Here is a 72,089-nt window from a genome sequence, read left to right on the forward strand (position 1 = left end):
TTTCTCTAACTTAATCTCCAGGAACAACATCCAATTTCTCCGATAATTCTCCCAAATTCCTCACTCCAATCTCTACCCGATCTCCTAAATCTCCCCATGAATCAAACTTTAAAATCCCCCAAATATCAACTCTCTCTCCAGCCGTTTTTCTCCCCTCACTCTTCTGTAAAAAATCGTCGTATATATACTGTTGAAAGAGATAACAAAGTTGGTCAAGCCGCTGCATGTCAAGTTGATCAAGCTATTGGTCAAGTCGCTGCATGCCAAGTTGATCAAGTTGAAAGAGATAACAAAGTTGGTCAAGCCGCTGCTAGCCAAGTTGATCAAGCCGCTGCTAACCAAGTTGATCAAGCCGCCACTTTCTGAGTTGATCAACAAGCCTCAATCCGTGATCTCTAGTCACTGGACCGTCAAGCTGATCAAGCTGAAGTGCGTTGTGCGCAAGCCAGAACAACCACGAACTCCATGAGAGCTGAAGCTGAGAATGAGACAAAGAAGAGTAAGGAGTGTACGGCACAAAAGGAGCCAATGATCAACCTCGCACGTGTTGAAACCGCGGACAAGCCAGCTAAGATGGAGGACCACATGTGTACTTGGCGCGACGTGGTTTTGCGCGGTTTAAAGAGCAAACATGTCTTGCAGAGTTTGTTAAAGTAGATTAGTACAATGTTTTAGGTCTTTTGAATGTAGTATATATGTATTGCATCTGGTTACATTTGAAGTAATGAAAAATGCCGATTTGAGAGAACTCTCCAAATATATCTCCAGTGTGTGTGTGTTCATGGCTTCCGCAGCTTTCTTTCTTGGTATCAGAGCAGGATCTCACTGATCCTGGCTCTTGATCTTGTTTTTGTTCCTTTTTCTTTACTAATTAAAAATGACAGAAGCCAATGAAACTATTCCGGTGGCAACACTGCCACCAATCTTCTCTCAATTGCCCCCCATCTCAGTTAAACTAGCTGATGGAAATTTTCTTATGTGGCAGCAACAAGTTGATGTTGCGGTGTATGGCTACGGCCTTGAAGGATTTATCACAGGGGACACTGATCCCCCTCCACAATTTATTCCAGACCTAGATGAAGAGTCTATGGTTTCAAATCCAGCTTACATAAGTTGGCAAAGACAAGATAGGAGAGTGGCTGGATGGCTCTTGTCTTCCTTATCCGAAAAGGCTCTAACCTTGGTGGTAGGGCTCAGATCTGCTAGAGACATATGGTGTGCTCTAGAGACAAATTTTGTAAGCCGCTCCACGGCTAAGGTGATGCAATATCGACAACAAATGCAGAATTTGAAGAAAGATGGAATGTCAATGACTGACTATCTAGGCAAGATGAGAACATATTTTGATTTGCTTGGTTCAGTGGGGTGTAGAATCTCAGAAGCTGAACAAGTGCTCCACATTCTTGGAGGACTTGGGCAGGATTATGATCCTGCTGTATGTGAAGTGACTTCCAGATCAGATCCTTAGAGTCTTGGAGACGTTAGTGCATTTCTGCTCAGCTTTGAGTCAAGAATGAAGTCAACTAGAGCCAATTCCGTTAGCTCAGATGGATCACAGCCATCATTGAATCTTGTCCAGCAGCAGTCTGGGCAGAAGAGAGAGTCTCCAAATTTCAACAACAACAGATTTGAAGCATCGAATGGAAGAGGTTTTGGAGGAAGATTTCAGAGAGGAGGAAGAGGTGGCAGAGGTTTTGGCCGAGGAAACAACAAGATTATCTGTCAGTTATGTGAGAAACCTGGCCATTCAGCAGCAAAATGTTGGCATAGGTTCGAGCAAAACTTCACACCACCTCAAATCCAGTTAAGAGGAAGTTCTCCACAGCAACACAATCAAGGATTCTTCAATCCTTCGGCTCATCTTGTGCAGTCAGTGCCTAGGTGTCCTTCAACATCATTCTCTGTTGGGACTCCATCAGAGTTCAGCTATGGATCAAATGCGTCATCCAGCTGGTATCCAGACTCAGGAGCAACGCACCATGTGTCCAATGACTTTGAGCAATCTCAACATAAGCACTGAATACACATGAGGTAAGAATCTCTTGCTTGGTAATGGATCTGCTGTTAATATTGCAAATATTGGAGAAAGTGCTTTTAAATCTCACTCAACTAAATTCTCTAGAAAGCTTCATCTCAAAAATCTTTTGCATGTACCTAATATCACCAAGAATCTACTGAGTGTTTCCAAATTTGTTCAAGACAATTCTGTCTTTTTTGAATTTCATCCAAGTTTCTGTTTTGTCAAGGACCTGAGCACCAGGGAGGTAGTGCTCAAAGGAACTCTTGAAAGGGGCCTATATCATTTCCTAGTAGATTATACTCCAATCAAGCGTGGCCCTGTCCCCTTTTCTTCATCCACTCCAAAAAGTCCAGCCGTGCATTCCCTGAGCTTGAGCAAACAATCCAGCAGTAGTTCCAGTCAAGTTTCTAGTTCAGTCTTGTCTTTATAACATAGTAGACTAGGACATCCTACTCTAGATGTTGTTAAACATGCTCTCAACAGCTGTAATATTCCTTATAATTCAATGGAAACTACTTCACTTTGCTATCCTTGTTGTGTGTCTAAAGCTCATAGATTACCATATCCACACTCTGCCTCACAACACAATGCACCTCTGGAACTTGTCCATAGTGATCTTTGGGGGCCTTCTCCAGTAAAATCTAGAAATGGATATTCTTACTATGTCTCATTTGTTGACCATTTTTCTAGATTCACCTGGATTTACTTACTCAAAAATAAAAGTGATCTCACTGCTGTTTTCAAACAGTTCAAGCTTATGAGTGAAAACCTCCTAAGATCAAGAATTGAGATTCTTCAATCAGACTGGGGAGGTGAGTATCAGGGATTAGTTCCTTTTCTGAAAGAGAGTGGGGTAGTTCATAGAGTATCCTGTCCATACACACCACAGCAAAACGGTTTGGCTGAGAGAAAGCACGTACATATTGTGGAAACTGGTCTAGCCTTGTTAGCTCAATCTTATCTTCCACAAAGATTCTGGGATGATTCATTTGTCACAACTGTTTATCTCATTAATCTTATGCCATCCAAAATCATCAATAACATTTCCCCATATGAGGCTCTTTTTCACTCCAAACCTGACTACTCAGCACTCAAAGTCTTTGGCTGTTTGTGTTTTCCTTATACTAGACCCTATAACAACCACAAACTTCAATTTAGGTCTGTTAAAGGGATTTTCCTAGGATATAGCTCCTCTCACAAAGGATATAAAGTTCTTCTGCCTGAAGGGAAGGTCATGGTGACTAGAGATGTCATCTTTGATGTAACTGTTTTTCCATTTCAAAATTCTCCATCTCCTACTGCCTCTGTTGCTCCACCACCATCATCATGTGATCATTCTTCTTCCTTGTCTCCAATCCTTGCACCTATTGTTTCCCCTCATAGAGAAAACACTGCACCAAATTACTCATCTGGTGCAGATTCTGTCAGCAGTCCCTCATCACTTTTATCACCTGATGTTCAGTCACCTGATTCCTCACCTCATGATGTCCCTCCAATCATTCCAGCAGTCACTCAGGCAACTCACTCAATGACAACCAGATCAAAATCTGAAATCTTTAAACCCAGAGTCTTCACTCTTTCTGTGTCATCTCATCTTCCTAAATCAGCTCTAGAAGCCTTACTTATTCCCTGCTGGAAATCTGCTATGTTGAGTAAATTCACTGCACTTCTTAACAATAAAACTTGGATATTAACACTTCCTTCAGGCAAGAATCTTATAGGCTGCACTTGGGTTTTCAAGATTAAGCTTCACTTGACTGGTGTATTGCTAGATATAAAGCAAGATTAGTGGCTCAAGGCTTCTCTCAACAGCCTGGTTTTGATTTTAATGAGACTTTCAGCCCTGTTGTGAAGCCTACTACAATCAGAATTATCCTTAGTCTTGCTGTGTCTCTCGGCTGGACAGTGACTCACCTTGATGTGAATAATGCCTTTCTTAATGGTGAGCTTAAGGAGGACATCTACATGAAGCAACTAGTTGGTTTTGAACAAGGGGGTCCTCACTTGGTATGCAAACTCAACAAAGCAGTATATGGACTAAAACAAGCTTCCAGAGCATGTTTCTTCACAGTTCATTCTATCCTGATCAAGCTTGACTTCTCCCAGAGTAAATCTGATGTTTCCATGTTCATTAGACATAGATGTGGGGGAGGTTATCTACTTGCTTATATATGTAGATGATATGCTCATCACATGGACTTCTCAAGACTCTATTCAGAAGGTGATATTTCAGCTTAACTCTTGTTTTTCATTAAAAGATCTTGGGGAGGTGAGCCTGTTCTTGGGGGTTGAAGTTGTCAAGACTACTGATGGAGGTCTACATCTTTGCCAATCCAACTACATCAAAAATCTTTTAAAGAAAGCTAACATGACATGAGCTAAAGGCTGTCCAACTCCAATGATTTCCACCTCAGAATTGAGCAAAAACTCTGGAGAACCAGTTTCTGATGCAAAACTCTACAGAAGCATTGTAGGAGCTCTGCAATATGCTTCTATTACCAGACCAGACATCAATTTTTCTGTCAACAAGGTGAGTCAGTACATGACTGAACCATTAGACACACATTGGAGGGTTGTGAAGAGGATCTTAAGATATCTTTCAAGGACTTTTGATTATGGAATTCAAATTAGAAAGTCTACTGGTGAGGTTTGTGCGTTCTCTGACTCAGATTGGGCAACAGACCTAGATGATAGGAGATCCTGAAGAGGTTGGCAGCGGAAGCGTGCATAAATTACCGATCACATAAATTTGATCTATTTAGCAGATTATTTAGACAAATTCTATTAGCGTAATTATCACATGTATCATGCTCATAACTTGAATTAAAATCATGCTTTAGTATATAAAATCCCTAAAACATGCATACTACGGAGTTAGCCAAATTACCTCGTTGATTTGATCAAGAATCGAAGATAGCTTGCGTCTTCTCCACGTGAAGATCTTTAGTACTCGACCTCGGATCTTCAGACTGGTGTCCCGGACTATACGCTGATATTTGTGTGGGCAAATCTCACCAACGTACTAGGACTTGAATAACGAAGACAGAAACTGGTCAAGGAGGAGACACAAATTTCGAACTCTCTCTCTCTAGAGGGGGACGAAAATTTTGATAGAAAAAAGTGTCTTTTCTGTCTCCTTTATTCTCCTATTTATATAAGTCACATATTAGGCTCAGTCAAGGATCTAAGGAAGAATTTGGATCAGGCCTCACCCAATTAGCTTTTTACTAATTAAATTGAAATAGGAAGACGTGCATAACTCATCATCGATCGAACCATATTTAACAAGGTCCTGTTCCTTCTTTCAGCCACGTTGTTCTGTTGGGGCGTGCCCGGGGCAGTCAGTTGGGATTCAATTACCGACTCCGATAAGTAGTCCAAAAATTCGGCACTGAGGTATTCACCTCCACGATTAGATCGTAGGCATTTGATATTCTTTCCATGATACTTCTCCACAAGAGTCTTAAAGTCTTTAAACTTGTCAAAAGACTGTGACTTGTGACGCATCAAATAGACATATCCAATATTCGAGAAGTCATCAATAAATGTGATGAAATATCGAAAACCACCTCTTGCCTCCGAAGACATTGGTCCACATACATCGGAATGAATGAGCTCAAGTACTTCCTTGGCCCTATTGCCCTTAGCCTTAAAAGGCCTCTTGGCCATCTTGCCTTCTAAGCATGACTCACACTCATGAAAAGGTTCCTCCTCTAGACCTTTGATAAGATCTTGTTGAACAAGAGAATGAATTCTCCTTTCATTTGCATGACCAAGTCTAAGGTGCCATAAGTACGTTTCGTTCATTGAATTGAAGATTAAGAAGAAAGGGAGTCCAGTGATTTGGGTGGACAACTTGAGTGCAATTGCACCGGCTTCTAACCCTGTCTTACATGAAAGAACTAAGCACATTGAGATAGATAGCCACTTTGTTCGAGATAAGGTTCTGAGCAGGGAGACGGAGCTGAGGCATGTTCCAACGGGCGATCAAATAGCAGATATATTCACTAAACCCTTGAGTCATCAACCCTTCGTGAAGCTGAGAGAAAGGTTGGGAATAATATCTCTAGCCTCACTCGGATTGAGGGGGTGTGTTGAAAGAGATAACAAAGTTGGTCAAGCCGTTGCATGCCAAGTTGATCAAGTTGAAAGAGATAACAAAGTTGGTCAAGCCGCTGCTAGCCAAGTTGATCAAGCCGCTGCTAACCAAGTTGATCAAGCCGCCACCTGTCGAGTTGATCAACAAGCCACGATCCATGATATCAAGTCACTGGACCGTCAAGCTGATCAAGCTGAAGTGCGTTGTGCGCAAGCCAGAACAACCACGAACTCCATGAGAGCTGAAGCTGAGAATGAGACAAAGAAGAGTAAGGAGTGTGCGGCACAAAAGGAGCCAATGATCAACCTCGCATGTGTTGAAACCGCGGACAAGCCAGCTAAGATGGAGGACCACATGTATACTTGGCGCGACGTGGTGTTGCGCGGGTTAAAGAGGAAACATGTCTTGGAGAGTTTGTTAAAGTAGATTAGTACAATATTTTATAATTTAATGCTTTTAATGACGTGAAGTCCGTGAATTAAATAACGAGTGAGATGGTTATTTGATATTCTTATGACCTAATTCGATTTGGAGTTTTGACTGTGCATTGACTGAGTTAACTTTGTTGATTACGTTACGTGGTTTTTTGAATAATCGGTGCTTGGTGAATTTAATTGTTATTTGAATGGTTGGGATTATTGCAAGGCACAAGGTAACTTAGCTTTACTAGTTTGAAATTGTAATGATGAAATCACAACTTGAATATTAATAATTCTTTTCTTTGAGGAATATTTATTGGACTCAATTCCATATTGGATCCGATAAATTAAATAAATGATACAAATCCAATCTTGTAAAATACTTATAAAGTATGAGCTACACAATTTAAATAAAATACAAGGGATCTGAGCCCAAATTAATTTAATTAAATTCTAAGATCTTCAATTGCAAAAAATTAAATCTGCAAAGATTTCTCCTCTCCCATCTTGAAGCGATTTCTCGCCTTCTCCCATAATCTGCAAAATAAAGTTCACAATTAAAACCAGTCAATCCGCCTTTAATATCTCAATCAATTTGGAAATTATTTGCCCTCTTTAATTCATTCACAATCACGGTATTTATTTCCCCAACCCTATGCTCTCTCCTACCGCCACTTTTCCATAATACTCCTTTCACAAATTAAGTTTCTCTAGAATTTGCAAGAACTCACGAGAGCAAGGCCAATCCTCTTGACTCTCACTCACTCGGTCAAGGTAATCGGCCTCGTAACTTTTCACGATTTATTCCTTCCTATAACCACACGTTTTTGCTAATTCACAAATTGTTGTTTTCTACACAATCTGCAAATCTTGCTTGAACAGGCTTCTTCATAACCAAATCCAATCGATCTTAAGGTAATCTCCCTACAACTATTCTTCGAATGGCGGAAACAACACGCTGTAAACCCTCTGTCAGAAAATCAAGGGAGGAAGTAGCGCCTATGTTTTTTTTTCTTGCACTCACAGTCTGTTATTGAAGGTATACACTTCTTCCACCCAATTCGAATTTCATACTACTACATCCATACATTCTATTAATCGAATAAATCGAAGTAACCCGAATTAAGATTCGAACATAAATAAATCAAGATCTTACCTTTAATGGGGAAACGGGGCAAATCGGGGTGGATCGAGGCAGTGACCGGTCGATTGGGGCAGTGCGACGGCGATCTGCAGCGGTGAATTGGAAATATCGTTTTCGATGTGGTCGGCGAGAGCATGAGGGAGACGGAGCTCTAATTTCTATTCAATTCGTGTCGACGGAAATTTCCTTTCTGGAGGTGTGCTTGAGTCCCATTTTTGGGAAGAAAGGAGAGAGTATTTTGTCATTCTTTTGCTTTATTTCTTTAAAATATTTGATGATTGTTAAAGTTGGAGGGTGTACGTGTGTATGACGGAGTGGGAGTATATGTTTCATTTCTATTGTTTTACCACTAATACTTTATTCCTTTTTTCCTTGTTTACTTCTTTTATTTTGGGCCAAATAATTGATTGGGTTTGTTTTAGACTTGGGCTTCTACACTATTTTTGGTTTGGGCAAATTAATAATAGTGGGCGGTATGATTATGTTTGGGCCTACGGAAATTTTGTTTGGACTAGAATGGATTAAATGTGCGTGCTGCTGCTTTTATTATTGTTGGGGCGAGAGTTAAATTATAATGTTTTATGAACTCACACTGAAGGAGAAGAAGAATTTTGAGAACGAGGACACGAGCTTGTTGAAAACGTGAGCGGCCGGCCGAAATTAAACGAAATACCTAAGTTTAAACGAAATACCTAAGTTTCTAATTGGAAAAATTTGAAATCTTATCGATAAAAATAATCGAAGTTTTAGGATGTATGCATCTTATTTATTTACTTGATTCTTTGTGTTAATAAATTTGTTATTTAAATTCTAAAGGTGAATTCTCGCAAATGAGTCAAGATCGTAAGGGAAAGAATTTAATCGAGGATTAAGCACTTGAGGTGGAAATAAGGACAATTTCCTAACTATTTTTATCGATGGGAATGAAATGCGAATATGTTTATTATGCCGTATTTTGGTTTTAATGTGCCTATCTGCAGTGGCTTTGCCATATATTATTTAAATTGAATTCGGATCCTTGTAGGGCAGCAAACCCTACTTGGATTAGTATACACCTATGGTAGATCGTGTGTCATCTTATGGGTTGACCAGTCTAGTGACTTGGATTGAGGTCACAGTGCTGGGGCATGCTTCGAGCGTACATGGTCTTGTACTATCAGCTCATGCACGTATACGAGATAACGCCACATCCACTTGTTCACCTAATTATGAGAATAGATAATATAATATAATGGTTTATTTATTAAATGTAAATAAACAAGTTTAAGACTTCTTACTAAGAAGGTTAAAGTAGGGAATCTGATGGGTTCTCAGTAGGGGGCTTGACCAGATCTAGTAAGAAGAAAAACAAGTTCACAATCTAGACAGACATTGGCTACCTATTGGTATGGTTGCAGTGTTTGTGATAATTCTCTCTTTGCTACCTAGTTGAAGACCGTTTGTGCTTGATTTTTATGGATATAAGATGTATGAATTGTTTTGTGGTTTTCCGCAATTTCATGATATTTTACATGTTCATATTATTGGTGTTTGTTCTCAGCTTGAACGAAATGTGTTTACAACTTGGGATATTTATAGTGCAATTCTTAAGTCAAAGCAACATAATTCTGATGTATATGTGGAATGGAAAAAGAGACTCGATACTGATCAGTTGGCTGGTGATCTGAAATTGATCCTCACTGAGGATCGTCTTTCTGCCTTTCATTCATCAGACAAGGATAGAGAATCTTGTGATCGGTGGCATGCTGCGAGTAGTCATGTCAAGCAGTTTTTGTTGGCCTCGGTCAGCAATGCTCTTGGCTGGATTGACAAGCTCGACCGACCATTGATACAAGTGTAACACCCCTTACTCGTTTTGCAAAAACGAATAATTGGTGTCAAATTTTTGATACGCTCAACCTCTTATTAAGAACCTGACTTTCTATCTGCATGTTTTTTTATTGAGACATAACCAGACACACACTAATACATACTTACCAACACGCTACAACAAAAATAATCTATCCAACTATCCATATTTATAAAACCTCAACTAAGCATGCCACATATAGTACTTCAACTTTATCGACAAAAGAGATAGTGACTTGATACGCGCAGCTGCCCAACTAGCGAGATCTCTCGCTACTATACTCTGCAAAGGGAGAAGAAAGGGGAGTGAGCTTAATCTAGTAGTGTAATCGCATTCCAAAATATAATCCCTAAGATTTCAACTTATAATGCTATTACAAAACAATCACTTTATTACCTGGAATGTTGTATACATCTATTCATATTTACCTCCCAATCTGATATCAATCAATATTACCAATTTTTATAATAAAAATTCTGTCAAATCATGTAACAAACATAATCATAACAATCGAACTATACTTTCGATATTAACATGTTACCTGTCAGATTCATCACCATATAACATATCATCCTCCTGTCAACTTTATCACATTCTTTCATTAATCAATAGAGCATTTACCTTGAGTCATTCATAACATACCCCCAAAGAATACCCTCAAATCGAACAACTAATAGATACTTATTTTCAAAACACAAATTACTTTCAACAACAATGTGTCACCTATTATCCAAATTAATACATGTCGCAATTATAGTACAATATTACATAATACTCTCACAACTTATCACTTTATCGATCAATCAACACAATATACAGCTTTTGAAAATAATCGCTATACTTTGGATCGTTTTAGGCACATAGCTTCTTTGAGTCACACACACACACACACACACACACACACACACACACACACACACATATATATATATATATAATATAACACATATATCATAGTATAACACATCATTCATCAGTCAAAGCAATATACATACTTTGAGATAATCATAATCATTTAATAAATGTCAAAGCACAACTATTATTTCTCAAATAGATAACACATTCAACCCCAAGTAAGTTTTGCTTAGTGGTGGACACGGGTACATGGACACTATAAGTAGCCCGATGAGGGCATCTGTCATATACATCTTGATCAGATACTATCAGATGTTGTACATCTCTCATATAGCCTATCGTAAGGCATCTGTCATATATTACCCGTATATGGCACATATCATCTATCAACATATCATATAGACAATCGCTTCGGTTTTCCAGAAGACGAATGATCAAACATGTGTACAGTACTGCTGTCCTATGCATGCCAACTATACCCTGTGACTCACTGAAGAAATGAGGCATAACGCATATATTCACATCTTTTATCACATTGCTCAACACATAAAAGCATTTAAATTACTTTGCATATCATAGGCATATTCACAATTTCAATATATGAAACCAACAATCTCCACCATCTTACCTTTCAATATACTGTTCCTATTCCTGTCAAATCCACATTAAATTATACAGCCCACAAAAACTTTGATCACTATTCAACTATTCCACAATATCACATAGACTTAGAGAAGTCTCATATTTCCCACAATTATATTTAAGCTCCATTGCATAAGCAAACAAATCATAAAAGCACATAACAATATTATTTATCAAAGTTAAAAACATTAAATTCTAGAATACGAGTACACTACCTGTCCATGTCAATAAAACCCCTTTGTTACTTGCAATTGAATCTGGTTCGCCTATTTTTAAATAAACACACATTTAACACTCAAATACGTTTAGTCTTCATATTGTGCTATTTCCTGTCAATTTGTCGAATAATTTCCATATCGAATTATTTGAAAAGAAATCATGATTCTTTGATTTTCTAATAAAAAAAACAATTTTCATCTTGGTTCATTTTTGAGATGTTACAACAAGAGCCCAAATGGTTTGATGGGGTGTCCACCAAGTGTCTTATGAGATCGGTGGTGAACACATTGAGGAAATCTATCTTGAAGGAAGACCAAAACATGAGCGACTATGTCGTGGAAATGATGGATTGTTTTGATAGACTTAAATGTTGGGCGGGAAGATAAGCACGGAAACCCAACAACTCATGATCCTCGATGGTCTTCCAAAGAGCTATGAAAATGTAAAGAATGAGATTTTATACACTTTTTGGCCAACATCTCTTCTAGTACTCTTCAGCAAGATTATTGATGTCCAAATCAAGATGAGAAAGATGCAAAGAAATGCGATAGAGAACTCTTTTGACCTAGGACGTGAGTCTGACATGACAGAAAATTCAAGTCTAGTTCATATGAAAGGGAAAAAGATCTAATTTCGATATTGCCATAGCACTTTTGTGTTTTTGAATAGTTGCTTATATTTACGGTTGTTGAATAGTTTTTTATATTTTGGGTATTATTTTTGATGGCACATTGGATTATTGGTTTGGAATTTTTATTCCTAGATTATCAGCTATTGTTTTGAAATACCAATATCATTTTATAATGTTTGCATTATTAAAAAAATGAATTTTGATTATCCAATTAATAATGACAACGAATAAAACCAAATTTAATATCAAAATATTTACTGGTCAACAAGAATATACACAAGTAAATATTTTGATATTAAATTTGGTTTCATTCGATGTCATTAGTAATTGGATAATCAAAATTCATTTTCCAATAATGAAAAATTTATGAAACGTTATTAATTTTTCAAAACAGTAATTGATAATCTAGGAATAAAAATTCCAAACCAATAATCAAATGTGACATAAAAAGCAATATCCAAAATATCAAAAACTAAAATTCAACAATAGTAAATATGAGCAAAATAAACTCCCATTTCAAAAACACAAAAGTGTTATGGCTATATTAAAATTAAACCTTTATCCTCTTCGTATGAACTTGACTTAAACTTTCTGCCATGTCGGACATGCGTCCTAGGTTAGAAGAGTTCTTTGTCATATTTCTTTGCATTTTCTTCAGCTTGATTTGGGCATCAATAATCTTGCTAAAGAGTACTAGAAGAGATGTTGGTCGAAAAGTGTACAAAATCTTTACATTTTCATAGCTCTTTGGAAGACCATCGAGGATCATGAGTTGTTGGGTTTCCGTGCTTATCTTCCCACCCAACGTTTCAAGTCTATCAAAACCATCCATCATTTCCACGACATAGTCGCTCATGTTATGGTCTTCCTGCAAGACAGTTTTCCTCAATGTGTTCACCACCGATCTCATAAGACACTTGGTGGACACCCATCAAACCATTTGGGCTCTTGTATCAACGGCCGGTCGGGCTTGTCAATCCAGCAAGAACATTGCTGATCGAGGCCAACAAAAACTGTTTGACATGACTACTGGCAGCATGCCACCGATCACAAGCTTCTCTATCCTTGTCTGATGAATGAAAGGCAGAAGGACGATCTTTAGTGAGGATCAATTTTAGATCACCAGCCAACCGACCAGTATCGAGTCTCTTTTTCCATTCCACATATTCCTTTGATTTAAGAATTACACTATAAATGTCCCAAGTTGTAAGCACATGTCGTTCAAGCTGAGAACAAACACCAATAATATGAACATGTAAAATATAATGAAATTACAGAAAACCACAAAACAATTCATACATCTTATCCATAAAAATCAAGCACAAACGGTCTTCAACTAGGAAGCAATGTCATATTCATGTAAGAAATTCATTAGGTTTACTGGCCACAATATCGTCAGATAGTCCAGAGACCACAAAAATGGCATGACTGACTAATACTGCTAAAACGTTTTAACCATAAAATTAAGCACTAAGGATTCCTTACTTATGCGTGAACTCCTCTAAAGAAAGGTCGAATCGGACAAGCAACTCCTCCTATAGCTCTCTCCAAGCATTATTAAAATACAAGTGTTTATAATTTCAAAGCAATATTGCTCCGTCAGATAGTCCAGAGACCACAAAAATGGCATGACTGACTAATATTGCTAAAGCGTTTTAACCATAAAATTAAACACTAAGGATTACTTACTTATGTGTAAACTCCTCTGAAGAAAGGTCGAACCGGACAAAAAACTCCTCCTATAGCTCTCTCCAAGCATCATTAAAATACGTACAAGTCTTTATAATTTAGCAGCAATATTGCTCTGGTAAAGACCAGTCGCGATATTACTGAAAAACTAATTTTACCGATTTTAATAACCTTTATGGAGAGAAATCTAAACATACAAAGTGGTAATGTTCCTCCCGTAAACACAGGTCGGTCACTACTTCGTACTTAGATCAATTTTATGGATGCCATATACAAACATGTTGTAATTATCGCTTTATATTTTGGAGTTTGAGGTTTTACTGTTCAATTATCACTTAAGCAGCAGACATCAACATTCAAAGGATAACTAAACATGTACCCCCTTGAAGGGAGGATTTTTTGCACGTGTGTCGTATGCACGTGTTCCTCCTTTCAACAAGATTTATAATTTCCCACAAATGCAACAAATATTACGAAGTATAAGCGGCAAGAGCGGGGTCGAACCACAGAGACTAGGGACCTACTCGAGATTGTTTCTACGACACAAACGGAGAAGTGATCAGCTGCTGCCACGCAACGAGAGGGTTGAGTTTTAACTACTAGACTTGGGAAATTAAACCTAATCTATTCTATCTACTGGGTCCAAAGAATGGAAATTGCTTGAAATATAAATGCATGCATGATTCGAAACTGAATTTAACTTTGGAACATTCACCGAATTTCCTGGGTCAAGCAAATAAGTTTCCTAAAGCAGCCAGACAGCAGAGCGTAAGAAAAACAACAGAACAGATTTTCCTAAATAGCTACTGACAAGAAAGCTGCAACTAACAAACTAAAGCAGCTCTGATTCTAACTACCAGCAAACTTCATCTTCTTCATGAATCCAACGGGAAATACAGAACAAAATAGAGCATTAAACACCATGAAAACAGAGCAATCTCGGATCTAAATTTAAACATGAAATTAAAACCTAAACTAACAGATCTACGCTACTAGGTCTAGCAGATGCGAGATCGAATAGTAAACAGCCATAATCATGCAGAATAGAAACAGAGAACTTCAGATCCACCAACACAAATTCAGATCCACCACAATCCAACATCGAAAACGAAACGTAAACATGAAATTCAAGCTAGAACTGCCAGATCTACTCTCCTGGACCAAGCAGAAAGCGGAATAAACACAGATTAGCCTTGCATGCACCACCTAAACTAACAGATCTCAGAAATCAAGCACGTGAATAACTAGATCTAAACCTCTAAACATACTGGAAATCATGTAAACATCATGGATCTAAACATTTAAGCCACCAATTGCGAAAAGCATCCAAGAAACATGAGTAAATAGCATCATCAACATGAAAATAAACACCAAAGCTTCATAAAACCAGAAATAGGTCGAGATCCAAAGGCGGAGTCGTCAATTCCACCGTCGAAACCATTGAACTAAGCTAAGAAATCAGCAACTAAACTAAACTAAGCTAAGAAAGTGGTGGCGTTAAGCGCCTATGAGAGTTTTCTACCTAAACTACGAGAATGGTAGCGTTAAGCGCTACCGAGAACTTCCTACCTAACTACCATAGCGTTGAGCGCTCCCTTCTTCATTCATGTTGGTCCCTTTATATATGGAGGCTTCAAGCTCGAATCCCTAGGGTATGCTCTTCATGATTTGACGTTTGTACCCTTAAAATATGATCTTTTAAATCTGCTCATTTCTTCACCTTTTCTGTTCCATTTTCCCCACCCCGGGTAATTTGTGTGCGTTCCTAGGTCCGGCAGCATCTGCTCCTTGACCTAGTGGATTTTTGACACTTTTTACTCCTTTTCTGTTCATTTAGCATCTGCTCGGTCAATTTGCAGCATCTACTTCACCCAGCCAATATCTGCACACTTAATCTCAAATTTGCGCATTATCTCCCCAAAAAGGCATGTAATATCACCAAAAACCAATGCATGAAACGAGCCTTATCACCCCTCCGTCCGGTATTAGGAGTCCCAGTTGAGTTGGGTGCGGATTTTAAGAAATGTTAATAATTGAAGTGTGTGATAATGGAATGTGGGACCCATTTGCGTTATTGTTTGCTTTATTCTTTGAATGTGTTTTTACTTGTGATTTTTAGTATTTTATTTTATAATATTTTTATTTCACTTTTTATGCAAATGTCTAACCGAGACTCCTAATGTCGGAAGGATGAAAATGGTAAACTGGGACTCCTAATGCCGGACGGAGGGAGTACTAGCTATGCATGCAAGTTTCTAAGGCATTGAAAGCACATTAACCATAACACACAACAAGTACATAGGCGATGCGTAAGTTACACTAGATTTTAACAAATAAAATCACAACTCAAACGATTAAATATCCATCAATCATCATAGAACATGTAAAGTTTCATAGTAATCGACACCTTCCTTTTGGGTATACCCCTTAACCACTAGTCTTGCCTTAAAGACTTTAACTCGTCCATCGGGTCCACGTTTACGCTTATATATCCACTTGCTCCCAATGGCAGTACAGCCTTCGGGTAGGACAGACAAATCGTAGACGTCTTTGTCTATCATATATTGTAGTTCTGAATCCATTGCTTTTACCCACTCGCAATGATCCACATTTGCCAGCGCCTCCGCAAAGTTCCAGAGATCTAATACATTGCTGTCCGAGGAGTGATCCATGGATTCCCCCAAACCAATGTATATATCCGGCTCATGCGAGACCCTCCCACTGCGGCGCGACACTACAATACTTGGAGTAGAAGTTGAAGTTTCGTGAATTGTTTGTACACTTGGTACTTGTTCTTTGTTAATGGAACTTGTGACAGAAGTTAGCTCCTCAAGAGCCACTTCACTGCTGGGTTTATGATTCATTACATAGTCTTCCTCTAAGAATGTGGCGTGAGTGATCACAATAACTTTCTTATCTCGGAGACCAAAGAATTCATAACCTTTCTTCCCTCTGGGGTACACTATAAACAAACATACCTCCGTCCTTGATCCTAGCTTAGTTGGATCATTTTCCAATACACAACCCCAAATCTTCAGATGTGCTAGATTGGGCTTGCGCCCAATCCACAACTCATAAGGAGTAGTAGGTACGGATTTTGACGGTAGATTGTCTAATATATGGCTTGCAGAAAGCAAGACATGTCCCCAAAACGAAATAGGTAGCCGTGCATAACTCATCATCGATCGGACCATGTTTAACAAGGTCCTGTTCCTTCTTTCAGCCACGCCGTTCTGCTGGGGCGTGCCCGGCGCAGTCAGTTGGGATTCAATTCCCGACTCCGATAAGTAGTTCAAAAACTCGGCACTGAGGTATTCACCTCCACGATCAGATCGCAGGCATTTGATACTCTTACCATGGTACTTTTCCACTTGAGCCTTAAAGTTCTTGAACTTGTCAAAAGACTCTGACTTATGGATCATCAAATAGACATATCCAATTTTCGAGAAGTCATCAATGAATGTGATGAAGTATCGAAAACCACCTCTTGCTTCAGTAGACATTGGTCCACATATATCGGAATGAACGAGTTCAAGTACTTCCTTGGCCCTATTGCCCTTAGCCTGAAAAGGCCTCTTGGTCATCTTGCCTTTTAAGCATGACTCACACTTATGAAAAGGTTCCTCCTCTAGACCTTTAATTAGATCTTGTTGAACAAGAGAATGAATCCTCATTTCATTAGCATGACCAAGTCTAAGGTGTCATAAGTACGTTTCGTTCATTGAACTTGAAGGTTCCTTTCGTTTCTTTGAAATTTTCGATGTTGTATTGAGTTTTGATTTGCGATTATTAAACTGTGTAGATGTGATTGTGTACAGATCATTTTCCATGATACCACGACAGATATAAGAGCCATCTTTCTTAATAACGCAGTTGTCATTAAAAGAAATTGAATATCCATTAAAAACTAATTTAGAAACTGAAATTAAATTTCTTCTAAAAGAAGGTATCAGCAAAACATTCTTCAAAATAAAAAATCTATCACTACTAAAACGCAAATAAACGTCTCCCACTGCAACGACCGCCACTTTTGTAGCGTCGCCCAGCTGGACTTCGATCTCACGATCATGTAGCCGTCTTGTCACCTGCATTAAGTCAGGATCAAAACAAATATGATTAGTGGCTCCCGTGTTAATTACCCAAGTGGCTTCCAATGCCCCTTTTCTCCACACTTGAAACACTTTCCCGTGGGCTTCTTGTTTGCCCTCTTTTTCTTCTTTCCCTTAGCCACTTTGCCTGATTCTAAGTTCGGTGTCTGCCTTTTTCCTTTGTTAAGCTTGAAGACAGAGGAACGAGGCGTTGAAGTCATCATGACCGCCTTAGCTTGGACCATAAGGTCATCTGCCGACTAAAGTTCAGTCAACAGCTCTGCCAAGGTGTAGTTCCTTTTGTTCATCTCGAAATTGAGCTTGAACTGTTGGAAGGTAGGGGGAAGACCTCATGACCCATCATATCGAGGACATGGTCCCTCACAGACGAGCCTTCCTTCATCGTCTTCGACATGATACTCCGAAAGGCTTGAGACTTTGCCATTCGATTCTTATGTGTGCCATGATGGCTTGACCATAACCGCCGGGGGTTATTGACTGGTGCACTAGCCAGTGGGAGCTGAAGAGACACGACGCACCTGGACATGCTACACGACGGGATACACCATGGACCGTCGGGGTCCATCGGGGACCTTTTGTCTCCCGTTATGCGTCGGGTGTCCAGCGGGGATCTTTTGACTCCCGTTGTGAGTCGGGGTCCAGCGGGGACCTTTTGTCTCCCGTCATGCGTCGGGGTCCAGCGAGACCATGACGTGGACCGTACCCGTCGGGGATAGCGTGGAGTTTGGGGTGGTCTAAAAAGAACAGGCCAAAGACCACCCAAAGACCAATTGCCAAGATCCAAGGCACAAGGCACCAGGCACCCGGTACCTGGTGTATGGTGCACGGGGCACGGGACACGGGTCACGGGTCACGGCTCGCGGGCGGGCGGCGGCGGCGCGCGCCTGTGCCTGCGTGTGGGCTTTGTCACCCGTCTTATTCCACGATAATTATTACACATAATAATTCTTCTGATTAAATACTTCATCAAAGAAGTCTATCATCCCCGATGTGGGATAATTAACACTTAGTTAATTAATCCCTTAGTCTTTTCACATAGCTCATTTCTAGCTTTATTGTGACCAACTTTAATATATTATTTCTCATTCACCGGGAATCGGATTTGAGAAAATGAATATACTACGGTCATCTACTCGGAACGTAGATCGACGTTATTGCATTTAATTTCACAAAATTAAATGTCTTGTAATATTTATTATTAGTCAAAAATCATTTGACCAAGCAAAATTCCAACAATCCCCCACATGAGTGGAAATTGCCAAATGTATATGTATGCAGACACAAGCTCAACCCTCAAGAGGTCTGTAAGCATAAGGATAGGTAGTTTTTTGCTTTCAACCATCCATAGTCAACACCATCGGATACACATGCAGACTAGTAGCGCGATGCTTTGAACTATTCCTTCACGGCGTGCACCGAGACAATGATGTTAACACTTAAACACCTCAACCTCATCCGTTCTCACGTTTTGTGTCCATTTCAGGCCTTGGACACCACTTTGGATTCATAAGTGTATAGTTTGAAGCGGCCCCACTTCACACTTACATAGGTGATTCCTCGTTAAGTATCTTGTCATACTTAGTCTCCTTGAGAACTTCATCTCAACGAGATCCTTTAGGAATCATTAAAAGTCATAGACTTAACCTCACCACTAGGCAAGTTTTTCAAACACTCTATTGCTCTCTAGGGAATAGATATAGATGAGTGTTTCACACGAACTCTCATACCTTAGTTTTCCCATTGAACCAAGTTCTTGGGATCTCCAGTCATCATGGTTGGGTTACCACTATGACAATTCTCGAGTTTGTGGATTTCAAACTCATTCCCTCTAGCAATTTATTCATTTGATCACGATTTAACCCTTTGGTTAGCGGATCCGCTAGATTATCCAATGACTTCACGTAGTCAATTGTAATCACCTCTGTTGTGATCAAATGTCTCACGGTATTGTGTCGAGACTTACCATTGTACAAGCCACTGTTTGCCCTCCCAATAGCGGCTTGGCTATCACAGTGAATTAACACTGGAGGCACGGACTTTGACCAACATGGAATATCTTCAAGGAAGTTTTTAAGCCATTCGGCTTCTTCCGCGGATTTATCTAAAGCTATGAATTCAGATTCCATGGTGGATCGGGCTATACATGTCTGTTTCGTGGATTTCCACGAGACAGCACCACCCCCAATAGTAAAGACATATTCACTTGTTGAAAGTGAGTCTTTGTTATCGGATATCCAATTTGCATCGCAGTACCCTTCAAGTACCGGGGGGTATCTCGAAAAGTGTAGCCCATGATTTTGAGTATACTTGAGATATTTCAAAACTCTTACAAGAGCTTTCCAATGCTCTTTGCTTGGATTGTTCGTATAACGACTCAACTTGTTCACGGCGCAAGCAATATCAGGTCGAGTGCAATTAGTAAGATACATAATGCATCCAATGACCCGTGCATAATCTTCTTGTGCAACGGGCTCACCTCTGTTCTTGCTCAAGTGAACATTGAGCTCTATAGGCGTCTTAGCCGGGATGCCATCATAGGCATTGAATCTCTTTAATACTTTCTCAACATAATGAGATTGTGTTAAGGTGATTCCTTCAGATGTTCTTAGAATTTTCATTCGAAGAATTACATCGGCTAGACCCATATCCTTCATGTCGAAGTTTTTCTTCAACATGGCTTTCGTGTCGTTAATCACTTGGGTGTTACTACCCATGATTAACATATCATCAACGTAGAGACACACTATAACGTATCCATTATCAGTGTTCTTAATGTAGACACATTTGTCACATTCGTTGATTTTAAATCCATTTGATAACATCACGTTATCAAATTTCAAGTGCCACTGCAATGGCGCTTGTTTCAATCCATAGAGGGATTTAACCAGCTTGCATATCTTTTTCTCTTGTCCAGGTACTACAAAACCTTCAGGTTGTTCCATATAGATTTCATCTTCAAGGTCACCATTTAGAAACGCAGTCTTAACATCCATTTGATGAATCTCAAGATTGTGCACAGCAGCAATCGCGAGAAGCACTCGAATTGATGTAATCCTCGTTACAGGTGAGTATGTATCGAAGAAATCGTATCCTTCCTTTTGTTTAAAGCCTTTGACTACCAGTCGAGCTTTATACTTGTCCACTGTTCCATCGGCCTTAAACTTTCTTTTAAGGAACCATTTGCATACTAAAGGTTTAACACCTTCAGGTAGATCAACCAACACCCACGTGTGGTTTAGAAAAATTGACTCAATTTCGCTTTGAACAGCTTCTTTCCAATGCAACCCGTCTGGGCCAGCAAAGGCTACTTTTATCGATGTTGGTTCTTCATCCAACATGAATGCAATGTAGTCAGGACCAAATGTCTTTGGTGTTCTGACCCTGCTACCACGTCTTGGTACCGCATCGTTTGGATCAGGCCGTGTTCGCTTGCGCGATTCTGGCTCTTCATCCGCTGATTTAGAACTAGTGGCTTCATCCTCAATTCGTCTTAGAATTGGGTACAATATTTTCCTTGTCTTTGCGAGGAAATATGTTTTCAAGAAATACAACATTTCTTGACTCGATTGTTGTTCCCACGGTCACGGTCGGTATTTCAGACTTGTGGACAACAAATCAATATGCACTACTATTAAGTGCATACCCAATGAAGATGCAGTCAACCGTTTTAGGACCGATTGTAACTTCTTTGGGCGGAGGAACCATCACCTTAGCCAAACACCCCCACACTTTGAGGTATTTGTAGGATGACTTCCTTCCCTTCCACAACTCATAAGTAGTAACGTCCTTACCTTTGAGTGGGATTTTGTTTAGGATGTAGTTGGCTGTCAAAACAGCTTCTCCCCACATGGCATCCCCGAACTGATCAGTAATGCATTCTTCATCTCTTTGAGAGTTCGATTCTTGCGTTCTGCAGTCGTTTGGTGAATTATACCACTTGCGTTGCATAATTCCTCAAACGGGGCTACGTATTCACCTCCTCTATCACTTCGAATCATTTTGATTTTACATCCAAGTTGATTCTCGACTTCGTTCTTATAATTTTTGAACGCTTCTATTGCTTCATCTTTACTTCTTAAAAGATAGACATAACAATATCTTGTGCAATCATCTATGAATATGATAAAGTATTTTTTACCACCTCTCGTTTGCACCAATTTTAAGTCACATACGCCCGTGTGAATTAATTCAAGGGGTTTCGTGTTCCGTTCAACCGAATGAAACGGTAACTTAGTCATTTTTGCCTCAAGATAAGTTTCACATTTGTTTTGAGTTTCTACTTCATTTGCATTTAGTAAATCTAAACTTACTAATCTTTTAATGGCATTTTGATTTACATGTCCTAATCTATTGTGCCACAAGTTAGAACACTCAGCCAAGTAAGAAGAAGTAGATGCATTCATATTATTAGCCAACGGCTTAGGGACATGGCGTACAACTACACTAAGCTTGAAAAGTACGTCGGTTACAAAGCCTTTTCCGAGTGACTTCCCAAACTTGTACAAAGAAAACCTATCAGATTCAAATACAAGTTTAAACCCCTTATTCACTAGTATTGATCCTAAAACTAGGTTCTTCCGGATGTCCGGGACGTGCAACACATCCTTCAAAGTGATGGTGACGCCGGACGTCATCATGAGAATCACGTCTCCAATGCCGAGGACTTGAGACGAGGCTTGATTCCCCATATTGATCTTCCTCCCTTCAACAGCGGTGTACGAGGCAAACTTGCTCTTATCGGCACAAACGTGGGCAGTAGCTCCAGTGTCGATATACCAGCCACCTTTGTTATCAACAAGGTTGACTTCTTCCGTGACCACATCAACAAGGTCACTTTCATCCCAGTCCTTGAATTCTTTTTCAACAACGTGGGCAGCCGACTTCTTCTTCGGCTTGCAGCAGTCCTTGGAAAAGTGGCCAGGTTTGCCACAGCTGTAGCAGTTGCCTTCAACTTTCCTCGCAGGCTGCTTCTTCTTGCCCTTGTCCTTTGCAATTGGACGGGAGCGTTTGTTGGAGGGACCGCTCCCCTCCAACAGATTGGCCTTTGCAACAGGTGGGCCATGGCCCTTAGCCAAACCATCGCGTTTGCGCACGTCTGACTCGATGCGCAACTTCACGATCAAGTCTTCAAGATTCATATCCTTTCGCTTGTGCTTAAGGTAGCTCTTGAAGTCCTTCCAGCCGGGTGGAAGTTTTTCAATGACCGTGCCGCCGTGAAAGCTTCAGGCAGGGCCATTCCCTCTGCGGCGAGGTCGTGGATGATGAACTGGAACTCTTGCACTTGGTCCATGATTGGTCGGGAGTCGACCATTTTGTAGTCCAAGTACTTAGCTATTACAAATTTCTTAGTACCCGCATCATCACTACGGTACTTCTTATCTAGCATTTCCCACACTTGTTTTGATGTGGGAATAGTACAATACACGTTATAGAGACTATCATCTAAAGCACTTAAAATAAAGTTTTTACGAAGATAGTCTCCTATGCGCCAAGCGTCATACTCGACGTACATCTCGACACGTGCCTCATCCTCGCTTGGCGGGGTTGGCTCGTTCTCCTTGAGGAAGTTAATGACGCCCAACGTTGTTAGGTAGAACAACATTTTCTATTGCCATCTCTTGAAGTCCGTTCCAGTGAACTTTGACGGCTTCTCAGCGGGTGGCATCATCCTTGGTGCCATTGGTGCCGAGCTTGTTTCATGGAATGGACCAAATCCATTGCCCCCGTAGGAGCTAACAATTGGTTGGCGCACAGTACCCCCCACAGTTGCGTGGAGCATGGAGGCCCCCGCATTTGTGCCGACCCCAAAGGATCCAGCTCCCGTACCGACCCCGATGGATCCAGCACCCGTGCCGACCCCACTGGATCCAGCACCCGTGCCGACCCCGAAGGATCCAGCACCCGTGCCGACCCCGAAGGGTCCAACACCCGTGCCGACCCCGAAGGGTCCAACACCCGTGCTGCCCCCGAAGGAGCTATCACCCATGCCGACCCCAAAGGGTCCAGCACCCGTGCCGACCCGGGAGGGTCCAGCACCCGTGCTGTGCCCGAAGGCCCCGACACTTGACCCAATGAAGGATCCAATGGAACCACTGAAAGTGGAACCGACCGACCCACTCGAGGTGAATCCAGAAACCGTCCCAAATGGGTCGTCAAACACCCAAGGGGCTGTTGATGAAGAGGTTGAGAAGCCAGGAGTCAGAATCATCGTTATGTCCGACGACGTGTTGACGGGAGCGACGGGGGACACGGTGGATGGAACGGTGGCAGCGGCGGTAGACGGGTCAGTCGACATCTCCAAGCAAAGGTGTTGATTTCAGTTTAGTTGGTGTGTGTAAAGTCCTTTAGTGGCAAGAATATCTCGTCTTGCGATTGTTGTCGAAATGAGATACAAGTCTTGCCGGACGAAAATTACAATGAAAATAAACAAAGGAAAATTACACGGAAAAACTGAAACAATTACACGGGGAAAATATCTGTGGAAAGCGGTAAGCCGAGTCGAGGAGTCCTCTTTCCGCAAGACGAGATACGCCCCGGTAGTGCTCTCGGTTTAGCGTGTTGTCCCCAAAGATAAAACGGTTCGTCTCTGAAGTAGGAGCACCGCTAGCAACAGAGCTCTGGCGAACGGGAGTAAGGCGGGGGCAGAGCTTCGACGGGAAGATATGCAGAGAGGGAGAGAGCGTGTATGCAGGAATGCTTGTGTATTCTATGTCTAGAATGCAATGGATGCATGCCTATTTATAGGCCAAGTTCACCTGCAGGGCATTGATGGAGTCAACAGCCATTATGTGTGCTATGATGGCTTGACCGTAACCGCCGGAGGTTATTGACTGGTGCACTAGCTAGTGGGAGCTGAAGAGACACGACACACCTGGACATGCTACACGACGGGATACACCATGGACCGTCGGGGTCCATCGGAGACCTTTTGACTCCCGTTGTGAGTCGGGGTCCAGCGGGACCATGACATGGACCAGACCCGTCGGGGATAGCGTGGAGTTTGGGGTGGTCTAAAAAGAACAAGCGGGGCTCGAACCACGCACAACGACCAGCTCCAAAGAACAGCCCAAAGACCAATTGCCAAGGCACAAGGCACCAGGCACCCGGTGCACGGGACACGGGACGCGGCTCGCGGGCGGGCGGCGGCGCGCTCGTGTGGGCTCTATCACCCGTCTTATTCCACGATAATTATTACACATAATAATTCATCTGATTAAATATTTCATCAAAGAAGTCTATCATCCCCGATGTGGGATAATTAACACTTAGTTAATTAATCCCTTAGTCTTTTCACACAGCTCATTTCTAGCTTTATTGTGACCAACTTTAATATATTATTTCTCACTCACCGGGAATCGGATTTGAGAAAATGAATATACTACGGTCATCTACTCGGAACGTAGATCGACGTTATTGCATTTAATTTCACAAAATTAGATGTCTTGTAATATTTATTATTAGTCAAAAATCATTTGACCAAGTACGATTCCAACATATACAACTTAAGGAAGGAAATATAAGGATGTAATCAAATGCAAACTCTAAATATTGTACAAAATCTAAACTATGACATGGATCGTTAGAAAATATCAATAGATGACAACTAACAGCAACAAAAAATGTCAAAACAGTGTCAACGGTTGATGTTGTATTGACAATGTGTTGACTTTTTTGTTGTCGTAATTTTGTCATCTGTTGATATTTTCTAATGGTCCAGATCATAATTTGAGAATTTGTACAACATATAGAGTTTGTATTTTATCACTATCCATGAAGGATATGTGTCATTATTGCTGGCTCCTTGCATGTTCGTTTGTTGTGGTAAAAATTGTTGGGGATGTATCAAAGATCCCGTTCCCGATGCTCTCATAGGATGGTTTACGATAGTTTATCAAGAATAATTTCACAAAATACTAGTATTTAATTCTAGGACGCATGTTGATAGACAACAAATCAAATATAGATCCTAAGTATGTTGCTACAGACTATGGAGTATCTTTTATTGTCAATCTTCTTTTTGAAGACGATATGCTATGAAGAAGCTCAAATGTGGTATTTTTAATAGTACTCATTATTACTACTTTATTAAAAAGTCAAAGGTTTTTTTAGATATATTTGCATAGATCAAAATATCAAATTACAATTAAAAATTAAAAAAACATGCTTTTCTACATCAATTACAAAAATAAATATACAAAACTATGTTTTTTTAACATTTGGATGTATATGACTTTTACCCATAAATTAAAATTAAATTATTGTTGAAAACTATTTTCACAATTAAGTCAAAATAATCCATTCGTTCCATTCTAGGTGATATATTTTTTTAATGTCTCATTCTCATTGATATATTTTCTAAACTAGAACTGTATAAAATCTTGTGTCAAACATAAAAATGCTCCACTTAAAATAAGACATGATAAAATAAAAAATCATCACTTTAAATCTCATATACTAAAATGTTTATCTCATCAATCACATCGAAGTCCTCTGTTTGACTATTTTTAATCAATATTTTGCATCAAAGAAACTTTAAAATTTTGGTCACCATAAATTTTACCACAACTTCATTTGTAAAAACTTGAAAAGTTGAATACTTACTTGCTAGTTAAAAAGTATGACCTAAATAAATAATACTTCATCCATCTCATCGTAATTGAAAATATTTTTCCATGAAATTTAGGGCATCCACAATGCAGACCCGTTCTGGGCGGCTGCCCGATGGCTGCATTGCACCCCCTCGATCGCCGTCTGGGACCGGCCGCTCGCCTACACGCCGGCTGGATCGCCGATCGCCTGGCTACCCATGCGGTTACATTGCAGCAGCCCTAGCCGCCCCACTTCTTATTTATTTATTTATTTATTTATTATTTTCTTTATTTATTAATACTCACCTTTCACTTATAAATACCATCATCTACTTCGCACTTTTCACACCTCACTCTCTCTTCACACACTTCCTAGTCTAAATATTTTTCGGAAATGAATCCACATGGTTATTCTATGGAAGAGTCGAAGAAGGTTGGTGGGTGCTTTGTCGTGGTCTCAGCGGAGCCGATTATCGGATATGGGTAGAAGGTTTGCAAGTTTTGGAAGAAGATTGTTGTTGCATATAGTCGGACGAATCCCGCTTGGGCACAGGTGCACGATTGGGACCATCTTCGGAAGGATTGGGGCCAATTGGCCAATGAGAAACGCATCGAGGTGGAACACGCCCACTAAATTTTTTATTTTTTTATTTTTTATTTTTTATTTTGTTTTAGTTTTAGTTTTTATGTTTAAATTAACGTAACATTTATGTAGAAGTAATATGAACTTGTTTTTAAATGATTTTGTAAAATTGAGTTGGGACTGAATTTGAGGTTGACTGCATTGTAGCTTTTGGGGCTGAAATTTGAAAAGCTGGGGTTTGTGGCTGGATTTTGAGACCAGCATTGTGGATGCCCTTAAGAAAGTGATATTTTATTGTTTTAAAATGATTTTATGAAATTGAGTTGAGGCTGAATGTGAGGCTGAAATTGGGGCTGGTTGCATTGCAGCTTTTGGGACAAGAGATTTGCGATTGGATTTTAAGACTAGCATCATGGATGCCCTTAAGAAGTGATATTGGATTTTAAGACTAGCATCATGGATGCCCTTAAGAAGTGATATTTTGTGAGTTTAGTGGAAAGATAATAAGATGGTAGAAAAAATAAAATGAAGTAATAATTAAGTGGGGAAGAAAATAAAACAGATAATGAAAGTACGAGAGCATAAATAATGATTAAATGTATTGATTTTTGACCTAAAGAGAAATGACTCATTTACACTATATCTCACATCCCACATTTATCTTAGAGTAATCAATGCGTTAATCTTTTAATGTTTTTAGCAAGTAGTGCTTTGAACTATTATATCTTCATATTTAAATAGTTTTTGATATTTATATTTACACAAGATGCCAAATTATAGAAGGTAATTTGTGCATGCAAGTGTAGTCTAAGTGGATATTAAGTGACCGTTTACAAATGATAAAGCCTTTTCTTTACAAATGAGAAATGCTCTTAGTGCATTTAAATCTATGTTGTAACGACCGGTGCTCCAATTCTGGGAATGCTCCTACAAAGTACAAAATGTAAGTCAGTAAATACTATTAGTCTATTACCATGGGTTAAAAATGCATTATGAACAATAAATGAAATAGTGTTAAGGACTTAATTCCTTAATGATGATCGATGGCGATTTGCTCGTTCGATCAAGAAAGACTTCCGGCGTCCTGAGCAGGATCGGCGGGGATTCTAGCTTCTCGCTGTGCGCGGAACTCCTCCGTCGGGCAGCGATGAACTAGGGTTTAGAAAGATCCACGAGTTTGTGGGCAAAATAATGAGAATTTTTATTGATATCTAAAGTGTGGAATAATTACCCTATTTATAGACTAAGGACCCTAGGGTTGGTTCGACTCCTAATCCTAGTTCATCTCGGGAAAGAACCAACAAAGAAAACCCGAAACGGAGCTTATAATTACGCCCGACTCTAATAGTAAAATAAACCAAAAATAACGTTTAAAAAATAGCAAAATAATAAATAAAAGTAACTAATTTCCTATGACTATTTGGAGACGTAGTCTCCATACTTCTCGGGCGATCGCGCACTCCGCTTAGGCTTCGACGTTGCGATGGACGGCTGTTCATGTCGCTGAATCTCGGGCACTCTCTCTGTCTCACGCTCCGCTCCTTCGAACGCCCCCGCAGGTAGAAGAGGCTGGACGGGGGCTGGCGGCGTCGTCTGCATGGGAACCGTATCAACCCCCCCTCCGATAACAAAATCCTTGTCCTCAAGGAGCACGTTCGGAAACTCACGCTGTATCAACTCCAACGGCTCCCACGACGGCGACTCTGTACCATCCGACCAACGAACCAACACATGATCCTTCGGCTCACCCGCATGCACTCGCACAGCATACACTAACGGTCTATCCCCAAAGAACTCGGACGACAATGCTATGGGGTCGCCGCCGGCGTCCCCCTCGACGAAGGCTTTCAAAAGGCTCACAAGAAACACATTGTGTATCCTACTACCTTCCGGCAACCGCAGGCAATAAGCCACCGGGCCTATACGTTCCAAGACCTCGAAAGGCCCATAAAAACGGCGCGCCAACTTGGCGGATTGGGGTCGCGCCACTGAATGCTGTCTGTACGGCTATAATTACGCCCGACTCTAATAGTAAAATAAACCAAAAATAACGTTTAAAAAATAGCAAAATAATAAATAAAAGTAACTAATTTCCTATGACTATTTGGAGACGTAGTCTCCATACTTCTCGGGCGATCGCGCACTCCGCTTAGGCTTCGACGTTGCGATGGACGGCTGTTCATGTCGCTGAATCTCGGGCACTCTCTCTGTCTCACGCTCCGCTCCTTCGAACGCCCCCGCAGGTAGAAGAGGCTGGACGGGGGCTGGCGGCGTCGTCTGCATGGGAACCGTATCAACCCCCCCTCCGATAACAAAATCCTTGTCCTCAAGGAGCACGTTCGGAAACTCACGCTGTATCAACTCCAACGGCTCCCACGACGGCGACTCTGTACCATCCGACCAACGAACCAACACATGATCCTTCGGCTCACCCGCATGCACTCGCACAGCATACACTAACGGTCTATCCCCAAAGAACTCGGACGACAATGCTATGGGGTCGCCGCCGGCGTCCCCCTCGACGAAGGCTTTCAAAAGGCTCACAAGAAACACATTGTGTATCCTACTACCTTCCGGCAACCGCAGGCAATAAGCCACCGGGCCTATACGTTCCAAGACCTCGAAAGGCCCATAAAAACGGCGCGCCAACTTGGCGGATTGGGGTCGCGCCACTGAATGCTGTCTGTACGGCTGCAACCTAAGTAGCACCTTATCGCCTATCTCAAATTCAACATGGCGACGGTGCTTGTTTGCCTTGTCGCACATTCGTTGTTGTGCGCGTTCCAGATTCCTGCGCAATTCCACCAAAAGCAGCCCCCTTTGCGTGATTAATTCGGCCACCGATGGAGGCATCGCGGCCGACGGTTTGGCGAAGATCAAACTTGGGGGTTCGCGCCCATAAAGCGCCTTGAAAGGAGACATCCCTAATCCCGCGTGATGGAAGCAATTTAGTGCCAACTCTGCCCAAGGTAAGAAATTAGCCCACTTAGACGGGCGATCCGCAGTGAAAGCCCTCAAATACTGTTCCAACCCGCGATTTCGCACCTCCGTCTGACCGTCCGATTGCGGATGGTAAGCCGTAGAAAAATTCAACTTCGTACCACTGAGGCGCATTAACTCCTTCCAAATTTGATTCAAGAAGACCGAGTCGCGGTCCGAGACCAATGTCTTTGGGAATCCGTGGTGACGGACGACTGTGTTGACGAATAACTGGGCCACCTTTAGGGCGTCAAAACTGGTCGGGAGAGGGGCAAAATGCGCATACTTAGACAAGCGATCCACCACCACCATGATCGTCGTGTTACCTCGCGATTGAGGTAGGCCCGTGATGAAATCCATCGAAACGTCCTCCCAAACCTGCGACGGGATAGGTAGCGGCTGTAGCAACCCTGCTGGCTTTTGCGTGGAGTATTTGGTCGTTTGGCAATCCACGCAAGCCTCGACAAATTTCTTCACGTCCTTCTTCATATTACGCCAGTAAAATCCCGTGGCTACTCGTTTTAAAGTCCGCTCAAAACTTGGGTGGCCCGCCGAAGGCAAACTATGGTACTCCCTCAAAATAGGGATGCGGCCCGATGAGCGTGAACCCACATAAATCCGGAGGTTATAGTACACCAGACCATCTACCAAGGTCAGGTGGGGTGGCGCTCGACCCTCCGCGATATCCCTCACAAGCTCTCGCATTTCGGGAGACGAGCGTGTCTCATTCTTCAATATATCGATAAGCCGCGGGACCGGATGGGCCGCCGCCGCCAGGAGAGCACAGCTCCGGCTCGTCTCCACGGCTTCCTCCTCACCGGCGGCATCGTCACCTGCCGTTGGCGACCCTTCGCGGCGAGACAGAGCGTCGGCAGCCTTGTTTGCGCTGCCCTTTTTGTATTCGATTACAAACTTGTACCCCATCAGCTTGCGAACATACAACTGTTGGTCCGGGGTTTGCACCACCTGTTGCAGCAACTCTTTCAAACTCTTTTGATCGCTTCGTATGATAAACTCCCGCCCTAGTAAATACTGGCGCCATTTCTGGACAGCCTCTGCGATAGCGTATAATTCCTTATGGTAGGTCGAGGCCACCTTACGACGAGGTCCTAATTTCTTGCTAAAATAGGCTATGGGATGATTATCCTGTAATAAAACCGCACCGATTCCCAGATCCGAGGCATCGATTTCAACGCAGAAGGGCTGATCAAAATCAGGTAGGCGAAGAACGGATGCGCTGGTCATTGCCCTTTTCAAATTTTCGAAACTAGTTGTTGCCGAAGAGGACCACTCAAACGCATCCTTTTTAAGCAGATCAGTCAACGGGGCTGCAATGAGGGCATATTGAGCGACAAAGCGATGGTAGTATCCGGTTAAACCTAAAAAACCCCGAAGTTGCTTCACATTTCTCGGTTGGGGCCACGCTGTCATAGCGTTTATTTTAGACGGGTCCGCCTTAAGTAATCCATCACTGACCAGATGACCCAAATACTCCACCGTCGAGCTGCAGAAAGAGCATTTCGATAACTTGACGAAAAAACTGTGCTCCTTTAAAATTCCAAGAACCGCGGCCAAATGCTGCGTGTGGGTTTCGTGTGAAGGGCTGTAAACCTAGATATCGTCGAAAAACACGATCACGAACCTTCGTAGTAAGGGTTGAAAGATAGCATTCATTGCGGCCTGAAACGTGGACGGGGCGTTTGTGAGACCAAACGGCATCACCAGAAATTCAAAGTGGCCATCATGAGTTCGAAAGGCCGTCTTAAAAACATCCTCCTCGTGCATTCGGATTTGATGGTATCCCGAACGCAAATCCAATTTGGTGAAAACACGCGCCTTCCCAAGCTCGTCGAACAGCTCATCTGCGGTGGGAATTGGAAAGTGATCCGGCGCCTTAGCGTTAATCAAGGCGCGATAATCAATGCAGAAACGGAAGGAGCCATCCTTCTTTCGAATCAGAAGAACTGGAGAGGAGAATGGGCTACTACTTCGGTGAATAATTCCCTGATCCAACATCTCCTTCACCTGTCGCTCAATCTCATTCTTTTGGAAGTAGGGGTAACGGTAAGGCCTGACATTCACAGGCTTGGTACCCGGCAAGAGGTGCACCCGATGATCGTAAGCGCGAGCAGGTGGTATTTCGTTGGGCAAGCCGAAAACCTGCTGAAATTGCTCCAACACTGCCAATAGATCCGGCGGCAGATCTGGCGGGAATCCTTTGCCGGCCGGCTGAGGTGACGGGGACTCTGGGTCTAGCAACATGATCTCAAAACACTCCAGAATCTCCGTCGTCAGTAGCAAAGTCGTTAAAGCCTGCAAGTTGATACGTTGTGGCGGAGGAACAATCCCTTGCCAAGTGACTCGGGTATTGCCCTGGACAAATTCCAGGATCTTGCCCACAAAGTCCGCAGTAACCTTGCCCAACGATTTGAGCCAGTCCATACCTAAGATAATATCCGGGCCGTGCACCGGAAGGACGTGTAAATCCACCGTGATAACCGTGCCCTGTACTTCCAGCTTCGTCTGGCGTGAAACATGGGAGCACAATAACGCCTCACCATTGCCGACGTAGACCCGGAAAGGGCGAATCGACGATAGGGGAAGGTGTAATTTCTCCGCTATCCGGGGGTGCATAAAATCCTTGTCACTCCCTGTGTCGATGAGTATGCTCACTTCCTGGCCCTGTACCATCCCCAAGACGCGAAAGGGGCGCGATCGTCGACCCCCGTCCATGGCATGAATGTGTGAAACGTCAGCTGCCAGGGGTTTCTCCGGACACGGCTCCTCTAGCTCCTCCACATCATCCGCATAACAGAGGATGCGTTGCTTACACACATGGCCCGTCGCCCACTTTTCGGGGCAGTGCCAACAAAGGCCCAGTCTGGACCGCTCGGATTTCTCTGCCTGAGAAACCCGGATAATTGCTGGGCGCGGCTGCTCCGCTCCCCGACCCTGCTGTCCTGCTGCGGAGGCAGTCACCCCTGGGAGCTGAGCATGGGTTAGCGAAGAAGGGGCCCCAGGTTGCCCGCGAGACTCCCGGTTCTGCCAAGGACGACGCAAACCCGTAGGCGGCACCGGTTGCCCACGATCCGCCTGAATGTCTGCCAATTCCAACGTCAAGGCCATTGCGGCTGCCAGTGACGTGGGTCGATGTAACCTGAGACGCTCTTGCATGTCCTGCTTAAGGCCCGCGACGAAGAGTGTATACAAGTCCGATTCCGGGACCCCTTGCACTCTGTTAAGGTACTTTTCGAAAGTATCGTGATATTCCAGCACGGTTCCCGTCTGCGTAAGTTTGGCGAGAAGCCCATAATAGTTTTTAAAACTCTGTCTGTCAAAACGATGACGTACGTCCTCCAAGAAGTCTTGCCACGTGACGAACTCGTTGTTTGCGGAATAATTGAAAACCCATTCCGCGGCCGGCGGATCGAACAACATGACGGCGTAGTGCAGGCGTTCTGCGTCGGGCATCATCACGTGGTCGAAGTAGTACTGGACCCTTGACACCCAATTCGTAGCGTCCGCTCCATTGAATCGAGGTGGGTGCATCTTAACTTTCTGAGGTTTCTCATAGCCCGTAACGTGGGACTTGTAACGATGTGGTGGGTCCCAACAAGTCGCGGGGCGGCTGAAATTGCTATGTCTCTCCCCGTGAGGTTCCCAGCCATGGCCGATACGGCCCCTCTCCTCGCGACACGGCCCCTCTTGGAAACCAAGATTAGGGTTTCTTGGCGGAAACCCTCCATCCACCGGTCTTCTTCTCCTGCTGTCGTCCCATTGGGGGTCATCCCCCTCGTCGAACCCTAGCGGCATGTCCGGTTCGCGTGTTACCGCCGGCGCCCAGGTCTTGAACTTCCGATCAGCCTCTTCCCTCCATACATCGAATTGATCAAGTTTTTCCAGAACCCGATCCAATTTGTTGCTTACGTGATCATCGTGATGGGTCTCTTTTATCGTGCAACCCTCTACGTCACCGTCGTCCCCTGACGATCGGTAATTCCCGCTTCCCTCACGGCGGCCCCCGAACGGTGGGCGTCCGCCGAACCTATTAACCGGGTATGAATCGGTTCGATTCTGTCCCCACACTGACTTCCCATTATTGGTGTAACGCTTCATGAGTACGGAATGAAAGCACCAGATGTTAAGGACTTAATTCCTTAATGATGATCGACGGCGATTTGCTCGTTCGATCAAGAAAGACTTCCGGCGTCCTGAGCAGGATCGGCGGGGATTCTAGCTTCTCGCTGTGCGCGGAACTCCTCCGTCGGGCAGCGATGAACTAGGGTTTAGAAAGATCCACGAGTTTGTGGGCAAAATAATGAGAATTTTTATTGATATCTAAAGTGTGGAATAATTGCCCTATTTATAGACTAAGGACCCTAGGGTTGGTTCGACTCCTAATCCTAGTTCATCTCGGGAAAGAACCAACAAAGAAAACCCGAAACGGAGCTTATAATTACGCCCGACTCTAATCGTAAAATAAACCAAAAATAACGTTTAAAAAATAGCAAAATAATAAATAAAAGTAACTAATTTCCTATGACTATTTGGAGACGTAGTCTCCATACTTCTCGGGCGGTCGCGCACTCCGCTTAGGCTTCGACGTTGCGATGGACGGCTGTTCATGTCGCTGAATCTCGGGCACTCTCTCTGTCTCACGCTCCGCTCCTTCGAACGCCCCCGCAGGTAGAAGAGGCTGGACGGGGGCTGGCGGCGTCGTCTGCATGGGAACCGTATCAAATAGTGAGCGGAATAGAATAGAGGTGAGCAAATGAAGGAGTGACTTGTATTGATTTCATGAGCATGCATAATAGTAAAAAGATTTTACAATTTAGATGTATCATTGCACGGACACATTTACAGAGTGCAAAGATGTCTCAGTTGCAGATAATCTTTAGTGTTTCAAAATTCACTGCAACACGATAAAAAGAAGTTTTCAAAATCTTCATAATCTTGCCTCGTGATTTCATGTCCGAAAGTTTTAGTATAAAAAGGGTGTTTGGCATTCATCACTAACACACCAAAATGCACTCTCTCATACGCACTTCAACTTCAAACTCATTATGCCCCCATCAATCTTTCTTTTAATGTATTATTATATATGTAAACAAATATTATCGTGTGGAACCTGTAGTGCAGATGGTTGGAGGCATAGTTTCTATTACAATACGTCGTGAGTTTGATTCCCATTCCAGTCGTTTTTACCCATTTTTTTCTCTTCTTCCTATTAATTCAACTTTTTTTTTCTTCTTTGTATTTATGCAGCAAAATGTGTATATTTTTGTTTCTCTTTACTTTCTATTTTTTTTAAATTAATTTCTATTTGTTCTTTTTTACACCACTAATTATGCTAATTTGAATTCTTTTTCATTTCGTAATTGTTTTCTTCATTAATCATAATAAAAAAATTTTAAAAATAATTATTGTATTTTACTACTTCCATCACAATAAGAGTCACATTTTATCATTTTAGTCCGTCCCACAATAAGAGTCAAATTTCACTTTTACCATAAATGGTAAGTAGGTCCCACATTCCACGAACTTACTTCACTCACATCTACCATCTATCATAATCTACTCCCTCCATTTTTTTAAAATAACAACTCTTTCCATTTTAGTACGTTCTTTAAAAATAGCAACTCTCTAATTTTCTATTTTAGGAAATCTTTACACCCCTATGCATCAATTTATTTACCAGTTATACCACTACAATTAACAACTTAAAGTGGGCCCCATAATTCACTAATATTAATTTTATTACTTTTTTTCTCTCTCTCTCTTACTTTACCAAATTGTGCATTAAAACCTGTGCCTTTTCAAATGTCCCTATTTTTAAAAAACGGAGGGAGGAGAACATTGGGAGGAGTAATTACATATTTCATACAAAATGTATTACCTTTGTTTCAATTTAGTATAAAAAGTATTAAGTTTACATATTTCATACAAAAAGGTATATTAGTGTTTTAAATTAATACATTCCGTTAAATATTTTAAACACCGTTAATTAGTTTATAATTTGTTCAACTTATCATCATATTAAAAGAATAATTAAAGATTGAATACAATTAATCACTCTAAAAAAATAGAAGTCAATATCAATTCTTCCACCAATTGATCGTGGTTTAAAAAAAAGAGTGAACTACAAAAATGGTCTCTGAACTATGAGTTTATCCCGTCCATATTCCCTGGACTTTAAAAATATTGTCAGACATCCCTGGACTAAGGGTTTATCTCGAAAATGGTTATTTTTCACTGTTTTCGATTGAAAATACCCTTTTGGGGGGATTGGGCAATTTGATCTTTTTACACTTTTAACACTTCATACAACAAATTTCATCCATGGAGGCGATTCTGGCCGGAATCCGGCGGCCACTCAGGCGACGAACAAAGGTAGAAACTTTCGATTTACCGGTTTCTGAAAATTTGAACTCCAAAACATTGGGTTTATTTTTACAAATTTGAAAAAACAAAAACAAAATTAAGAGAAAGATATCTTACCGGGAACAAGGGCGACGCCGACATGAAGGAACAGAGGGTGACGGCGGCAAGTCCAGACGCCGAATGCAGTGGGACGTGATACTGAGAGAGATCTGAGATAATGGCGAGAAGAAGAAAAGGAGATGAAGGAGAAAAAGAGAAGCAGTGGGCGGCAGGCGGGGGCAGACCGAGAGAACTGCCGGTGTTGGCGGCGGCGGCTGCCCGAGGTTGGTGGGATAGCTGAAGCAGGAGGCGTGAAGTAGGTAAATTTTGAGTATTTATTTCGGTGTATTTATGTAGTTGATTTTCAATTAATTCGAGAACTTAATTATATTAAAGTCTATAACACTAATTATATTCAGTTATAAAATATTTATATCTAAAATTGTAAGATAAAACTTAATTGATTATAAGTAGTAAAGAAAGAGTAATAGAATATGAAAATTGAAAAAAATAAAATAAAATACCAAGCTTATCAGTTTTTAGTTATAGGAAGAGATGAATATTCAATAAACATACCCCCTCGTCCACGAAAAACAGAACACATTGTGAATGGCATGGGTTTTAATGTGGAATTGTTGAAGTAAGAGAGAAGGGAAAAATATAAGAGAGAAGTAGTGTTAATGGAATGTGAAATCCATATTATTAGTAGTGTTTAATTGTGTTAGATAGCTGTCACGACCGCCCATACTAGGGGTACTATAAACGAGGAGATCGTGACCACGGGATAGCAATAAAGACAACATTTAAGGACTACAGTTCATAAGAAAGGCTCAAATAGTTTAAAAGAATAATATTTTAGTTCATTAAAAGTTAAACACGAGTTTTTAGCTTAAAGAAACTTAATGTCATAAATTCATTATCAATTAGTGCAAAGACTTATAGCAAACGATTTTTCAAAGGAAGCAGCGGGGAAAAATAAATATCAAATTCCAATTAACCTCCAAAAGAACAATTGTTTTACTTTACGAAAATCCATTTTAGAGTAACGAAGTAAACAGCGGACTAACGTCTAAAAGGAGTTGACATGCCAAAAATAGTACGAAGTAAAGAACTCTTGGGGCATAGATAAAAAAGTATAGCAGCGGAAATAAGGTTTCAAAGAGAGTCAAGGATGACGCCTATGTATGAAGAGACAACGCATCCAAAAATTTCCAAGGCCGACTCAACATCCCGCTCAACCTGCACATAGGGAAAACACATGCAGGGTTGAGTACTTGTTGTACTCAATGGGCTCATGCCGAAAACATTTTATATATAGTTATGTCATCCATACCAGTGATCTCGAGTTTTACATGTAGTTAAGAAATATCACGAGAACACAAAAATATTTCATAGACTGGCCAGTCAAATAATCTCCCCACTTTCTCAACAATCCATCAATCACAATCATCATTCCATGTGCGACGAAAGTGTGGCCACACTATTCACCCACGAGACCTGCCGACTAGGAAGGACGGCTCACGATCCCACCAGTGTACACAGCCTGATAGGGTTTGCAGCCCTACTCAGACCCGAATTCGTTTCACAACACAACCATATAGCCTAACGGAGCAAGCTCAGACGAACTAGGCATCAGACAACAATCTCATAAACAAACCATCATGGCATGACATAACAAGTTAAACCACCCTTATAACACCACATCATATTTTCAGAAAATAAAAGATTTGTAAAAGAATGCCCACCTCGTTTGCTTAAACAACACAATACCCAACTCAAAGCAACCTTCGTTCCTTGTGCTCACGTACACACAATCCCCTTGCCAACACCACAATACAATCAGCCTTCCATCAATACAAATTATCATGCATGTCCTATCGTTCCTTTCATTGTTCTCTTAAATTAACCACCCCAACATTCATCAACATAAGGAAAAACATGCCATAATATTTCTAACTTATCACACATAATCACGTCATAAGATACATTCCTTGATCATACATGTATTATATAATTCACCCAAACTTGGCAATAAGTAATATTCTGACATAACAGAAATCTGGCAGAACTGCGCAGTCGTTTTGTAAAAATCACCAAAATTCCATCCGAGCTCATATGAAGCTAAATTTTGGTCACTACACAGTAGACACATTCAATAACGTCCAGTTAAAATTTCACACCGAAATCATATCATTTGGTTAGTCAAAACAACAATGCAACCCTCTGGTTGGAACATAAAAATTCTGGCAGTACTGCGCGGTTCGATTGAATAATTTACCAAAAATTCATCCGATGTTCAATGAGGCTGAAATTTTCACAAAACACAGAAGACTCTTCAAATTCCTCCATTCAAAAATTCACATCAAGATAAGGCCATTTGGTCGGTCAAATAAAAAACGAAACTCTCTGGACGAGAATACAAGTTTCTGGCAGAATTGCGCAGTCAACTTCAAAAATTTATTAAAACTTCATTTTTCATCAAAAGGGGCTGAAATTCACACACAACACAGAAAACACCTCAAAATGTACTCAGTTAAAAATTTGTTTCAAAATATGAACGTTTGGCTGGTCAAACACACATCGGAATCCACTGTCCAAACGCCACAGTTTTCAGGCTTCACAATTTCAAAATTAGGGTTTATTCCTCATTGATCCAAACACAATTATTCATGCTTCCAACACACAATCATGCTTCAAAAAGTTCTCACAATCATGTTCTCATATATTCACCCATCATTCAACAATGAATCATCCAAACTTCACACATATTCATTCAAAATCGCACATCCACAAATTTTCTCACACAAACATAAATTCTCACCGATTAATTTTGCGATCTATGATTCCTACACTCACTATATGCATGAGGGATTCAAGAACACCGATTCAATGGAAAGGATGAGGAAAATATTTTAAATTATACCTTCTTAAATTAAAACCAAACGGTAGAAACAAGGATTGATGTGATTCCTCGAAAACTCTTGAAATTCCAACTCCAATGGATGCAAGAACAGGGATTGAAGGAGAGTTTTTGGAGAGAATGTAGAGAGAAAGGAGGGAGGCGTGTGAGGGAGAGAGAGTGAAGGAGAGGACGTGTGGGAGGGGGAAAGAATGGGGGCTAGGGTTAGGTTTAGTTGATTTTATAGTCCTAGGTTTAATCCCACAAATCAATTAATTAATTAATTATGGAGGAATAAAATAGAGGCCAATGAATAAAATCCCACAATTAAAAGAAGGAATATGCGTGTGGAATGGTGGTGTGTTTTCGAAAATTTTGCTATTTAATTAGCCAAGAATTTATTTGGTATTTATTTGAATAGAAGGAATTCCACAAAATAGGAAATAGATATATTTCCTCTACATATAGGGAAGGTTGAAAATTGGCTTTAATTGCCACAAGGAAATAATTCAAATCCTAATTTAATTAGGGTGAGGAAACAAAGTGTGGCATGACTTAATTGGATTCAAAATTAAAAGAAGGGAATCAACAAGGCACCAATTAAATCAAAGAAAATAATTCTTTCTCCTAATTAAAATAGGAGATTTTCGAAACTCACAAGATTAGGCTAGGATTCGAATTTTATGTAGCACAAATTAGGGATAATTCGATTTGGATTTAATTTAGATAAATATCCCAAAATAATCAATTAAATCCAAGAAGAAAATATTTCCAATAATTTAAGGGGCCGAAAATTCTCAATGAATTTGGCTAAAACAAAATGCATGATTTCATTTAATTGATTCCCCACATTGTAAAATATAATGTATATAACATTTCATTCCACATCGCTCATGATAATTTATTTCACATGGCCAACTCAATCACATAGCAACAATTAAATTTCATAAATAAATTCCCAATCGACATATTAAAATAAGAGTCGCAAAAATTTTGGGATGTTACATCCTTCCCCTCTTAATAGAAATTTCATCCCGAAATTTGACCGTTTTACATAAACAACTCGGGGTACTTTTCTTTCATTCTATCCTCTAATTCCCATGTGGCTTCTTCGGAGCCATGGTGTTTCCACAACACCTTCACGGATGCTATCGACTTGTTTCGCAACTCTTGCACCTTCCGATCTAGGATTGCCTCGAGCCTCTCCTCGTAGCTCATGTCGGGGGTCAGAATCACTTCCTCTTGATGAATCACATGCTTGGGGTCGAACACGTACTTGTGCAACTGCGACACATGGAACACGTTGTGCACATTCCCAAAACTGGGAGGTAACGCCAAACGGTACGCTACAGGACCTACTTCATCGATGATCTCGCACGGCCCTACCAAACGCGCTTTCAGCTTGCCCTTCACTCCAAACCTCACAACTCCTTTAGTCGGGGATACTTTCAAGAATACTTTGTCACCAACATCGAATTTGATCTCTGTTCGGCGCATGTCAGCATACGACTTCTGCCTATCTTGAGCTTCCTTGATCCTTGCACGAATTTGATGCACAATTTCGGTCATTTCCTTTATGGCATCGAGTCCAAACATCTTCCTCTCACCAACTTCATCCCAATAGAGCGGGGATTGACACTTCCTGCCATACAAGGCTTCATACGGTGCCATATCGATCGTCGCTTGATAGCTATTGTTGTAGGCGAATTCAACCAACGGTAGAACAGTTTCCCAACTTTCCCCTCGATCTAGGACAATGGCTCGATGCATATCCTCAAGCGTTTGAATCGTCCTCTCTGACTGCCCGTTCGTCCGATTACGGGTGATAAGCAGTGCTGAAGTTCAATTGCGTGCCCAGTTCCCGTTGCAAACACATCCAGAACTTTGATGTGAACTTCGTATCGCGGTCGGACACAATGGTCTTTGTCACCCCATGCAAACGTACAATCTCACTCACGTAGAGCTTAGCTAACTTGTCCGCTCCATAAGTGATTCGAATTGGTAAAAAGTGCGCGCTTTTAGTTAGTCGATCGATGATCACCCAAATCGCAGTGTTGCCTTTTTGTGACGTTGGCAAACCCTTCACGAAGTCTATGGCTAGATGCTCCCACTTCCATTTGGGAATTTCAAGTGGTTGCAATTTCCCATATGGCCGTTGGTGTATGGCCTTCACTTGTTGACATGCTAGACATCGTTCCACATACGATGCTACGTCCCCTTTCATTCCATTCCACCAAAAACACTGTTTCAAATCTTGTTACATCTTCGTGCTTCCGGGGTGAGCAGTGTAAGGCGTGTCATGTGCTTCACTCAAAATCTCATCTTTTAGCGCCTCATCGCTCGGCACACACAATCGTCCATCGTATGTCAAAGCATTGTCTGCCTCCTCACGATAATGATCAAGTTTCTCGGCTCTTACCTTCGCACGTAGTTCTTCCAACTTCTCATCACAACGTTGGGCTTCTATGAGCTTGGTTCTCAAATCAAGCTTAATCACTAGCGTCACTATTTTTCCTCCTACTGTCTCGGGCGCTTTTATTATTTCCAATTTCATTCGGTCAAATTCGTGAATCAACGCTTCCTCTTGCATTAGGAAATAAGCCAATTGCGGTTTGTTCTTCCTACTCAAAGCATCGGCTACTACGTTCGCCTTGCTCGGATGATAGTGAATACCACAGTCATAATCTTTCACGATCTCTAACCAACGTCGCTGTCGCATGTTTAGCTCCTTCTGCTCGAAGAAATACTTGTGACTCTTGTGATTCGTATATATCTCGCATCTCACTCCACAGAGATGGTGTCTCCAAATTTTCAGTTCGTGCACTACTGCTGCTAGTTCCAAATCATGGGTCGGAATATTCAGCTCATTGGGTCTCAACTGTCGGGAAGCATATGCTATCACTTTCCCATCTTGCATTAACACGCATACAAGTGCTATTTTTGATGCATCAGTATAGACGGCGAAGTCCTTGTCGGCTGCTGGCACCGCTAGAACAGGTGTTGTGGTCAACTTTTCTTTCAACAGTTGGAAACTCGCCTCGCATTCCGGCGTCCAGACCACTTTGATTCCTTTCTTCAACAATTGTGTCATCGGTCTGGTGATGTTGGAGAATCCCTCGATGAAGCGTCTGTAGTATCCTGCCAATCCCAAGAAACTGCGAATTTCACACGGTGTTTTTGGCGACTTCCGATTTTGTACAGCCTCGACCTTCACTGGGTCCTCTTGAATTCCATTAGCTGTCACGATCGGACCAAGAAAGTTCACTCGAGTCAACCAAAACTCGCTCTTACTGAACATGGCATAAAGCTTCTCTTTTCGTAACGTTTCCAACACAGTTTGCAGGTGCCATCCATGCTCCTCCTCGTTCTTCGAGTATACCAACACATCATCAATGAAGACTAACACAAACTTATCGAGATACTCGTGAAAAACTCGGTTCATCAAGTCCATGAACACTACCGGGGCGTTAGTAAGTCCAAATGGCATCACAACGAATTCATAATGGCCATAACGAGTGTGAAAAGCAGTCTTAGTCACATCCTCTCGTCGGAACTTTAATTGATGATACCCCAACCCCAAGTCCATTTTCGAAAATACGCCCGCTCCTCGAAGTTGGTCAAACAAGTCATCGATTCTTGGCAGTGGGTACTTATTCTTCAAGGTCAAGTTGTTGAGCTCACGATAGTCGATGCACATCCTCATCGTTCCATTCAACCAACTCTAGGTTGGATAGATCCCAAATCTAGCAGTTCTTGCAACTAAATCTTCAATTCAACCAACTCTTTAGGGGCCATTCGGTATGGTGCTTTCGATACTAGCGCAGATCCGGGTTCTAAGTCGATGGTAAACTCTACTTGTCTGTCGGGCGGCGGTCCAGGTAAGGTTTCAGGGAACACATCAGGAAAGTCTCGTACTACTGTTACGTCTTCCACTTTCAAGTCCTTCTTCTCTTCTCCATTCAAGTACACAAGATACGCCGGACGCCCTTTTCTGATCATGGTGGTTGCTTGCAAAGCAGAGATTATGGAGGTTCGTTGATATAAAGAAATTCCATACAAGATAGTCGGCTTGTCGCCAGGGGCTCAAAAAGAAATTTACCTCTCCTTGCAAATGTTGCATCAAGAACTCGAAATATGTATCAAGAACTCAAAGTTTAATCAAACAATCTTAACTTGGATATGAACCGATTTCGAATTGTAACAATTGGTTATGATCATCCCCACGGAGCTTGAAAGAACATAAGATAGGTCATGAATATGGGATGGAATCGAATTAAAGTCAATTCTCATAGTAGGCTACCAAACAAGATAATTCAGTTGTTCGACCAAATTTGAAAGGTCCACATATCAATGGATAATGACTTATAGGGTGGAGAAAAAAAAATGATCAGTTGTATGGGGATTGAGAAATGTAGGCATTGTCACAAAGCGGTACAGATCATGGTTCAACGAAATTCATAATGTGGAATAATATAATCACATCAATGGGTTCATATGTTTGTGAAAGACAACCAAAGTCAAAGGGGCTTTTGAAAAAAAATCAAGTGGATTAAGTTTGTTAAGGCAAGGTACAAAATGTAGGCCTTAACTTTGTTTTGTAAAAAGAATGGTTCTATTATGGAAAGAATACACATAGTGGAACTGAACCAAAAAGAATTTCACTCTATGAGAAAGAACTTGACACAGACATGGTTACAAAATGAAAAGCTGAACAAAAGTTCAAAGAAGAATATCGCATAGAAAATATGTCTGTGAAACGTGTCTATATTGAAGGACATGACTGCAAGCAGCCTTAGGAATGAAGTTCAATAGCAAAGGCTCACAAAGTCAAAATATTGTTCGTATAAATAATAAGTCAAAGAAGACTACAATCAATCCAATTGTCCAAAGTTATGAAGGAAACACCACTTTCCAAGAATTGAAAGTGAGTTATGACTCAATGGAGGAAAAGAAATAATATGCATCACTTGCAAGGGGTGAATGAAACAAGCTGTCAAATAGACAAGGGCTCGCGGTTATTTGAAAGGTCCTGAAAAATAACTTCTTAGAATCCAAGTAAGAACTGTTGATTAAATTAGTTTGTTATAGCTATTAAAGTCGCACCACCTCGTTCATCTTTCGCAAGCCGAGACTGGTAATATCGCTCTAAGAACTGTGGATTTCACGCTGAGATTCTTCGTGTCAATGCCACTAATAATGATAGTCGGAGTCCATATCTTCATAAAGTTCTCTGCATGTCGTAATGATTATCCTCGTAGGATATTGTTGTCATCCTCGTGCTCCTTAGCAGGGTATGAAGATCATCTCCATCGTTTTGCCGCTTACGCACGATTACACTATACTAATTTAAATCGCGAGTATGACCACTCGTCGTTGCATGAAAATGTCACTTAGCTTCAGCTCTTCTTGTATCGCACCTTGACTTAAGGGTTTGCCTCGACTTTCATGTTCTCGTACGATTCATTGCTCAGAAAAGCAATAGTTAAGTTTTTAACTTAGAACTACGATTCGCGCGGTCAACTAGGCTTATATTTTAGGTACTCTAAGTTCACAACTCAATTCGTCATCTCATAGATCATCATCTACCACAATTTACGTCATTCAGACCTCAAGATAAACACACAATATCTTCACATCCCATAGCAAAACACTTTCGAACTTCACAACTATATTCACAACTTTTGAAACAAAATTTCTTTACACTTTCACACTTTCCGAAAAAAAGTTTTTTTTTCCACATCTCACTTTTAAAGTAAAAGTTTTGACTCAAATTAAAACGTACTTTCGCATCAACTTTCATCATTCGTATAAAACACTCCATAGAATAACGCATCATACTTCGCACCTCATAACATACATAACATCACACTTCCATAGCTTAATTTTCCAAACGAAAAGGTAATTAATTTTTTTTGAACAATTCATAAACACAACATTTTCCATTGATCAAATAAATTTTCCCAAAAGAAAGAACTAACATGTTTTCATTTAAAGTTCAAAGATATTTTTTTCTTTTAAAAAAAAATTTCAACAACTTTCCACAACATAAACATTTTTTTCTCAATCAAACTCCACTAGAACAACTAGTCATTAATATTACAAAACATCAACCACAAAATCCTTTTTCTTTTTTTTTTCTACATATCAAACCATGGAAATCTTTCAAAACTCATAACACATTTGTATTCCAAACAAAACACTCATGCACTTCACATATATCTTTGAATCAACATTCTTAGATTACACATTTTTTTTCAAAAACTTTTAACATTCTCAAAACAACTCATCCACTTTCGTCCTTCATGTAAAACACTCCATCATCCTATGTTCACATGCTTACGTCGTAGTACTTTCACACATATAACACATACTTAGGTCATCATACCAATCTTGCTCATGTCCCACATAATCATACCCTAACAATATCATATTCGCACATACAACACGTGCTTAGATCATCTTGCCAATCATGCTCCTATTCCCCATAATCACACTATCACAATATCATTTTCACACATATAACACTTGTTTAGATCATCATGCCAATCATGCTAATGTTCCACATGATCATATCATCACAGTATCATTTTCACACATAACGTTTATTCACATGCGTACACTTGCCATAACATCCTCATCATATCCTCATCAATTTTATACATCGATCTCACATTCTTTCAACAACTTAAAATATACCTCACTTTCTTTGATTGAGCGTGATGCTTTAGATGTTGAGCCTTCGTGACACGTCTAGTCTAAGGTTCACTAATCTAGACTTAAGGTAAAAGAAGACTCTCGGACCAGAGCGAAAGAACGAAGCTCTGATACCACTCTGTCACGACCGCCCATACTAGGGGTACTATAAACGAGGAGATCGTGACCACGGGATAGCAATAAAGACAACATTTAAGGACGACAGTTCATAAGAAAGGCTCAAATAGCTTAAAAGAATAATATTTTAGTTCATTAAAAGTTAAACACGAGTTTTTAGCTTAAAGAACTCTTGGGGCATAGATACGAAGTAACGAAGTAAAGAACTCTTGGGGCATAGATAAAAAAGTATAGCAACGGAAATAAGGTTTCAAAGAGAGTCAAGGATGACGCCTATGTATGAAGAGACAACGCATCTAAAAATTTCCAAGGCCGACTCAACATCCACCGCAACATCCCGCTCAACCTGCACATAGGGAAAACACATGCAGGGTTGAGTACTTATTGTACTCAATGGGCTCATGCCGAAAACATTTTATATATAGTTATGTCATCCATACCAGTGATCTCGAGTTTTACATGTAGTTAAGAAATATCACGAGAACACAAAAATATTTCATAGACTGGCCAGTCAAAAAATCTCCCCACTTTCTCAACAATCCATCAATCACAATCATCATTCCATGTGCGACGAAAGTGTGGCCACACTATTCGCCCACGAGACCGGCCGACTAGCAAGGACGGCTCATGATCCCACCAGTGTACACAGCCTGATAGGGTTTGCGGCCCTACTCAGACCCGAATTCATTTCACAACACAACCATATAGCCTAACGGAGCAAGCTCGGACGAACTAGGCATCAGGCAACAATCTCATAAACAAACCATCATGGCATGACATAACAAGTTAAACCACCCTTATAACACCACATCATATTTTCAGAAAATAAAAGATTTGTAACAGAAAGCCCACCTCGTTTGCTTAAACAACACAATACCCAACTCAAAGCAACCGTAGTTCATTGTGCTCACGTACACACAATCCCCTTGCCAATACCACAACACAATCAGCCTTCCATCAATAAAAATTATCATCAATACAAATTATCATCAATACAAATTATTCTATTCCATCAATACAAATTATCATGCATGTCATATCGTTCCTTTCATTGTTCTCTTAAATTACCCACCCCAACATTCATCAACATAAGGAAAAACATGACATAATATTTCTCAACTTATCACACAATCACATCATAAGATACATTCCTTGATCATATATGCATCATATAATTCACCCAAACTTGGCAACAAGTATTATTTTGACATAACAGAAATCTGGCAGAACTGCGCAGTCGTTTTGTAAAATTCACCAAAACTCCATCCGACCACATATGAAGCTAAATTTTGGTCACTACACATTAGACACATTCAAACACGTCCAGTTAAAATTTTACACCGAAATCATATCATTTGGTCAGTCAAAACAACAATGCAACCCTCTGGTCGTAACATAAAAATTCTGGCAGTACTGCGCGGTTCGATTGAATAATTTACCAAAATTTCATCCGATGTTCAATGAGGCTAAAATTTTCACAAAACAAATAAGACTCTTCAAATTTCCTCCAGTCAAAAATTCACATCAAGATAAGACCATTTGGTTGGTCAAATAAAAAATGAAACTCTCTGGACGAGAATACAAGTTTCTAGCAGAATTGTGCAGTCAACTTCAACAATTTATTAAAATTCATATTTTGTCAAAAGGGGATGAACTTCACACAAAACATAGAAAACACCTCAAAATGTACTCATTTAAAAATTCGTGTCAAAATATAAGCATTTGGCTGGTCAAACACACGTTGGAATCCACTGTACAAACGCCACAGTTTTCAGGTTTCACAATTTCGAAATTAGGATTTATTCCTCATTCATCCAAACACAATTATTCATGCTTCCAACACACAATCATGCTTCAAAAAGTTCTCACAATCATGTTCTCATATATTCACCCATCATTCACAAATGAATCAACCAAACTTCACACATATTCATTCAAAATCGCACATCGACAAATTTTCTCACACAAACATAAATTCTCACTGATTAATTTTGCGATCTATGATTCCTACACTCACTATATGCATGAGGGATTCAAGAACAACGATTCAATGGAAAGGATGAGGAAAAGATTTTAAATTATACCTTCTTGAATAAAAATCAAACGGTAGAAACAAAGATTGATGCGATTCCTCGGAAACTCTTGAAATTCCAACTCCAATGGATGCAAGAACAAGGATTGAAGGAGAGTTTTGGAGAGAATGTAGAGAGGGAGGAGGGAGGCGTGTGAGAGAGAGAGAGTGAGGGAGAGGACGTGTGGGAGGGGAAAAGAATGGGGGCTAGGGTTAGGTTTAGTTGATTTTATAGTCTTAGGTTTAATTGTGGAGGAATAAAATAGTGGCCAATGAATAAAATCCCACAATTAAAATAAGGAATAGGCGTGTGGAATGGGGGTGGGTTTTCGAAAATTTTGCTATTTAATTAGCTAAGAATTTATTTGGTATTTATTTGAATAGGAGGAATTCCACAAAAAAGGAAACAAATATATTTCCTCTACAGGCAGGGAAGGCCGAAAATTGGGTTTAATTGCCACAAGGAAATAATTCAAATCCTAATTTAATTAGGGTGAGGAAACAAAGTGTGGCATGATTTAATTGGATTCAAAATTAAAAGAAGGGAATAAACAAGGTACCAATTAAATAAAAGAAAATAATTCATCCTCCTAATTAAAATAAGGGATTTTCGAAACTCACAAGATTAGGCTAGGATTCGAATTTCATGTAGCACAAATTAGGGATAATTCGATTTAGATTTAATTTGGATAAATATCCCAAAACAATCAATTAAATCCAAGAAGATAATATTTCCAATAATTGAAGGGGCTGAAAATTCCCAATGAATTTTGCTAGAACAAAATGCATGATCTCATTTAATTAATTCCCCACATTGTAAAATATAAATTATATAACATTTCATTCCACATCGCTCATGAAAATTTATTCCACATGACCAACTCAATCACGTAGCAACAATTAAATTTCATAAATAAAATTTCTTGGACAACCATGATGTCAGGTTGGCGGTTCTGTTGGTGAATCAGGTAAACAAAAAAAGTGCAACTTTAGTTGGTTGGAGGCCACCTTCACAAGGAGTTCTAAAGTTGAATACAGATGCTTCCTTAGAGCGGATATTTGGTCGTGCCTATGGCGAAGGATTGATTAGAGATGATTCAGATAGTTGGAGACATGGATCTGTGGTTAATACCCGTGTTTGTTCTATTTTGCTTGCTGAGATTTTGTATATTTTTCATGTATTGGAGTTGGCTAGAATTTTGGAGGTGCAAATTTGGAAGTAGAGAGCGATAGTTATGTAGTTGTTGCCATGAATTTGGGACACTTTGAAATCTTTACTAATTGTCGAGCCATAGTGTTCAGAATCCGCAAAATGCTTCAAGATTTTAACTCGGTCATGCCGCGACATGTGCACAGGAAAGGAAACTTAACTGCTGATTATTTATCACATTATGCTTTTATGGTGCACAAGGTCATCCATGTGCTGGAGAATTCATACACAAAGCTTAATATTTAGCTTCTACATGATAAGTTAGATGTTTCTTATATTTGTTAGTTTTTTTGGGAGGGGCTTTACCCGCTTTTTCTACCAAAAAATGTACTATTAAATTACCGTTAAAAAGATCACCTACTACTTCCCATGTCCCACAATAGGAGTCACTCTTATTGTGGGCATGGGTTTTAAGAATGTAAAGAATATTCGGTTAAAAAAATTAGTAGAATATGTAATCCACTTTTTTATATTGGTTTTATAATAAAATGTGAGTGACGTGAGTTAGTGGAGTGTGGACCTACTTACCATTTATGGTAAAAATGAAGTGTGACTCTTATTGTGGGACGGACCAAAATGGTAAAGTGTGACTCTTATTGTGGGACAGAGAGAGTATATTTTTTTAATGTGTACATAATGATTTTATTTTATATTTTGTTCCAATTTACAATTTGTTTTGATTACTTTAAAAAACGTAAGGCCCGTGCATAGCACGTGTGTTAATACTAGTTCTATTATAAAACCAATATAAAAGTGGACCACATATCCCACTAACTTTTTCAATCCATTATTCTTTATATTTCTTAAAATTCGTGCCCACAAAAACGGTGACCCCTAATGTGGGACGGAGGTAGCATTTGTTAAAATTTATATTTTCATTGATGTTTTCTTTGGTGACATATAAACATAAAAAATCGTTTCCATCCATTATATAGTATTTATGTAAAATTTGAAAATATCGATTATTTCAATCTTCTAACATCACAAACATCGAAAAAAATCCTATAAGTATTAACAGTAATTAGGTCACCCAATCGTAAAACTTATGGCTTCGCCATTGCCATTGAGGTAGAAAGGAGGTTTTTGCAACATTTTCAAATTACATGTCACGTTTCCACAATTTCTCCCTTTGAAGCAAGTTTCTCTTCCAAAGCAAAGCTATTACTTCAAAACATGCATTATCGCGGCGCGGTGGCTGGCCGTGAGAAGCTCCGACGCGGTGTGAAAGAAGAAGATAATTAGAGTTAGAGAGGAAAGTGACACATTGAGAGAGAAAGAGGGAGGCGTGAAAGTGATGGGTGTTTTTTAGTAGGGATAGGTGTGCACACAGTTCAAAAACCGCCGGTTCCAGTTCGGAACCGGCGGTTCACGGTTCACCATTTGCATGAACCGGAACCGGCCCACCAAGGGTCCTGGCGGTTCCGGTTCCGGTTCCGGTTCAAAAAACTGCCGGTTCACGAGGCAGTTCAAAACCGCCGGTTTCGGGCCGGTTCGGCGGTTTAAAATTTTTTTCTTCTTCTCGTTTTAGTGTTTATTTCAACGAGACTACAAGTCACAAGTCACAACTTATAAGTTACAATTTACACTTAATGTTGGACTTAAGCCTTTGGGTTGAAAGAGAGTGTATTGGATGATTCTCTTTTATAGCTACATGTTCTTGGATGTGTTGCTCTTTCTTTCAATGTGGGATAAAACTCCTTATTTATAACTACATGATACATCTCCATCATCTTTGTTTATTGAAAGTGGAGGAAACTGTGTGTGCTTTAGTGCTAGGTCAAGCTTCGCAAACCCAGAGAATCCGCTAGATCACGAGGTCTAGGAACTCCGAGGTTCTCAGAAGTCTCGGTCGTCGGACACACAAATTCCGCCTTCAAAACCCTCAACCCGCTATACTATGAATTAGTACAGGAAAGTAGAGATCGATCCCACGAAGATGGATGCGTATGAAGGCATTTAGGTGATTCTGGAAAGGTGATTGGCTGCTACCATGCAATTTTGGGTTGAGGAAAGCTAACTCTAGACTTAGGAATAAAATCTGACACTAGACCTAGGAAACTGAAAACATCATGCAGGCATGGAACATATTTGTAACTTCAATTCTTCAAACAAATTTCCTTGACCTAGTGAACTATTACCTAATTTAGCTAAACAGAAAGAACGCAAGGAGTGGGGACCATCTCCCTAAAACAGCAAAGTACGGATCAAAGGCTGCAGATAACAAACTCTGAATTTAACTAACAATGAACTGCATCTCGTTACCCGATTTAAACACGAACAGGGAGAAAACAGAGTAAATAACTAGATTCAAACAGAACATACAGATTTGGACGTCGGAAACTGACGATTAATCGGAAACCAACAGATCTACTTCTACTAGACGTAGTAAACAGAACACAAAAATGAAACATCAAACTCAAGTACAATCAGACAACTCTGCTTCAGATCTACATGTCGGACGCTTAATCCACTCCGGATCCAAGCAATCCAAACCCAACCACTACCAAAATCAACTTCATAAACTCCGATTCAACAAATCTGCTCAGATCAACGACAATCCAACCCCGATTCTACTCCAATTCAACAGATCAAGTACGAAAAGCATCCATTCAAGTAAATAAGTATAAACTCAGAAACAAACATCATCCATACTCGAAATCGACATCATCATAATGGAAAATAGAAATTGCATAGATCAACGATAATTCGACAGTAACCAGAGCCGAGCTTCGAACAATGAATCTCGGTGAAATTAACAGCAATAACGAAATAAAAGCAAATAAATTGTATCTTCGCCCTTCGTGAGGACGGTGTTACGTAACAACCAACCGAAAGTAAACCCCGAACCCCCCTGCCTATTCCCAAAAACCAAATGTGTAGAAGTGTGAGTGAGGTGAGAGCCGACAAGCCGAGAGTGCCAAAAAGTCCCCCCTCGTTGAATTGCATGCTCTCTTCCTTATATAGATGTGGAGGTGATCTTCTAGAAGCCTTCACAGGAAATCTCTATTCTGCCCTTCAGCTTCACGACCGTCTGGTTATTTTTCTTTAAATTGCTCACTTTTATCGCCACATTTCCTTCGCCAGGCACTTGTCTTCCTTTTTTCCTCGGCCTGGCGATATCTACTACACACCTGGCTTAAAAAGATATGTTAGACCCTGTAAATGCATGGAATTAATCCCCTAAACAATGCATGAAATTAGTCTTATCATTTATATTAGTTTATATCTTAACTATCTTCTATTATCACAACTTAACTGAAGGGGTTGGCAGCGGAAGCGTGCATGAGATCCGATCACATAAATTTGATCTATTTAGCAGATTATTCAAACAAATTCTATTCGCATAATTATCACATGTATCATGCTCATATCTTGAATTAAAACATGCTTTAGCATATAAAATCCCTAAAACATGCTCACTACGGAATTAGCCAATTTACCTCATTGATTCAATCAAGAATCGATGATGGCTTGCTCCGTCTCCACGTGAAGATATTCAGTACTCGACCTCTGATCTTTTGACTGGTGTCCCGGACTGTATATTGATATTCATCACATGTAGGCAAATCTCACCATAATACTAGGACTCGAATAATGAAGACAGAACTCATCTCACAGAGGGAGCAATTTTTGAATTCTCTCTCTTTCTCTGAGGGGGACGAAAATTCTGAGCAATAATAATTAAATTTTCTGTCTCCTTTATTCTCCTATTTATAAAGTCACATATTGGGCCCAATCAGGGATCTAAGGAAGAATTTGGACATGGCCTCACCCAATTAGCTTTTTACTAATTAAATTGAACCCACAATTTAATATAAGCTTATATTGGAATATTACAAGCAGCCACTACAGAAGTAATATTGCACTGTCTTTCCAAATTCGAAATTACAAGTATTCCGGGTTTCCTTTTATTTGTTTAATTCATTTCTCGTGCTTAAGATAGAAACATCCATTAATTAATTAATGTCTGCTATGGACTTAATTAATTAACATATTTTATTCACCAAGAGTGGACTTAGCAAGAAACTCTTATTTATTATTCATAGAGTAATTAAACTCCAACTAGCTAGGTTCCGAATAATAAAACCTCGTTTCGAGCTCCTCTTGTGGATGTTATCAAACGAGACTCTCCTCGCGCACGATTCAACATAATAGCAATCCTAGCACCGCTAGACAATGATCACCACTACCCAATATACCTGGATCGTTGGGTGACGAAAAATCCGCACCTTTGGTAAGTCAAAGTAGTAGGTACTCAATATCGTATGTTCAATGCTAATGTACATTGATTAAGAAATTAATTATCAAGACCTCGTCTTTCAGTAGATAGCATAAAGACTCGTCTTGCTGTTAGATCCATTCAGTGCTATACCACACCAACGTCATCATATTTCAATAAGGCTTAGAAATAATCGGACTGACATTGCAACCTTTCACGATAGGTAGTCTAGGTCTATCTGGGTTGTGAAATTCTTATATTTCTTTGTTCAGAACTGACCGCGTACCTTAAATTGAGCGCAGCCCACAACCGGTCTACTAGAACAAAGACTTAGACTTATGTTATGTTCGCTTATACATTTAAGTATTCAATAAACATCCATTAAATGTAAAACATAACATTATGACAAAAATAATCTGTTGCATTCATTGGAAAATAATTATTAGAGTTTTACAGTATTCAATCACTCGAAAGGTGATTTCTAGTATACAAACCCTAACAATCTCCCACTTATACTCAAAACAGCTTTCGAGTATACAAAATAGTGTGCACACGTCAAATTTCTCCCACTTATACTGAAAGCGAGTTGAGGTCTTGAATGAGTCAACTCCCATCCCTTCAACGTGGCCCTCGAATGGTTTTACCGCCAATGCCTTTGTAAAAGGATCTGCCAGGTTGTTCTCTGACGCAATCTTGACCACTTGTATGTCTCCTCTCTGCACTATATCCCTTATGATATGATACTTCCGCTCTATGTGTTTGCTCGCTTTGTGAGCTCTTGGTTCCTTCGAATTTGCCACAACACCAGAATTGTCACAATAAACCGTGATGCTCTTGGGCAGATTCGCAACCATGCCTAAATCCAAAAGAAAGTTCTTGAACCATACTGCCTCTTTTGCAGCCTCCGAAGCGGCCACATACTCGGCTTCCATGGTCGAGTCCGCGATGCATTTCTGTTTCACACTCTTCCAAATTACGGCTCCACATCCTAAGGTGAACACATATCCTGAAGTAGATTTTCTCGAGTCCTGATCAGCTTGAAACTCTGAGTCAGAATATCCCAAAGGACAGTGCTCGACTGCATTGTAAACTAGAGCATAGTCCTTAGACCGTTTAAGGTACTTGAGTATGTTCTTTACGGCAGTCCAATGTCCTTGGCCCGGATTCGACTGATATCTTGCCACCATGCCAATAGCAAAGCAAATATCAGGCCTCGTACAAAGCATAACATACATGAGACTTCCAACTGTCAAAGCATATGGAATCCTCCTCATTGCTTGTATCTCAAACGGCATTTTGGGGCACATCTCTTGAGATAGATGGATGTCATGTCTAAAAGGTAAGAAACATTTCTTGGCGTCCTGCATGCTAAAGCGGCTAAGTACTGTTTCGATGTAAGGTTCTTGAGATAAGTACAACATCTTCTTTTCTCGATTCCTAAGAACCTTGATCCCGAGGATGTGTCCCGCGTCTCCCATATCATTTATCTCGAACTGGTTTGACAACCATGTTCGTACTGATGACAACATCTTTTTATTGCTTGCAATTAGAATAATGTCATCTACATATAAAACTAAGAACACTACATTCCTCTTTTCAACCTTCTTGTACACACAACTTTCACTTGAGCATTTTTTAAATCCAAACTTGCAAACAGTTTGATCAAAACATTGGTTACATGATCTAGATGCTTGCTTAAGGCCATAAATGGTCTTCTTAAGCTTCCAAACCATGTGTTCCTTGCCCTTTATGGCATAACCTTCGGGTTGTTCCATGTAGATGGTCTCCTCAAGACCGCCGTTTAGAAACGCAGTCTTAACGTCCATCTGCCATACATCTCAATCCATATAAGCTGCTATAGACAATAGTATCCGGATCGATTTGAGCATGGCCACTGGGGAGAAAGTCTCGTCGTAATCGACACCTTCCTTTTGGGTATACCCCTTAGCCACTAGTCTTGCCTTGAAGACTTTAACTCGTCCATCGGGTCCACGTTTACGTTTATATATCCACTTGCTCCCAATGGCAGTATAGCCTTAGGGTAGGACGGACAAATCGTAGACGTCTTTGTCTATCATAGATTGTAGTTCCAAATCTATTGCTTTCACCCATTCGCAATGATAGACATCTGTCTGCGCTTCCGTAAAGTTCCAGGGATCTAATACATTGCTGTCTGAGGAGTGATCCATAGATTTCCCCAAACCAATGTATCTTTCGGGCTCATGTGAGACCCTCCCAGTACGGCGCGGCACTAAAATTATTGGAATTGAAGTTGAAGTTTCTGGAATTGTTTGTACACTTGGTACTTGTTCTTGGTTAATGGAATTTGTGACAGAAGTTAGCTCATCAAGAGCCACTTCACTGCTGGGTTTATGATTCATTACATAGTCTTCCTCTAAGAATGTGGCGTGAGTGCTCACAATAACATTCTTATCTCGGAGACTAAAGAATTCATAAGCTTTCGTTCCTCTGGGGTACCCTATAAACAAACATACCTCCGTCCTTGATCCTAGCTTAGTTGGATCCTTTTCCAATACATGAGCCGGGCAATCCCAAATCTTGAGATGTGCTAGATTGGGCTTGCGCCCAGTCCACAACTCATAAGGAGTAGTAGGTACGGATTTTGACGGTAAATGGTCTAAAATATGGCTTGCAGAAAGCAAGGCATGTCCCCAAAACGAAGTAGGTAGCCGTGCATAACTCATCATCGATCAGACCATGTTCAATAAGGTCCTGTTCCTTCGTTCAGCCATGCCGTTCTGCTGGGGCGTGCCCGGCGCAGTCAGTTGGGATTCAATTCCTGACTCCGACAAGTAGTCTAAAAACTCAACACTGAGGTACTCGCCTCCACGATCAGATCGTAGGCTTTTGATACTCTTACGATGATACTTCTCCACAAGAGTCTTAAAGTCCTTGAACTTATCAAAAGACTCTAACTTGTGGCGCATCAAATAGACGTATCCAATTTTCGAGAAGTCGTCAATAAATGTGATGAAGTATCGAAAACCACCTCTTTCCTCGGTAGATATTGGACCACATACATCGGAATGAACGAGCTCAAGTACTTCCTTGGCCGTATTGCCCTTAATGAAAAGGCCTCTTGGTCATCTTGCCTTCTAAGCATGACTCACACTTATGAAAAGGTTCCTCCTCTAGATCTTTAATAAGATCTTGTTGGACAAGAGAATGGATCCTCCTTTCATTGGCATGACCAAGTCTAAGGTGCCATAAATACATTTCGTTCATTGAACTTGAAGGTTCCTTTCGTTTCTTTGAAATTTTTGATGTTGTATTGAGTTCTGATTTGCGATTATTAAACTGTGTAGATGTGATTGTGTACAGATTTTTTTCCATGATACCACGACAGATATAAGAACCATCTTTCTTAATAACGCAATTGTCATTAAAAGAAATCGAATATCCATCAAAAACTAATTTAGAAACTGAAATTAAATTTCTTCTAAAAGAAGGTATCAACAAAACATTCTTCAAAATCAAAAATCTATCACTACTAAAACGCAAATAAATATCTCCCACTGCTACGGCCGCCACTTTTGTAGCGTCACCCAGCTGGACCTCGATATTACGATCACGTAGCCGTCTTGTCACCTGCATTAAGTCAGGATCAAAACAAATATGATCAGTGGCTCCAGTGTCAATAACCCAAGTGCAAGTAGACTTCGAAGCCAAACATGACTCGACTACTAAAGCTTGGTGCATACCTGTAGCCTTGCCCTTTTTAGGACAATCTGGCTTCCAATGCCCCTTCTCTCCACACTTAAAACACTTCCCCGTGGGCTTCTTGTTTGCCTTCTTCTTCTTCTTTCCCTTAGCTACCTTGGCCGGTCCTGAGTTCAGTGCCTGCCTTTTTCCCGTGCTAGGCTTGAAGCTAGAGGAACGAGGCGCCGAAGTCATCATGGCAGCCTTAGCCTAGACCATAAGGTCCTCTGCCAACTGAAGTTCAGTCAACAGTTCTGCCAAGGTGTAGTTCCTTTTGTTCATCTCGAAGTTGAGCTTGAACTGTTGGAAGCTAGGGGGAAGACTTTGAAGGATAATAGTCACCTGGGACTCGGGATCGATCGTCCCTCCCAAGACCTCAATTTGGTTGAGGTGGCCCATTATCTCGAGGACATGGTCCCTCACAGACGAGCCCTTCTTCATAGTCTTTGACATGATACTCCGAAAGGCTTGAGACTTAGCCGTTCGATTCTGAGTACCAAAAAGATTCTTGAGATTCTACATGATCTCGGTGGCAGTTTCCATGGCTGAATGCTGATGCTTGAGTACTGATGACATAGATGCTAACATATAGCACTTAGCCATCTCATTCGCCTTATGCCACCGTCTGTGTGCATCTCTGACTCCTGCCGCAGCGTTAGCTGGTGGCACTGGAGGTCACTAGGTTGTGAGCACAGAGATGTACTCATCTGCTGTGAGAACGATGTCCAAATTGTGTTTCCATTCTATGTAATTTTGGCCCTCGAGTTTGTTTTCTTTAAGTATTGCAGAAAGAGGATTGAACGACATACTGACGATTTGATTTGCACTGCAACACAGAATATTTACCATTTGTCATAAACTTATGTAAGAAGTTTGATTAGATTAACCATTAAACTTTTCAAAATCTTACAACAGTAAAATTAAAATTTTGTATCCTCCAGAGTAAGTTAATACGCATTAAAATCTTACAATTTTTACTGGTCACAACACCGACGAATAGTCCAGAGACCACAGAGTGGCATGGGCGCCTAATGTTGCCTAAGCAAGACCACCTCTTTAGCATTACAGAGTCTCATTTCTACAACACACTCCCATAACAATGCTTATGTGTTGCTAATAAGATCAAGCTATCCCATAAATCCTGTGTGAACTTCTGAATCTCGCAGTTTCTTAGGATTATTGTCCCCACATAGCAGGTGGCGATAATATTGGAAACCATATTCTAGTTCATACTATTTATATTTGAGAAGTCCGCCCTCATGAACTTGCTATTTTCTTAGGATTATCGTCCCCACAGAGCAGGTGGCGATAATATTAGAAAAAGGCTTCATAAATTGCAGACCAATTGATGGAGGCCATATACAAACGTTGAGTTCGTAATTATAGCTTAGATATTTGGGTTATGGTTTTTCTTTAATTATCCTTAACCTTTAGGCAGATAAAAGCTTAATTAAATTCTTGGTATTTAATTTACTGGATAATTAAATCTTTAGTTTTATGTTGTTATCTTCCTTTAGGAAACTATTATTCTAAAATTTAATTCTTATTCATGTCTACTATAAGGTATATCTAAAATAAACAAATTATTTAATTGTCACGACCACACTTCCTAAGGATAGAAAGCACGGTGGGTCGCGACTAATGGGGGAAATAAGTAGCGGGGAAGAAAGGGGAAACAATCAAGGGGTACGACATGTAGATCAAAAGATGGTCTGAAATCACGAGCAACAAAGTTCGTAGGAAAAACAGTCCAACTGAATAAAGAAAACATAAGAGTTCTAAAACTTGACGTAGCAGAAGCATTTGAGAGTTGGCTACTACTATGTATGAAGACACAATAGCAACCGGAACATTTATTGAATACAGTATTTTGTCCAAATGCTCAACATCCTCCGTCCTCGTCAACGCTCAACCTGCACATAGGGAAAACACATGCAGGGACTGAGTACTTGATTCACTCAGTGAACTCATGCCCAAAATAAATTTTATCAATAAAGTTATGTCAAGCCATCATTGAGTGAAACTCGGGTTTTACTTTAAAAAAAATGCCGAGAAACACTAAAATCATTTCCATCGTAAAACATGGTTGCGCAGCCCATCATCATCATCATCCTCCATCATGTACCATATTTGAACCATCATGTGAAACGAGAATGTGGCCACAAACTCGATCACTGGACCGGCCAACCTAAAGGACGGCTCACGATCCCCATCAGTGCACTAGCCTAAGTAGGGCTTAGACCCTAGTTAGACCCGAATTCGTTAACCATCAAAGTCTAGTAGAACATTATTCTAGTAGACAATCAGATAGGCAATTCAAAACATAAAATACGGCATGACATAACATTTAAACCACCCTTATCTCACCATATACATATCATTGCAAATAAAAGAGTTTAAGTAATAGAGCCCACCTCAAAAGCTTAGTAATTTCCTTAACAAACTTCTTGATCCGACTTTAACGAGCGTGCGAACCACCTTTTGAGAAAATTAAAGTACACATCACTCTCAAGAAAGAACACATTTAGAATGCATGCACTCTAGTTAAAGTCTTTTATCTCGTTTCTCGGTTTTCGTATATTTTTTATTATTCGGCGGTCGCCCAAGGCGTCACGTGCGACGCCGGTCGGCCGCTTGCGCCCAAAATTCCTCCGTTGGCTCCTCGTATTTTCCACCACGATGTCGAATTAAAACCCAAGACTTAATTATTTCCTCACCTTATAATTCCAATTAATTGAGAAACCCCAAATAAAACATCCCATTTTAATTAATGAAGCCCAATACTAAAAAAAAACAACAGATGCCCACTTTGAAAAAAAGAACAACAGAAGACCAATTCTTTTTAAAACAAAAGTGACCTAAATTTCTTTCTTCCCCCACACTTCACGCTATTCCTCCTTCTCTCTATTCCTCTCTCTCTCTTTCGACAGAATTGAGAATTTCTCGAATTCCGTCGCCTTCCGTCGCGTCGCTGCTGATCCAGGCTGCTGTTCGCCGGCGTCTCCAATCTCCTCGGCGGAAATCTCCGCTGCATCGAGAAGGGAGGACACCGTTAGCTGCTGTCGCTGCTCGCTGCCGTCGCTGTGCTGTCGTTGTCGTCGCTGTGCAGCCTCCTCGCCAGAATTGCCGTAGCAGGGTCCGGCCAGAGTCACCGTCGCTGCTGTTCGCTGGCCGCCGCTGCTACTCGCCGTCTACAACGAGCCGTCGGTAGTCGTGCAGCCCAGGAACATCACCGCAGCTAACCCGAACAGCCCCGCACAAGCCCGAAACAGCCCCGATTCCCTCCAAACAGCCCCGAAACAACTTGACCCACCCCGATTCAATCCGCAAGATAAGTTCTCTCACTAAATTTTATTTTTTATTTTGCCGAGAGAAAGTTTGATTGGGATTGTTCGATTGGTTTGAGTTATGCGCGTGTATGATGTATAAAGTCACATATTGTGCCCAGTCAGAATCTAAGGAAGAATTTGGACATGGCCTCACCCAATTAGCTTTTTACTAATTAAATTGAACCCACAATTTAATATAAGCTTATATTGGAATATTACAAGCAGCCACTACAGAAGTAATATTGCACTGCCTTTCCAAATCCGAAATTACAAGTATTCCGGGTTTCCTTTTATTTGTTTAATTCATTTCCCGCGCTTAAGATAGAAACATTCATTAATTAATTAATGTCTGCTATGGACTTAATTAATTAACATATTTTATTCTCCAAGAGTGGACTTAGCAAGAAACTCTTATTTATTATTCATAGAGTAATTAAACTCCAACTAGCTAGGTTCCGAATAATAAAACCTCGTTTCGAGCTCCTCTTGTGGATGTTATCAAACGAGACTCTCCTCGCGCACGATTCAACATAATAGCAATCCTAGCACCGCTAGACAATGATCACCACTACCCAATATACCTGGATCGTTGGGTGACGAAAAACCCGCACATTTGGTAAGTCAAAGTAGTAGGTACTCAATATCGTATGTTCAATGCTAATGTACATTGATTAAGAAATTAATTATCAAGATCTCGTCGTTCAGTAGATAGCATAAAGACTCGTCTTGCTGTTAGATCCATTCAGTGCTATACCACACCAACGTCATCATATTTCAATAAGGGTTAGAAATAATCGGACTGACATTGCAACCTTTCACGATAGGTAGTCTAGGTCTATCTGGATTGTGAAATTCTTATATTTCTTTGTTCAGAACTGATCGCGTACCTTAAATTGAGCGCAACCCACAACCGGTCTACTAGAACAAAGACTTAGACTTATGTTATGTTCGCTTATACATTTAAATATGCAATAAACATCCATTAAATGTAAAACATAACGACATTATGACAAAAATAATTTGTTGCATTCATTGGAAAATAATTATTAGAGTTTTACAGTATTCAATCACTCGAAAGGTGATTTCTAGTATAAAAACCCTAACACTTAACAACAATTATAATTACATAAAGTATTATTCTTTAATTCTTTATCATTATCGATTTGTATGTGTATAAGTTTATGTGTATGTTAACTAATAAATACCATTATACACATTAAGAGAATAATTATTATACAAATTGTATTAATCTAGTGCTAACTATAATATGAATAATTATTTATCTATATACAAATCATATTACTCAATAATTGTTTATTCTGATCTATCAAAAATATATTCACAAATAATAATTTTATTTATATAAATTATACTACATCTATTAGAATAACAACTATTATACTAAATCATAATATTATTCTACTACTAATATATAAATATATAAACTATATTATACCACTAAACAAATCATTCTTTAGTTATCTATTTTTATCATTATTATACCAATTATATTAATTGTTGTTTTTTTCACATTTTAATCAATATATTGAGAAAAATTAGCAACATACTTACATTTAAATCCAATTATTTGAACACATTCACATTCTAGAAATATACAAATTATTAGCAACATTCAACATTCAAATTTAATTAAACTATTCTAGTTGATGCTATTATTATCTATAAATTTGTCTTAGAAAAAGAATCATAATAGTCTAAAATATAGTAAAAATAAAGAAAAGTAGAAAACAAAACAAAGTTTTGTATCCCACATTAGAAAAAGATGAATGGATGATCTAAACATGTAGTTATAAAAGAAAATACTTCAACATATTTTGTCCCACATTGAAAGTGAAACAAAAAATATTCAAGGATGTATTTATAAAAGAGAAACAACCAAGAATGGTTTCTTAGAATTCTTAAAAGTGAGCACATTTAAATCCAATTATTATTATTATTTGAACACACCCACATTCTATAAATATACAAATTATGAGCAACATGCAATATTCAAATTTAATTGAACTATTTTATTTGATTCTATTATTATCTATAAATTTGTCTTAGAAAATGAATCATTACAAAAATAAAGATAAAGTTAGTGAATAATAAAATGTAGTAAAAAATAAAGAAAAGTAGAAAACAAAAGAAAGTTTTGTATCTCACATTGGAAAAAGATGAATGAATGATCTAAACATGTAGTTATACAAGAAAATATTTCAACATATTTTGTCTTACATTAAAAGTGAAACACAATATATTCAAGGATGTCTCTATAAAAGAGAAACAACCAAGAATGGTTCTTAGAATCATAGACCCAACAAATAAATATGGGCTATTATGAAATTATTGTATTTATTTATTTGTGAAAATTGATTTTTATATATAAAAGTTGATTTTTATAAATAATAATTTTTTTAATGTTATGAACCGGCGGTTTGAACCGGCGAACCGCTGGTTTTGAACCGCCGGTTCCGGTTCGTGATATTTCTGAACCTAAACCGGCCCGCTTGAACCGCCGAACCGTCGGCGCCTGTTCCGGTTTCGGTTCATGAAACGGCGGTTCCGAACCGCCGGTTAACCGGCGGTCCAATTTGGATTGTGCATGCCTAAGTAGGGTCTTCCTCCATTCTTTAAATTTTAGACTCATTTTCCTTAAAATAGTTGGGCCTCTTTTATTTAGTTTATGTAATGATTGGGCTCTTGTTTTATTTTTTGAGTAAGGCTTTTAAAGTTCAATGTCTTACGCAGAATATTTATTTGAGTCCTAATTATGATGTGGACTCATTTGTTACTTTTTGGTTTTGCTCAAGTGATCTTCGATTGAAGATTAGTAATTTATTGTGAATAAATTTAAATTAATTATTTGGAATTTAGCTTTTTCTTGAATTAATTTAATTTTTGGACAAGTGTGCTTGTTTATGCAATTCCTTGGGATTAATTAATTAATTAATCTTTTGATTAAATAATTTATACTAATTTAAGAATTTGTGGTTAAATGTATAAGCCAAAATAGGTTGCATATCCCCTATAGGATAGGTGCATGTCATTCGTCTTTGATTTGTATATCGAAGCAAAGTAGCTTATTTATTTTTCTCAAATAAAGACAATTGCAAGGATGTAACTTCCCAATAAGGAGGTAGTTTACCAAAGTTGACAGGTGAATTTTTCTATACTATTATGGACAAGAATATCCAAAAATTTGAGATGATATTTATTTATAAAAATGATGTTGTCTTTCCATGATTTTGTTTTATGTAATGATGCCTATCTGTTTTGGTTATACCGAATGTGCTATGCAAAAATTTATATATCGAATTTGGGTCCTAGCTAGGGAAGAGTCCCTACTCGGACTAGTGTAAATGTGGACCGTGTGTTATCGTAAGTATTGGCCGGTCCTATGACCGTGGAAAGTGACGAATTTCCCAGCACATTATGCTCAGGTATGGCAAATTAAAGAAATAACTATCGAACTTGAGCCCACAAAGAATTTAGTAAGTTTGAGCCTTTTAAGAAAAAAACCTGAGTATTTAGTGTGATGATGCCTTGATAATACTTTACAAATGTATAATAGTATCTTTTGCCAATGTGTTCGCTGAGTACCTCTGTACTCAGGCCTGCATGTATTTTTAAATGTGCATGTTGAGTCGTGACGGAGACACGAATGGCTTACTTTGATGCCTATGTAGTACTTTCATCAGTACATGTCTTCATACATGCAACCGTATTTCAATTGCTCAGTTGTGTTGTTAAAATAAGTTTAACTTTGCAGTTTTCCTTAAGACTCTAATATTTGATAAGTTGTATTGTAAGAACCTCTAACTCGAATCGTCATGATCGAGTGTATCCTATTTATTGTCTAGTATTCTGTTAAGTGTGTTGGTGAAAATGACAGTGATTCAGAGATATAAACACTATCTGGGCATAATACAACCCAATGAAGAATAGAGAAATTAAACAAAAATAAACTGAAATAAAAATACAAATCAGAAACTATAAACCGTAGATGTAATTTGTAAGCCGAGTCGATGAGTCCTCTTTCCGCAAGACGAGATACGCCATCGTAGTGCTCTCGGATTGGCGTGTCGTCCCCAAAAATAAAACAGCTTCATCTTGTTCGTTGCAGCACAACAAGCAGAACAAGCTCCGGTAAACTGGATGATAGCGAGGGCAGAGCTTCGACATAAAACTATGCAATGAGAGAGAGAGAGGGAGAGAGAGCAATGCAAATGATATGCTTGGTGTGTCATGCTATGTGGAATGACTAGCCTATTTATAGGCCTAGTCCAATGCATGTGTAGGTGGAATCAATGCGAGCATTAAGCACGGCAATATGGTTTGACTGTTACGACCCGTTACGGGAGCTGGAGGAAACTGATGCATCTGGACACGCTACACGTCAAGGTCTATCATGGGCCTTGTGAGACTGATGCATCTGGACACACTACGCATCGGGTTCCATCGTGGAACGTTTGTTACCCGCTATACGTCGGGTCTGTCGTGGACCTTTTAGCTCCCGATGTGCATCTAGGTCAATTGTGGACCTTTTGGCACCCGCTATGCGTCGAGTCCACGTCCATCGTGGACCTTTTAACACATGGCACACGGAACACGAGGTTCGGGGCACGGGTCACAGGACACGGTGCACTGAGCACTGGTCACGGGACATGGTGTACGGAGCGCGGCTCGAAGACCCGACGAGGCAGCATGCGCGTGTGAGCTCTACAGCCCACCTTAGTCCACGATAATTATTACACGTAATAATTCATCTTATTACATATTCCCTTCGTCCGCAAATAGGAGTCCTATTTTTCCATTTTAGTCCGTCCGCGATTACGAGTTCCGGTTAACTTTTACTATAAATGGTAATAGGGTCTCACATTCCACTAAGTCATTCCATTCACCTTTCATTTAAAACTTATATATATATATATGTGTGTGTGTGTGTGTGTGTGTGTGTGTGTGTGTGTTTGTGTGTGTGTGTGTATGTGTGTGTGTGAGATCAAATACTAACTTTTTACAGTAATAACTAATAACTAAATATCAATTTTGTATGTTAAAAATATCAACACAAAGACATAAATTTATCAATCTTTCTTGTGTTGATAAATTATGTCTTTGTATTGATATTTAAATTTACATGTTGTATTGATATAATTTTGTCTTTGTGTTGATAATTTTAATACACAGAATGTAATGCCCCAAAACCCACCTTAGACGAAAAAGTGAATTTCCGGTGCTGTAAATTGTCGAAATTAGGGTTTTCGGCGAATAATTCGAAATAAATAACAAAATAAATTCTGATAATTCGATAAATCATGGAATACTGAAATACAAGTCTTAAATAAGTGTTAGAAAAGATATGTGAGCAAAGAATTGAGTTTTTATGAATTTTAGTACGTTTTTTAGAAAAGTCGCCGATTAAAGTTTTTCGACGAATTTGCCGAGAAATATTAGGAATTTCCATTGGAAAATAATTTATATAGAATCTAGAGATCAAAAGAAGTATAATATAAGTAATATTGTGCAAGAAATTAAAATTTAATCGATGTTCGTATAGAGAATTCGATAGAAGGGCATTTCGGTCTTTTTACATTAATTAAATCAATTCTTTCTCTTTATTTGGAATGTGCCGATTTTTACTCATCAACTAGGAATGAAATGGCTGCAAATTTTATTTTAAATATTAGAGAGAAGTCTAGAGACAAGGCTTTACAAGTAGTTTAACTAAATGTTGCCAAATGTCTCCATTTTTATCCATGGAAAAATACTAATGTTGGGAGACTAAAAACATGAGATATCATCTTTCTTCCTCATTCTTCTCCTCTACAAAAAAATCGGCAGCCACCTCTCTCAAATCACCATGGCTATTTCCTCTCACATTTTCTTAAGTTTATCGGCGAATCGAACATGTAATCGCGTAAACGTTAAGAAATCAAGTAAGGTCTTTCTTCCTATACTATTTTTATAGCATGAAATTCTATATATATATTAAGGTTGGAAATTTGAAAATTTCTAGCTCCATAGGTGTTGGTGCATAAATGGTTTTATGTTCGATTAATTGTCGAATACGTAGCGTATAGACGCCGTATGCCACGTTTTGATGGATAATTTCAAAGTTAAATTGCCATGGTATGAACTTGATGTTGAGATTGAAAATACACCTTAGGGTTTGTGGTTTTAGTAGTTAGATGCTCAAGTTAGATGAAATTTATGATTAAATATGAATTGAAATAGAATTGGATCATCAAGGTTTAATCCCCTATTTTTCAGTGACGTGTTCTGAATTGTTTGGCATGAGTAGAATAGTGGAAACTTTGGTTTAACAATTTCTATAATAACTATGATGAGTCTAGAGGATCCCTGAATTTTATGGAGAATTTAGGAGTTCTTTTACTATGTGTATAAATTGTTATAACAATACAGCTACGAACTGTCAAAATTCTGGTACTTTGTCATATATTGGTATGTGTTATCCGAAATATTCAGGGCATTTAAGGTCGATGAAAACTTAATTTCATAATTTTTAAATTAACTATAAGGTGTGTAGTTATTCTCTAAATTTTATGACGAATTAAAGAGTAAAAATATCATTTATAAAAATTGTTTAGAAACTGCTGCCGGAAATGGTCTGATTTTTGGTAGTCTGTGGGAAAACGAGAATATCTCTTAAACTATTAGGAATCTTTGAATGAATTTTATTGGATTATAAACCAGACTTCATTGAGTATTTAAAAATATTAGGGTAAGTCTCTAAATCCTTCCGTATGAATATAGAAGTTTTATGACGAATCAGTCCAATGCAGTTGTTATATTAGAAAGTTAAAGAATAAGAAGATATTAAGTTAATATAGCAAATTAATTTATTTAGATGATTTAATGATGAAAACATGATCAGTGGGTAAATATGAGTTATTGATTGCTATGCTATTTATATTATGCATAAAGGCGAAGGAGCCTATAGCGTGTTTTGAACACAAAAGGAATGGACCTAGAAGATAGCGAAGGGTAGGAAGGTGAAATAGGCTTATATTCATAAGCCTGTGAGGTAGCGTATCATCTCTATGGTTTTTGATTCCTTTGGCTGAGATGATGTGTGCTATAATGTGATTATATGTGAGATGTTAATTAAATAATATGCTTAAATATTTTTATGGTTTAATATGTGGATTATTATGATACTAATTCATTTTGATATGAATGATCTGCGAAAAAATGGTACGAATAAATAAAAGACATTGGATATGATATGCAATGAAATGTAATAAATTATGAAGATCTGAATAGTGTGATATATGTATGAATAGATTATGAAAAGATATCTGAATGTATATGAAAAAGAAGTTATCTGATAAGTAGAGCCTGAATAAAATGAAACAAGAGAATATTATATAAAAGTTATAAAAGCATATACTAAAAGTTTAGAATGTCTGTGAATTCGATAAGAACGATTATCTGAAGTGATTTTTGGAAATGGAATAAATGTGAGAGAAAAGAGATTTGAAATAAGAATATGAAATAAAACGTCCCGTTTGCTTGGTCATACGTGTTGGGTACAATTGGCATGCCATAGGACAGCAGCGCTGCATTATATGTGATCACTCGTCTTCTGGATAACCGAAGCGAGGATCGTCTGTTATCTGATGGGCCCCTATCTGATCTGTCTGATCTGCACCCTCATGGGTGGTCTGATTATCTGTCTGCACCCTAATGGGTGGTCTGAATTATCTGTCTGCACCCTCATGGGTGGTCTGATTATCTGATATGCACCCTATGGGTGGTCTGTGTGGAGTCCTCTCGAGGACAAAATCCGTGTCTGCATCTGATTCTGTTTCTGATCTGGTCCGTGTACCCTACCTGAAACCAAGCAGATATAGGGGTTATATGATAAGATAATATAAAATAATATCTGATGACTTCTGAATAAGAATATGTAATCTGTTACGTATAAAATAATATCTGATGACTGGTGAATAAAGTTCTGTTATATGTGATAATATAATAAGATAAGATGAAATAATATCTGATGACTTCTGAATAAAGAATCTGTAATATGTGATCTGTGATATTTAATAAGATAAGATAAAATAATATCTGACGACTTCTGAATAAAGGATCTGTAATTTGTGATCTGTGATATTTATAAGACAAGATAAAATAATATCTGATGAATTGTGAATAATAATATGTGATGGATAAAATAATATCTGATGACGTGAGAATAAGGATCTGTGATATGTGATATGTGATTTGTGAAATATGATATATGATATGATTGTTGATCGGACCTCAAGCGGAAGAAATGATATATTATGTTGATCGGTCCCCGCTCGGGGTAATTAACACAGAAAAATAGTATATGAAAATAAATGATAAAAGGAGAAAAATGTGATACGAGATAATATATGACGATATGTGAAATATCTGAAGAGACATAAGTAAGAATATATGAAAAGGTTGTATGATGAAAATCCATATAAGTTTGATATAGTGATATTGTAAGTAATTTTTGGAAATTTGTGAAATTAAAATGAAAACCAGCAAAAGATTAAAAAGGAAATAATGTAGTTACTATTGTCTTAGCTGAGAGGGTCGGATTCTGTAGTTTGGATATTGCTACTGGGCTTTCGAGCTCACTCCCCCTCTTTTCCCCCCCTGCAGGTTGGAGTTGATCTTATGTCAGTGGTGTTGCGCAGCTTTGCATCTTTGGTGAGTCACTGGTGGTCAACTTGGTTTAGTAGTCGTGGCATGTTGTGTAATAGTTTAATCTTTAATCTTCCGTTGGATAAATGTTAAGTTTTTAATTGTGCTTTTAAGCTAAAAAGAAAAAAGGAAAATTTCAGCACGGGTTTTCGATACTGAAACGTGACATCACTTATTCGGTGGGTTTACCTACCGGTTAAGGGGTGTTACACAGAATTTAAAGTTATTAGTTATTACTGTAAATTAGTTAGCACACTAACGCAACCCTATATATATATATATAGGTCCATGATCAATTGAGATTTTTTAGGCTAATTGAGAAATGAGATGCAACATCAGCCACTCATTTTTATTAAATGAGTGGTCCAGATTTTGCCACAAAAAAATATTTTTAGATTAATTTATTATGAAAGGGTATAATGGTAAATTTAGTTGAAAACAAATGAAAACTAACTTCTCCCCTCCCATTCTTCTTCCCTTACGCCTCCACCTTTTGCTCATCTCATCCCCCACTCTTTTCCGACCCTTCTCGCTGATTCTCCGCCTCAAATCACGGCAGCGCTCCTCCTCACCCCGTCACCAGCTCCTTCCTCGCTGGAGACGCCGCCGGAGGTGGAATCCCTAGCTCGTCGTCCGACGCCTCGAGCAGATAGCCTAGATCCGGCCACGATTCGCCGGAATGCGACACCAATTCGACGATTCCTTCCTCAACCTCTTCGGATTCGCCGCAATCCGACGCCGATTCGACGATTCTTTCCTCAGCCGCTCCGGATCCGTGACTGGAAGTGGGAGATGTAGTGATTTCCTCCTCGAAACTCTTCATGAACGAGTCGAGGTCGTGGATGGAAGTGCAGAGATCGGAATCCTCGTCGATTCCGTCCAACAGATCCTCCCTCAGCCGCTCCACCTCCGGTGAGTCAATCTCCTCCGACTCCGTCTCCGTTTCTGTTATGGAATTATCAATTAAGCTATTGCATAGTTGTATACTATGATGCTTAGAGAAGATTAAGTCAAATAGTTGTTATTTTTTAATTACAATAATTGTTTTTGAGTTGTTGACAATATATACAAGCTTTTGACATTTGATATACAAACTGATACATTTTACTATAAGTTGTTGGCATTTGATATATAAGCCGGTGACACTATGACAACTATGGTGCATATCGTGTCAATGGCACATACATGTCATGTCAACTACGGTACATATCGTGTCAACTACACATACAAGCCATGTCAACTGTGTTACAAGCTATGTCAATTACACGTACAATCATGTCAACTGCACATAGAAACCATGTCAACAACAATTATAAGTCATGTCAACTAGACATACAAGCCATGTCAACAATCCGATACATTAAAACACGAAATGACACTTATACCCCCGTGTTGACATAATGTGATAGCTATTGACATTTAGTTAATCTTGTGGATTAGTGGCTGATATTGCATCTCATTTCTCAATTTAGCTAAATAATCTCAACCTAACAGGACCCTATATATATATATATATATATATATATAGGTGTGTTAAGGTACTTCGCAGCTTTTCAGTCCAAGCTTCTTTTTAATCACATGGATCCTTGAATTGGATGGTTGTGATGATCTGCATTATTACACTATAATGGTGCATTATTAGTCGGTGTGCATTATTCAACTAAAAATCTGCATTATTAAATGACAAGTGGCATCAATCTAACCGTCGGATGACAAAATCATGGGGCTGAGATTAAAAAGAACAATAGAACAAAAGATACAAAAAGGAAATGAATACATCCATATATATATATATATATATATATATATATATATATATATATATATATATATATATGTATGTGGGACTCATATTCTACTAACTTTTTTCATCCACTTTTCTTAACATTTCTTAAAACTCATGCCACCAAGAAATGAGACTCCTAATGGCGGAGGGAGTACATGTTTAATAAGGTTCTCTCCATTGTGGGATAATTAACACTCTTAATTAAGCTTCTTGTTTTATCTCATAGCTCATTTATAGCTCACAATTGTGACAAACTTTAATTCATAATTTCTCACTCACTGGGAATTGGTTTACAGAAAATGAATATACCACGGTCATCTACTCCAAAAGTAGACCGACGATGTTGCATTTAATTTTACAAAATTAAATATCTGGTCACATTTATTATTGGTTAAAGTCCATTGACCCAACACGATTTCAACAAACTGCATGATCATCAATTTATCCTTCCTCATTTCTACCCCCTCGTCTTAATTCCCACCCTTAGTCATGGATTATCGAGCTTTGCTATCCTTAGTAAAGTGCGGTTGTGACAGAGTGACACCAAAGCATTTCTTTTCAGCTCGAAACCCGAGAGTCTTTCTTAAATCATGGTCTAGACTTGTTTCTCTAGACTAACTTTGTAGTCCAAGAAGGTTTCAACACTCCCACTCATTCTTTCTTTGTTGTTGTATTTTGTCAATTTTGCTATTTTTTACTGTTAGATCATTGGCTTGCTTTAAATATATGACTTTTAGCATTTTTTGTTACATTAAAAAACTCGTGATTAACTCGCCATAGACATATAACTTATAGATCTTAAAATGGGTATATTTACTAAACTATTTTCTATTTTTATTGCTTTCAAATCTGTATTTTCAATGGAGTACCTGTAGATTGTAAGCCCAGGGTTCTATATTGCTCCGGCTGTCGATTAAGGGAGAAAACATTATTATGATAATCATTCATTCATTCAACTTCAAAATTTCAGAAAATGAAAGTGAGTTCGGATAGCTAGCCAGTGTTTTTAGTTAAATCATTGTTTTAAATTTGTTTCAAATCAAGACCTCTTTTGATGTGTACCAATAGTCACAGT

The 72,089-nt window shown here is 39.5% G+C and overlaps 1 protein-coding gene and 4 long non-coding RNA genes across 6 annotated transcripts; 2 read left to right on the forward strand and 3 right to left on the reverse strand.

The window, feature by feature from the left end:
* Window positions 1–6,871: 6,871 nt before the first annotated feature.
* LOC121741283 lies at window positions 6,872–8,492 on the reverse strand. Its single transcript, XR_006037824.1, has 2 exons — window positions 7,695–8,492; window positions 6,872–7,075 (listed from the first exon to the last, which is right to left on the reverse strand). It is a non-coding gene; the product is annotated as an uncharacterized LOC121741283 (long non-coding RNA).
* Window positions 7,083–8,061, forward strand: LOC121741282. Its single transcript, XR_006037823.1, has 2 exons — window positions 7,083–7,312; window positions 7,421–8,061. It is a non-coding gene; the product is annotated as an uncharacterized LOC121741282 (long non-coding RNA).
* Window positions 8,493–28,263: 19,771 nt separating the features above from the next.
* Window positions 28,264–33,942, reverse strand: LOC121810594. Its single transcript, XM_042211354.1, has 3 exons — window positions 31,549–33,942; window positions 28,960–31,437; window positions 28,264–28,854 (listed from the first exon to the last, which is right to left on the reverse strand). Exons 1-3 carry the CDS (start codon window positions 33,940–33,942, stop codon window positions 28,264–28,266), a joined length of 5,463 nt encoding a protein of 1,820 aa, XP_042067288.1.
* A 2,075-nt stretch (window positions 33,943–36,017) lies between these two features.
* On the reverse strand, window positions 36,018–39,297 carry LOC121741108. 2 transcript variants are annotated; one of them, XR_006037783.1, is made up of 4 exons: window positions 39,170–39,297; window positions 37,992–38,064; window positions 36,325–37,485; window positions 36,018–36,241 (listed from the first exon to the last, which is right to left on the reverse strand). It is a non-coding gene; the product is annotated as an uncharacterized LOC121741108 (long non-coding RNA). The 2 variants fall into 2 exon arrangements; XR_006037782.1 differs by having other exon boundaries at window positions 36,018–37,485.
* A 26,681-nt stretch (window positions 39,298–65,978) lies between these two features.
* LOC121741044 lies at window positions 65,979–69,427 on the forward strand. Its single transcript, XR_006037756.1, has 3 exons — window positions 65,979–66,464; window positions 67,474–67,573; window positions 69,187–69,427. It is a non-coding gene; the product is annotated as an uncharacterized LOC121741044 (long non-coding RNA).
* The last annotated feature ends 2,662 nt before the right edge of the window (window positions 69,428–72,089 follow it).

Source organism: Salvia splendens, chromosome 7, assembly GCF_004379255.2.
Source record: "Salvia splendens isolate huo1 chromosome 7, SspV2, whole genome shotgun sequence".
In the NCBI taxonomy this organism is placed as follows: Eukaryota; Viridiplantae; Streptophyta; class Magnoliopsida; order Lamiales; family Lamiaceae; genus Salvia; species Salvia splendens.

What these genes read in the sequence shown, in the direction of transcription:
- LOC121810594 (XM_042211354.1), bottom strand. Translation starts at nt 33,942, where the DNA reads ATGAAGCGTTACACCAATAATGGGAAGTCAGTGTGGGGACAGAATCGA. An exon ending in ATGGCCACTTTGAATTTCTG is followed by an intron (nt 31,438 to 31,548) that starts GTGATGCCGTTT and finishes GACGATATCTAG; the next exon opens with GTTTACAGCCCTTCACACGA. An exon ending in CCGAGAAGTATGGAGACTAC is followed by an intron (nt 28,855 to 28,959) that starts GTCTCCAAATAG and finishes GCGTAATTATAG; the next exon opens with CCGTACAGACAGCATTCAGT.